Source organism: Lathyrus oleraceus, chromosome 7, assembly GCF_024323335.1.
Source record: "Lathyrus oleraceus cultivar Zhongwan6 chromosome 7, CAAS_Psat_ZW6_1.0, whole genome shotgun sequence".
NCBI classification, from domain to species: domain Eukaryota; kingdom Viridiplantae; phylum Streptophyta; class Magnoliopsida; order Fabales; family Fabaceae; genus Lathyrus; species Lathyrus oleraceus.
Window position 1 is genome coordinate 278,515,262 of NC_066585.1, and position 72,089 is coordinate 278,587,350.

Below are 72,089 nucleotides of genomic sequence, written 5' to 3' on the forward strand. Positions count from 1 at the left end.
AAGAAAAAGAATTAAAATCAGAAAAAATACAGAGTGTTGGATCACGCATCATTAATTCACGTGGTAGATCCAACGCTCGCCAGGTTATGGCGCACAATAGAATATAACACAAACAACACATGGGATCTAATTCAAAACATTTCGTTTGTCCAACGTGTCTGGCCAAGCTCAGACGACCTGGAACACTCTGATCATATTCTTCGGTGATCTCTCACTGGAGTTTTATCGTTTGGTAAATTCATAATACGAGACCACCACCATTATGATCCTCTTGAACCAGAAGCTCTAGGTACCAATTTGTTAGTGCATAAGTATATAGGTGAGAAAGGAATTTGAGAGAGAAAGACAGAGAGTGAAAAGTAATTGTATTGGAAAAGATAAAAACTGAATTATATTATACATGTATATATACAAGTAGATTACTTGCACTACAAGTAACTAACATAACAAAGCTAACCAACTAACTTGGACTATATCACAACATATGCAACATATTTTATTTTGTAATAAAAATATCTATAAAACTTCTTGGCACACTCTACTTAGGTTCGTTTGACCCACTTTGACTCTAGAAAGATAAAGAAAGAGAAGTAGCATTTGGATTTTATGCCCAACTTCCGCATTCTTTTTCTCTATCTATATTTCATGTTTCCATTTCCCCTTATTTTTCATTTCTCACTTTCACACTTTCTCATTCTTTTTTTTGCTTCAGGGTTTTTCTCTTGTCTCACTTTCTCTCTTCTTAACTTTGATTCTTCTCTTTTTTTTAATAATTATTTTTCCTCTCTATTCCTCTTCACATGGATCAACCATCATTGTTACGATCATAACATTGTTGTATTTATAACGATGGAATTCATCAGGAAAACAGTTCACAATGAGTTGAAAGGGCTTGAGATTGTGTCAGAAACTATGAAATATTTCGACTCTTCGTTGAGTTTTCTGAATATCCTTTTCGATGACGGTCAGTATGACAAGATGCGAATTTTTGAAGTTGCTTCGCTCTTAAAAATTCAACTGGAGCTTCCTAAGGTTGAGGCTCGGGTCGGTTGGAAACCTAAAAAAAGACAGATGCTTCAACGAAGCTGCAGAGCGACATCGTATTCATGTAATGTTACTGATAATTTGGTGGCAGGTAATGAACTTAACATGAATGAATGGAATCTTAGAGTTAGTCTAAATGGAACTAGTGGGAGTGTGGGAAAAATAGGAAATGAAAATTGGTTTGGTGTTGATTAGATTTTGAATTTGAATAAGGATGTTTATGATATTAATAATAATAATACTAATAGAATTTTTGTTAAAGATGATATTTATTTGAATTCTAGGCTTAACTTGAATGAGGATATCAATTTGAATGATGTGTATGAATCTCCTTTTAACAATGAGGGTGATTTGAATAAAAAAATTGTATTGATTTGAATTAGGATGTTAATGTGAATGATGAGGAATGCATGAATTTGGGAGAGGAAACTTTGCAGCGGGAATGTAATTTTGATTTGAATGTGTGTGTGTGTGTGTGTGTGTGTGTGTATGTGTGTGTGTGTATGTGTGTGTGTGTGTGTGAAGAAATTAAGAAAGCTCGAGGTTGTGCTGATGGAAATGGATATTTTAAGGTAAATTGTGAGATGGGACAACTTCGAGAACAAGAATCAGGAAGATTTAGGGCAAAAGTGATGTCCAAGGAATCGACAACACATGATTTTCAAATTCTTTCTTCTAGGTCTTAATTATAAAACTACAATGAGTAAGTTTAGCTAACTTCTCTTTTGTTGAGGTTATATATAGTTCTTCTAATGCTCATGTATCAGTTGTAATCATAAAGCTCATGTATCAGTTGTGATCGAAAGGTGCATGTCATTACTAGATCAAAACTTTTAACTTATTAGATACGCTACACTCAAGAGATAAATTTAGGTCAAGTATCCATATGAACTATCAAAGCTTAATGCTATCATATTGGTTACTAGACTGAGAGATAGTCTATTAAGCAATATGATCGATCCCATGTCGTTGACTCAGATATGAGCTACGAGCAGAGCGATGAGCAGTAATATTAATAGATGTTTTGTTGTATATTACTAATTACGACATACATGAGGACATGTTGATGAAATTTAACCCCAACAAGTTTAATCATTTGCTAAAACTAAAGTTAATTTTACTTTATGTCATTTTACTTTCTCTCATTTCAAAATTCACAAACAATCAACATTTGATAAATCATCCTTAAAATCATAGAAACTATTGAATTATTTTTAAAACATAATCAGCCCTCGTAGATACAATTAAAACATACTCAAAATATATATTACAACAATTTTCTTTCATAATAACGCCCTTATTAGTAATTACTTTTTTTTGTTGGATCACTTCAACTTTTTCTTTTTCTGTTGCAACTTTTTTAGTAGCTTCATTGTCTTCCCTTTCCTTCACAAATTCCATCTGTCATTCCTCTATCATTATTTAAATTTTATAATCATTGATTTATTTTTCTTCACATTGTTCCTCTTTTTCCTGTATTCCTTTAACACTTTTTTTCCTTGTCTTATCATGTTGTTATGCTCTTCATAATTAATCTTGTCCTCCTCCTATTATTTATTTTTCGTCTCCAACAAGTTCATCTATATCTAAAAATTTAGGTGGTTAGGTTTACAACTTCTACAGTCTTCTATTTGGACACAAAGGCCTCCCCCTTCCCCCTAGCTTCTTGACTTCTTCTATTTAAGAGAAGGGGACATCCTAGGAGGCACGACAATAATCTCCTCTTGAGTAACCTTTGTGACACCAAATTGAACCTTCTTTTTCTTCTTGGACTTACTCTTGTATGGTATCTTTCCAGGACTCACCTCTTGGTCATTTTTTTGGGGTTCACATTTTTCGCCTCATCCAGATCTCCTCAATACAATTTGTAAAAACAGGTGGGATGTTCACTAATCCACCCTTATGTAGGGAGTAGATTCTTCTATGGCAAGTGTGTTAGTCGCTAACAAATTTCCAGAACTATAATTGGTCCTTATATATATTTAGTAGAATTTCCAAAATGAGTTCATTATAAACCATTGATGAGAAAGCCTCTACAAAACTCAGGTTTGACTTTTGGAGGACTTTTTTCTCTTTTCATATTCATAAACCTTAGAACTACATTCTTGTCAAAACTAGTTGTGGCCTTAATCCTTTCATCATTTTACTTCTATGGCACTTCATGCCTCTTACACAGGGTTGTGATAAGACATGGGAAGTACATAATCATATTCTTTCTCTTGGAAAATGTTAGGATTTCCTGGCATATAACTTTTCCAATATTGATGGGTTGATAAGTTGTGACACATTGAAGCACAATTAGACTAGCCTTGTATACAAATCCGTTGTATGATGTAAGCATGGGTATGTGCTTTAAAAATTGGTAACAAACCTTTGGCACTTAACTTAGACTCAGTCTCAGAATATTATTTTCTCTATTTGTGCTAGATTTCAACCATGTTATCCTTGGTACACATAGAGATTCCATAATTCCAGTGATATCTTAGTCGTCTACTTTAGTAAACATTGATTGATAAGAATTTATGGTTTCCCTTGAGCCAAAATGCATGTTAATAATGGCTCATGAATATTGCATAATTTTCCCTCTTACGGGCATTTATTTCTTCTTCTGAGTTAGTATTGTTAGATTTGAATAAAACTCTTTCACAATTTGAGAGTTGGATGTTTAAGGGTTCCTATACAACTTATTCCATTTATGCCCAATCATGACACACCCTACCTATTTATTGAGGAACAAATCTTCTTTTTCCATATCAAATATGTATGTGAAAGGATCTATTTGAGAAGCAGTTGGTGAAACACCCTTGGATGTTGAAACAAGATAAATATGTATCACTTCGTATTCTCATCTATTTACTTTCTTTTTTATTTTGAGTTATTTAATTTCAAACAAGTTTTCAAGAAAAAGTTTTTAACTGACACACACAACTATAAATAATATATTTTATGACAACATTTTCACCTCACCGAACAAAAAATTGAGGTATAATTCCAGGACACATCATGATTTAAAATATATATATATATATATATATATATATATATATATATATATATATATATATATATATATATATATATATATATATATATATATATATATATATATATATATATATATATATATATATATATATATATATTCCCTCAGATATTGAATATAACTGAGGGAAAAAGTTGTTATATGAGGGCAACGATCTAGGGTGAATAGATCGCGAATAAAATTCTCTTCGATTTAAAAATCTATTTTAATTTTTTTTACTATGGGAAGCGAAAGCAATTCCGGATCGACACCCGTCTATCCCGAACCATTATCAAAAGAATCGGATATGCGTATAAACCGTAACAAAATGTATAACAATGATGAGAAAACAAATCAATATGTTTTCCAAAGTAACGTATGAACTACTAACACTTTGTAATCAATTTCCAATGAAAAAGGAAATAAAAAATTGGCTAAAACAATTTATCAAACACTTGGTGTGCAATAAACACCAACTTGGTTTTCCTTTATGTTGATAATATGAAAAACCAATTGCAATTGTTTAGATTGCAATTATCTTACAAAATAGTTTGAAATACTTCAGCACAAACAAAATTATTTGTATATTAAATTGCATACTAAGTGTATTATCAAATTGTAAAGAGAGTGAGTGAGTGAGAGAGAGAACACAAGGATTTGTTTAAACAGTTCCCCAATTGTCCTTACTATGGGTACGTCGGCCCCCAATTCCAAATAGAATTAAGATATTAAATTAACCTTTGCAAGAGTTGTATACCAGAGAAAAATAGCAATCCAAACCCCCAAACCCTAAATTTGATGTTGATTTTGTCTTCTCATTTTCCTTTGATCTTAAGCAAGATCAAGTGACCCAAGATTTCCAATTTGATTCTCTGGTTACCGCTACTCCTTTGACATAAATTCCTTTCTCCAAAGCTTTCACTCTCCTGAATTCTCGTTGCAAAATCTTATATAAAAACCCCTAAATCACCCTTGATCTTGGAGGTAAAATGCCAATTGATTTTATCAATGAAACCCAAAAGAATTCTCAAACCAATTGGATTACAATAATCCTAAATTGGACCTTATCAATCTTATCTAGATGGCACCCAGTAAAAATAATTATGTGTAATTGTTGTGTGTATGCATAGAAGAAGATTGAAGATGATGAGCAATGCTTTGCATGTTCTTGGTTTCAATGCTTGAAAATGATGTGTGTGTGTGTGTGTAAGAATGAAAGTAACAAAAAAACATATTTTTAGAAAAATTACAAGTTTAAAAAAATTAAAATAATATGTATTGACCTAAAGTAAGTGTGGGTCGACCCATAGAAGTATTTCAGCTTCTATGTGTCGACCTATGATCCCTAGGAGTCAACCCAATAAGGAATAGTCATTTGGCCTACCAAAGTTCCAACTGGTGTCGACCTCAAGAGATGCATGAGTCGACCTACACAATTTATGTGTCAACCTAAGATCCTTATGTGTCTACACATAGAAGGCATCAAGTTTAATTTTTAAAACACCTTCAGTATGTGTCGACCTCAAGAGTGCAAGAGTCGACCTCAAGAGTGCAGGAGTCGACCTAGTGGACTTATCTGTTGCCATATAGAAGGCCTAAACTTTGATTTTAAAAATCCCTCATTATGTGTCAGCCCATAACACGGATGTGTCGACCTCTAGCTTGGTTTTTCACATCAAACTCAATTTTTAACTTGTAAAGATGTTTCAATATAATTTTTAAGTGTCCTAAGATGAAAATACACATCTAGACATAGAGAGAAAGGTCCAATGTACACAAATACTAAGTGTCCTAATTTTGACAACATCAAAAACATTTCTAAAAAGGATAGTGCACTCACATACTTCCCCTTTTTGATGATGGAAAAATGTATGACGTATTTGTCATCTTGATCATAGCTCCCTCTAAATATGTGCATCTTAGACTTTGTTTTTGAATGAACTTCTCCCCCTTGGCAACATCAAAAAGAGACAAAGTCACAAAACGTGAGAAGCTTCAGGTAAAATTCACAATAACATGTAAAACACTCAGAGGTGTTGCAAAGATAAATAGATCAATGCTAATGTGCACTCACATAGAATTACGTTAAAGTGAAGAAGGCATAAACATAAATAAACATTCAATTTAGACAAAAGGATATGAAATTAATTATAAATTTATCATAATAAAGTCAGAATAGAACAACATAATAATGAAACATAAGAACATGAAAATAGAATGCATGCAAAAGTGACTTGGTCCGCAACTAAACTCAACTAATGCCTACGACCTCTAGTACCCCGAGTTTCTGGTCTCCTACCCCGGTACCAAGCCACACCCTCATTTCCATACTCAACATAAAAAAAATCACACATCTCCCTGTAAAAATTTTGATAATGATGGTGGTTATCATTTTGAAAACCAATCATGTTGTTGATACCGGTTTAAATGGCACCATGGTTGAATGTCATGTCTTCATAGGTTTGATTAAATTGTTCAGTAACATAAATGGCAAAATTGTTGAAGTTGGTGTCTTGGGCATTCATATGTTTGTGAACTAATCTGAAGAGCTCCTCTTGGGTAACTTTAAAGCACCACACCTACATGACTCCTCTTGGTGGCCCTCCTATTAATCAACACTCATGTTTTCCCGCAAGATGATAATCAAAGATTCTTCACCACTTGAGCCAACTCCAAAGTTGTTTCCATAAGTCGTGACATGTTGTCTCCAAGATGTTTTTTTCATTGACCCTACCTCTGTTGGTCTTCGTGTTGCTCTTCATCCCGCAACCATGCCTAATCATCCTCATGATGAGTATCATCCATTTCTGCATCCACATGGTGATGTGGGTCTTCAACAGGTTGTTCTTCAACAATAACAGGACCAAATTCAGTAGGATCATCATAATTATAAATGATCTTACTGGATCCCTTCATTCTATAGAAATAAATCTTGAGGTCATCATCCATATGGTACCCTATGTTTGTCATTGTGCTCTTGTTAAACTTTTGAGTCTGATCGGGTGAGATGCATCGAAGATTTGGCACACCAATATAAAAGTGTTTTAGAATCTTTGCAATCATCGAAATGTAACACAAGGATGACCTTTTGTTATAATCTCTAACAGAAAACATCCTTGACATAAAATAGTTTGGCCAATTAATATTAAATTTATTCTGAAGAATATACATGAAATGTACCTCTGCCTGGTCAATCCAAGAATGACCTATTTTCCTTGGATGCAACACATGAGTGATAATCCAATGAAGAATACGAGGATCTCTCTTCGAAGAGTCCGTTGACAATTTATATAAACTTTCATCTAGCCTTGGTGCTCTTAGACGTGAGTTCAAATGACTTTTCCAATCGAAATCCAGATGAAGGGAATGATCAGAGAAAGATGCTTGATGAGAGAGTACAAAAATACCAAACACTTCCCTCCATGAGTCTTCCATGAAGTGGTAGGAATTTTTTCCCATCTTAAAACGAAATCTAGATCCTTCCCTTAATTCTAGCCCAACATAAAACACTCTTATTAAGTACTCATTACAGTTTGTGAAGACTTTCAAAAAGTTGTTAATCTCTTGATGCTCCGTAAGCATAACAATGTCTGAAATGTGTAATTGAGCAGTAACCACAAGATCATAGACATGTTGTTTACAACAATCTTATTTATGAAAAAAATTCTCAAACTCTTCAATACTATTAGGATGTAGGAGAGAAAGAGCACTTACAGGTTTGGATGAGGATGTACCCACAACATTCTTGCCTTTGTTTACTTTGGGAGCCATGAATTTTGTATTCAAGGGTATGCACACAAGGTGTTTGATAAAATGTGTGAAATAGAATGTTAGGACTTTGAGTGATATAGGAGAAACTAACTAACTCAATCTATGAGAATTTGATTCTAATCACACCAGGAAAAAGAAATCAAATGAAAAACAAGTGATATTTGGAAATAGAAAATGAAGAAATTTTATGGAGATTTTGAAATAGGAATGGAGAGGCTTTTCTAGGAAAGGGAAAAGATAATCTATGTTTTCTAGAAAATAAAGAGAAGTAGAAAAAAGTGTAGTAAATGAGTAAGTTAAAAGGAGAAAACACGTGGAAAGAAGAGAAATAGCCACTGGGTGTTGTACGCGTCAACCTCAAAAGTCTGAGGAAATTTTTTTTAAATTTTTTCGAATGAGTCGGCCCATACTGAACATAATTTTTGAAAAATATAGAAATTGATGATATGTGTCAACCTCAATCACTTGTCTGTCGACACTTACTGTCCAGAAAGAATTTTTTTGAAAGATGAAGGCTTTAGGTCGACCTATGATGGATTGAGTCGAGACATACACTGTGGACTTAGAAAAATTCATGCAAAAATGTCATTTTTTTCATGCAAGAGAAAATAAATAACATTCCCAATCACCAATTGCATAAAAAATACTTCAAATGTGAAGAAATAATAGCATGAAATACATATGATGACGAAATAATAACATGAAGTCATTATAAACATATAGATTGAAACACTCATGGGCAATCAATGGAATTTTTGGAAGTGAACAAACATGAAATGTATCATACATCAAATATATCACACATTTTCGGAACATAAACATGAAGTCAAATACAAGAGACATAGATCAGTAACATAATATATAAAAACTTATGAACAAAGAGATAAGTGAAACGATATTACCTCATGGGATGAGAGACAAAGGGTGCACACACATGAAATAGAACTTTCGAAGGAAAGTTGAAACAAATGTAAAGAGTGCGTGCAACAAAATATTTTAGGTAATATTTGAGATATCGAAAATGCCTAATTCTCGTAGAATATTAAAAAACGGCTCAGTCGCAAGAGGTTTTTTGAAAATGTAGGCAAGTTGATTTTTGCTATCAACATGTTAAAAAACGGCATCGTCTTTTTCAACATGATCGCATAGGAAATGGTGACGTATCTCAATATGTTTAGTATAAGAGTGTATCACTGGATTTTTGGTTAGGTTAATCGCACTAGTATTATCACACTTTATCGGAATACATTGAAGTTTGATATCAAAGTTAAGTAGTAGTTATTTGAGCCATAGCACAACAACTATCGGTTGCGACGTATTCCACTTTGGCAGTTGACAAAGCAACGGAGACTTGCTTCTTGCTATACCAACTAACTAAGGAGTTTGTATTAAAATAGGATGAATAAATATCCTATTTAAAACATAACACGTCGTACTTTATTGCATCGGCCCAAAAATATTTGGTAGACCACTCTCATTGATCATAGTTCTTGCAAACTCCTCTAAAATTATCTTTTTGCGCTCCACAACACCATTTTGTTGTGGAGTTCTTGGAGCGGAAAAATTATGTTCAATGCCATATTTATCACAATAATCCTTAAAGACGTGGTTTTCAAATTCATCTCCATGACCTCTTCATATTGCAACTATGTTTAAACTCATTTTATTTTGGGACAACTTTGCAAACTTTGTGAAAGCTGAAAAAGTTTCATCTTTACTATGCAAAAAGATGGTCCAACAAAATCTAGAATAATCGTCTACAATAACAAAAACATAGTAATTACCACCTAATATTTTTATCCTTGAAGGACCAAAAATATCCATATGGAGAATCTCAATAGGTCTAGAAGTTGAAAGAATGTTTTTAGATTTAAAAGAGACTCTTGTTTGCTTTCCTATTTGGCATGCGTCGCATAGGTGGTCTTTTGAAATTTTAATTTTAGGTAGACTAATAACTAGATCATTTAAAATCATTTTTTTTAGTAAATCAAAGTTGACATGGGCTAAGTGTTGATGCCATAACCAAAAGTATTCACTCATGGTTACTAAACACTTAGTACTTGTCAATGATACATCATTCAAGTTAAACATATAAATATTATTTACCCTTAAGCCCTTAAATGAGTAATATTTATTTTCATTATGTTCAATCATGCAACAACTATTTGTAAAAGTTATTTTATAGCCTTTTTCGCATAGTTGACTAATGCTAAGTAGATTATGTTTAAGACCTTCAACAAGTATTACATCAGAGATAGTAGTAGAAGAGGGATTACCTATACTATCTTTACCAAGTATAGAACCATTGTTGTTGTCTTTATAGGTCAAATAACCCTTCTTCTTTGGAGTGAAGTCAATGAATAGTAATATATCACCCGTCATATGCCTTGAACATCCATTATTAGGAAACCGATTTGTTTCTATGGAGCCAAGACATTCAACCTACAAGATCAATCAAGAGTGATAGGTACCCAATTTTCACTAGGTCCTTGAGAGTGAGTGGAAACATTGTTGCACTTGGGCAACCATTGAAATACACCTTTAGGAACCAAGTATATCCTAAATTTTAATTTAGCAATGGTATGGCCTTTCTTGCAACAATAGTGACAAGTCAAGTGATGATGAGAGTGACTTTCGCTATTTGATTCCCTTACAATAAACTTATACTTTTTGTATGGTATTGTCGCAACGCGAAAAACAACCGGCGGAAAAAAAACAGGTTTACAGAGCCGCCACCGACGCTATTCATCCTATGACGGAAAGGAAGTGCAGGACTAACCTAAGAAAGGGAAAAGGAACGGTCTTACGACCAGAGATTGCAAGGTACGGGAGTCGGTTACGCAAGGGGAAGGTATTAGCACCCCTCACGTCCGTCGTACTCGACGGGATCCACGCTCAAAAGAATAGGAAAAGGTTGCTAATAAACTGCTCGAAGAAATTGCACAAACTGGAATAATAAAACAGGTGAAAGAAGATGGAGGAAGTGGACTCGGCAGGATGTCGCATCCGGAGCCTACGTAGTTTACCAGAAACAAACATCAGAGTCAACGTAGTTCGGGGAAAAGGGAGACATGCTCGCTAAGACATCGCGTCCTATGCCTACGTATCTTCTCTATCCAGAGAAGAATCAGAGCATTCGTAGCTCGGCTAACGCACGCCGAAACAAAACACCAAAAAGAGACGCTGAGACGTCAAAGAAACACTCAACAGGAAACAGAATGCCAATACATGGACTTACGCCTGACTCCCAACAACAAACACAAAAGGAAACAGAATGCCAATACATGGACTTACATCCAACTCCTAACAACAACAAACAAACAGGAAACAGAATGCCAATACATGGACTTATATCTGACTCCTAACAACAACGAACAAACAGGAAACAGAATGCCAATACATGGACTTATATCCGACTCCAAACAATCAACACAAACAAGGAAACAGAATGCCAATACATGGACTTATATCCAACTCCTAATAATAACAAACAAAAGGAAACAGAATGCCAATACATGGACTTACATCCGACTCCAAACAAACAACAAACGCTAACCAGCGAACACCAAAGAAAAAAGTTATCATATTGACAAACTAATAGGGAGTCTGGAACTCGAGCCTAATAGTTGTCACACAAACACAAAGAGACGTTGAGACGTCAAAAGAAACAAAAAGGTTGCCCGGAGAGATCTCGCTCAATCTCCTGCCTACGTATCTCATCTGGTATGAGAATCAGGGTGACGTAGTTCCCCTCAACAGGGGAAAGGAGACAACAAACTAATAGGGAGACTAAGACTCGAGCCTAATAGTTGTCATACAATCAAAAAGAGACGCTGAGACGTCAAAAGAAACAAAAAGGTTGAACACACTCAAAAAAAACAAAAGGGTGCCCGGAGAGATATCGCTCGATCTCCTGCCTACGTATCTCATCTGGTATGAGAATCAGGGCGATGTAGTTCCCCTTAACAGGGGAGAAACTCTCTCCTAACCAGAGACCAGGGAAGCAAACAAACTAAAAGGGAGACTAACTCGAGCCTAATAGTTGTCATGCAAACAAATCCCTAGGTTGAAGGTCTCTAACAGAACCTAACTCACACAGGAAGTGTCGTAACCTGAAAAATAGAATGCGCGAAAAAACAACCGGCGAAAGAAAAAGACGGAAGAGTCGCCACCGTGCGTTATTCATCCCAAAGGAGGGAAAGGAAATGCTCGAAGTAAACCTGAAAAAGGAAAGGACAAGACGGGGTCTCGCAACCAAATCTTGGGTTCGGGAGTCGGTTATGCGAAGGGAAGGTATTAGCACCCCTACGCATCCATAGTATTCTACGGGATCCACTTTTGTGGTTTTTGTCTAAAGGGTGTGGGTTTACCTAATGTGTTTATTTACTAAAAAGGTTAAGAGAAATGACTCGCGCGGATGTCGCATCCACTGCATATGTATCTCATCTGAATATGAGAATCAGAGTCTTCGTAGCTCGGCTGACCTATGGGTTGGGGGATGTGTGCTTGCTAAGACATCGCGTCTTATGCCTATGTATCTCATCTGGAATGAGAATCAGAGCAAGCCGTAGTTCGGCTAACTACGGGGTTATGGATTGGGTTTTGGACGAACGACGTCACTACGCAATCTACCGGATGCTCGACCTTTGGAGACTTACTCGCCTGTAGTAGAAGGAGTAAACGTGTTGCTTTGGGTTTTAGGGTTTGGGATGCTCGAGGGCAAACAGGCAGTCCTTGACGAAGGAACCGCGCTACATGTGGGGATATGAATACAAAACACAAAACATGTATCTCAAAGTAAAATGCCACAAAGGGGCTCAAACATTGCCTCCTATCGAGGTCTTCCAGCTAAGAAAGCGATAAAGTACGAGAAAAGGAAAAAATTACCACACGGATAAAGATCCGAAGTTACAGCAATTAAAGGAATGGGAAACCCAGGGATCCTTCCAAGCTAAACACCATCAAAGAAAGTGAGTCAGTACAGGTAATCGGAATGAACCTCTAGGGGGTATCCCACAAATAAAGTGGGAAACCATGCAAGTTATCCCTGCAAACGTCATGTGAGCCCTCACAAAAACTCAACAAAAGGGTTAGTGAAACACGATAAGCATTTTTTTTCATGGATAACAATATGGTTTCAGAAACCTCAAACCCTGTGGCATACACTTCAGAAATTAAACGATTAAGCATTCAAGGCATTATTTATACATTCATACATAATTATGACCCGTGGGTAAAAACCTAATGAAATTCATCCATCATACCTCAAACATTCAGATGATCCAAATTAAGAGCATAAAGGTAATGGGAATAAGGGCAAACCTGATTGGAGAGCTTGATTGAATTTGAGTGGCACCCATGAGGTTTACAAAACAATCTTTAGGGTTTATGTGAGGCAGAGGTGATTCTGTGCAGTTGAGTTCCCTTCAGGGTTTGGAGGCTGCTCTGAGTTCTCTGTCAGGTTTCTCTCCAGGTTTTGTCCAGGATTTTGTTTCAAGGAAACCCCAGAGTATTTTGCTTCTCTTCCTTTTCTCAAGTGAATCTCCCAGTGTAACTCCAAGTGTGTTTTCCTCTACTGAAACTTCAGTATTTATAGACTGATTTTCGTGGGTAGTGGGCTCAAATGAGGGAGACCCAAGTCCAAAAAAATTTGTTATATTTTATTTATTTATTTAATTAATTTTATTTATTTATTTATTTATAACTTTTTTTTTTCGTTTTTTTTTTTTTTTTTTTTTTTTTCGTTTTTTTTTTTTTCGTTTTTTTTTTTTCGTTTTTTTTTTTTTTCAGGAAAAAATGAAGGGTAAATTTTGGGGTATTACAGCTGCCCCTATTCAATCAACTGGAGACCCGGAAAGAAGATGGCAGCTGCTTTCGTACTTTCGAGGTATCAAGGGATTGAATACAATAAAAGCCCAAAAATTTGCACTGAAGTGAAGTGAAGTAACAATGTCTGTCAGAATCGGCAAAGAGGTGGTCTTGAAAGAAGAATCCGTCTGGCACGGTGAGAGTCAGTCTGAATACCAAAAAAGAATGTTAACTTGGATACCAAAATAAATGGTAACACAGAAATAACCATGGCCTGAATGCCACAAGTTGCATCGACCTGAACGTCGGAAACTTCTTCGATCTGAACATCGGAAAATTGGCCTGAATGCCACAAGTTGCATCGACCTGAACGTCGGAAACTTCTTCGATCTGAACATCGGAAAACTGGCCTAAATGCCACAAGTTGCATCGACCTGAACGTCGGAAACTTCTTCGATCTGAACATCGGAAAAACTTGGCCTGAATGCCACTTCGATCTGAATATCGGGAAAACTGGCTTGAATGCCACTTCGATCTGAATATCGGAAACTGGCCTGAACGCCACTTCGATCTGAATATCGGAAATTGGCCTGAACGCCACTTCGATCTGAATATCGGAAATTGGCATGAACGCCACTTCGATCTGAATATCGAAAAACTGGCCTGAACGCCACTTCGGTCTGGATACCGGAAAACTGGCCTGAATGCCACTTCGGTCAGCATCGGCAGAAATATGGAAAGAAAATAGAGGCGACGCATGGGCCAATGACACTTGATGGGGATAACCAAGGTGGGTCATGAACAATCTTCAGTCTGAGTACTGGAAACAACTTCTAGCTTATCACTTGGGATACCGAGAATGCTTTATGCTTATATGCGTATGTTTGAATCTTTCAATGGCGTAATGCTCCATGAAAATGGAAATGCTACGCGATTTGGGAGGATGCAATGCAATATGATTCTACATGCAGGGATGCGAAATGCTGGGTAGAATGCCAAGCTGAGGCAAGGGGATCTACTGGGGAAATGATCACCATCTTCTGGACCTTGGCAAGGCTGTTGGAGATGCACAGCGCAAAGAATTCTGTGGGGAAATGACCCGCCACACGGTGTTCTAGCAATGACGAAATACCGAGATTCTGACTGGGGAGAGAACGACATTGAACACCTGCTGTTGGGGAAAGCGATAGTGGTTCTGGAAACCACGATCTGCGAGAGATGACTCAACAGGGGAAGCAAACACTGATACGGTACCGAGGTTCTGCTTCAACGGAAAGAAACCATGGATCTGGCATTGGGATTATCGATCTGGCCTCGAACTCTAAGGAGCAGCCATTTCTGCTGGGAAGATACAGTCTGGCATTGTCAACTCCGCTGGGGATATACAATCTGGCACTGTCAACTCTACTGGGGAGTGTATATTCTGAAACAACCGCTTGGGGAAGTACGGTGGTGAGAAACTGCTGGGGATTGAAGAATCCAACACTCTGATCCGCTCTGCAGGGATAAGACACCAGATTCGTCTGTTGGCGACTTCACTGGGGAAGATATTCACGATCATCTGCAGGGGATTTTAAGGAAATGCCCCGAGGGTATCTGTTCTGAATAGACGATCCAAAGCACTTAAAATTTACAGCAATTTTAAATGTTTATTAAGCATGTACCTGTAAAGCCCTTATGTGTCATGATGCAATGTTTATCAAAAATTCGGACGTCATTTTTGCAAACAAAACAGTAAAATGAAAATGAAAACAGAGATATACTGAATAACATGATTTTATTGATTGAATGGCCTCTGAATAGGCATTTACATCAGGAAGCAATCCCTGGAAAGAGGTAATCGCACAAAAGATAAAAACAGAAATTAATCTAATGGCAATGTGAAATGGATTTCTATTGGGTTCCAATTCTGCTATGACTTGCTCCTCTTCAAGATCCTCCAGATGATCATCCTTCTGAAAAGGTGATTGGACTGTTTCCTACCTTTCGAAAATTTCCAGTCATCGACATGAGATGAGATTCAGAACTAACTCAGAACGCAGTCATTCGCTTAATCCCTAACTTTTGCCTGGATCGCGCTTTTCGGGTTTTCAATCCACCGGGATACCCATTTTTGCCTAAGTTGCCTTTTCAGGTTTTCAACTTACCGGGTGTACGATCTTTTCATTTTTAATCCCTAATTTTTGCCCGAACCTTTTCATTTTCTTGGTTCGTCGGGATGCCCATTTTTTGCCTGGACTATTCTTTTTACTGTCCAGCGGGTCTATTTTATGCGAAGTATTTTTTAACTGCGTCTGAGTTCACAGGGGAAGTGAAGTTTTCACCATCCATAGTTGCAAGCATTAAAGCCCCACCATCAAAAACCTTGGTGACAATATATGGTCCATCATAGTTAGGAGTCCACTTGCCCCTGTGATCTGTCTGAGGAGGAAGGATCCTTTTCAACACTAAATCTCCGACTTGGAAACAACGAGGACGCACTTTCTGATCAAAGGCTCTCTTCATCCGACTCTGATACAACTGCCCATGACAAATGGCTGCCATTCGCCTCTCTTCGATAAGACTCAACTCATTGAACCTTGTCCGAATCCATTCGGCTTCGTCTAACTTGACATCCAACAGGACTCTTAGAGAAGGAATCTCCACTTCAACAGGTAGGACTGCTTCCATACCATACATCAGGGAGTAAGGGGTTGCCCCGGTCGATGTACGTACTGAAGTGCGGTACCCATGCAAGGCGAAAGGTAGCATCTCATGCCAATCTCTGTACGTGACGACCATCTTCTGCACAATCTTCTTTATGTTCTTATTTGCCGCCTCAACAGCGCCGTTCATCTTAGGGCGGTAAGGGGAAGAATTGTGATGCTGAATATTGAAGTTCTGACACAACTCCTTCATCATTTTGTTGTTGAGATTAGAACCATTATCAGTAATGATTCTTTCGGGAATCCCATAGCGACAAATGATTTCTTTCTTGATGAAACGGGCAACCACATGTCTGGTGACATTCGCGAACGACGCTGCTTCGACCCACTTGGTGAAATAGTCGATGGCAACAAGGATGAAGCGATGCCCATTGGAAGCAGTCGGCTCAATCTTTCCAATCATGTCAATGCCCCACATAGCAAACGGCCACGGCGAAGTCATCACATTCAGAGGATTTGGCGGCACATGCACCTTATCAGCATAAATCTGGCATTTATGACACTTCCGAGCATATTTGAAGCAATCTGACTCCATGGTCATCCAATAATAACCCGCTCTCAACAATTTCTTAGCCATTGCATGTCCGCCGGCATGAGTACCGAAGGAACCTTCATGAACTTCCTGCATTAACATGTCCGCCTCGTGCCTGTCCACGCATCTGAGCAAAACCATGTCGAAGTTCCTCTTATACAGCACATCGTCTTTGTTCAAGAAGAAACTGCCTGCCAATCTTCTCAAAGTCTTTCTGTCATTGTTGGAGGCCCCTGCAGGGTACTCTTGATTCTTCAGAAAGCACTTGATATCGTGATACCAGGGCTTGTCATCGACTACCAGTTCAGCAGCAAACACATACGCGGCCCTGTCAAGGCGCATCACATCGATCCTGGGAGCATGGTTCCAACGAATTACCTTGATCATGGAGGATAGAGTAGCAAGTGCGTCTGCCATCTGGTTCTCATCACGAGGTATATGATACAATTTTACTGTTGTGAAGAAAGTCAACAGTCTTCTCGTGTAATCTCTGTAGGGGACCAGAGTGGGCTGGAGAGTATTCCAATCACCATTCACTTGATTGATCACCAGAGTTGAATCTCCGAAGATGTCCAAAGTCTTGATTCTCAAATCAATGGCTTGCTCAATACCCAAGATACATGCCTCGTACTCAACTTTATTATTTGTGCACTCAAAAGTCAAACGAGCGGTGAAAGGCATGTGGGCACCTTTCGGAGTAGTAATGACAACGCCAATTCCACTTCCTCTAGCATTGACAACCCCATCAAACAACAAAGTCCACTTTTCGTTTGGATCAGGTCCCTCCTCAACAACTGGCTCTTCACAGTCTTTCATCTTGAGGAAATGATGTCTTCATCAGGGAATTCAAACTTCATCGGCTCATAATCATCAATCGGCTGCTCGGCAAGGTAGTCTGACAGAATACTACCTTTGATGGCCTTCTGTGACGTGTACTGAATATCATACTCTGTTAAAATCATTTGCCAACGAGCGACCCTTCCGGTGAGAGCTGGCTTCTCGAATATGTATTTCACTGGATCCATCTTAGAAATCAACAAGGTAGTATGGTTCAACATATACTGTCTCAGTCGGCGAGCAGCCCAGGCCAAAGCACAGCAAGTTTTCTCAAGCTGCGAATATTTGATTTCACAGTTGGTAAACTTTTTGCTAAGGTAGTATATGGCATGCTCTTTTCGACTAGACTCGTCATGCTGTCCCAATACACACCCCATCGAGTTCTCGGTCACTGACAGGTACATTATCAGAGGTCTCCCAGGAACTGGAGGTATAAGGATTTGAGGTTTCTGTAGATACTCTTTTATCTTCTCGAAAGCCCTTTGACAATCTTCATTCCACCTGATAGCCTGATCTTTCCTCAGCAATTTGAAAATTGGCTCACACGTGGTTGTTAGGTGAGAGATGAACCTTGCAATGTAGTTCAACCTCCCTAAGAAACCACGGACTTGTTTCTCTGTTCTTGGCTCAGGCATTTCCTGTATCGCTTTCACTTTGGCCGGATCCACCTCAATCCCTTTTCCGCTAACAACAAAACCCAGTAGTTTTCCAGATCTCACCCCAAAAGTGCACTTGTTCGGATTAAGTCTCAGTTTGAATTTCCTCAAACGCTCAAACAGTTTCTACAAATTCACCAAATGTTCTTCTTCTGTCTGAGATTTGGCAATCATATCATCCACATAAACCTCGATTTCATGATGAATCATATCATGGAACAGAGTTACCATAGCTCGTTGATATGTTGCTCCGGCATTTTTTCAGACCAAACGGCATCACCTTGTAGCAGAAGGTGCCCCATGGGGTTATGAAAGTTGTCTTTTCCATGTCCTCTGGTGCCATCTTGATTTGGTTATAGTCAGAAAAACCATCCATGAAGGAGAATACCGAGAACTGAGCTGTATTATCCACCAAAATATCGATGTGAGGTAATGGGAAATCATCTTTAGGGCTAGCTCTGTTCAGATCCCGGTAGTCGACACACATCCGTACCTTTCCATCCTTCTTAGGTACTGGGATGATGTTTGCAACCCATGGCGGATAATTGGTGACTGCTAGAAACCCTGCATCCAACTGCTTTTGCACTTCTTCCTTTATCTTGACAGCCATCTCTGGTCTTGTTCTTCTGAGCTTCTGCTTGACCGGAGGACAACCTTCTTTGAGAGGCAAACGGTGTACCATGATGTCTGTGTCCAGCCCAGGCATGTCCTGATAAGACCAGGCGAAGATGTCAACGTATTCTTGCAGCAATTCAATCAACCCCTTCTTCACATTATCTTCCAAAGCAACCCCTATCTTGATTTCTCTCTTGGCGTCCTCGGTGCCGAGATTAATCACTTCAACAGACTCTTGATGCGGTTGAATAACCCTTTCCTCTTGTTTTAATAACCTGGTAAGCTCTTCAGGGAGTTCACAGTCTTCATCACCCTCTTCTTCAGCTTGAAAGATTGGATTTTCAAAGTCGAAACGAGCCGTAGCAGAAACGTTATCAATAGGATCCGGTGATGTGAATCTGCATGAGTGATGGTATGTGCTTATGAGTGTGAACAAGAAGTGAAAACTAAACAAAACATTGCCATTTTTATTTTGAAAAACTGCAAAAATAGAAAGACAGGGAACGAAATATTTGAATGCAAAAATACGTCCTTTATTTATGATAAAAATGCAAGTGTCACATAGATGAGCCCTACAATGAGTCATTACGCCCTGGGCGAAACGTAAGACTTGGATATGCATGAATAAACAAAGAAAATTACTCCTTCAGAAAAGTGACTTGGACAATCTCCTCAGAAGACCAATTGTTGATGACTTCACCCGGGATCCTCGGACGCACCCAGTTGTCGATGTCGCAATCACTATCCCCATCTTCTTCGTTAACCGCAGAGACTTGACCATACTGAATGATGCCAGCACTGGAGAAAGTGATCGGCCCCTGAAGAGTCTGAAGTGTTGAAGTTGTAGAAGTCAGAGCTGGCTGATACCCAATCCCGAACTTATCTTCTTTCACTGGTAATTCCAACAGACGCCCCCAACCGGGAGCAACACCTGAATCCACCACGGCCTGTGCCTGCTTAAAGGATGAGATAGAGGCACCTGCTTTAACCTCTTCCACAGACTCTTGGACAGACAAATCTTCAACCTGGAGGATACCTTTGTCGAGCAAGGCCTGGATACCCTGCTGTAGTTTCAAACAACCTCCACTCTGAGTGGCACAATCCAAACAATCCTTCCCACAACCGGGGAAAACATCGGCCTTCAGCAAGCATCCTTTGATATCCAACAATGGAGTCTTCAACTTCAACACATCCTTAATGGACTTGGCTTTTCCCTCTATCATGTTAACATTCGCACCACCATGTTAGGGCATGGGATTGTTAACGACATTCGGAGCCGGTGCAAGGTCGATGGCCTTTGAATCTATGAGGTCTTGAACTACGTGCTTAAAAGCTTTGCAGTTCTCAATATTGTGGCCAGGTGCCCCAGAGTGGAAGCTACACCTAGCGTTGGCGTCGTAACCCACCGGAAGTCTACCAATAGGAGGAGCCAGAGTGCGCAGTTGCACAAGTTGTAGTTGTTAAAGACTAGAAAGCAACTGAGCGTACGACATTGGAAGGGTGTCGAAACGCCGGTCCATCATCCTTTGCCTCTGTTGATAAGCGGGTCTGTTACCCGGTTGTTGCTGCTGTTGATACTGAGCTGGTTGACGTTGTAATTGTTGTTGTTGTAGTGGCGCTGCAGCTGGAATGGTCACAGCCGCAACATACGGTTGCTGATGATAATTCTAAAAATTATTCCTCCGGTTATCCCTGTTCTGATAAGAAGATATGACATTTGCATCCCCTTCTCTCCTCTTCTGTCCCTGAATGAACGACTTCTTCACCCCTGATGAGGATCCACCTCCACTCTGGCTCTTATAGGTCTTTAGGTAACTCTCCACCCTTTCTCCAGTAGAGACCACATCAGCAAAGTTGGAAGCATTGCACCCCACCAGACGCTCCAGATAAGGTCCAGGCATCGTATTCATGAACATGTTGGCCATTTCCTTTTCCAACATAGGAGGCTGAACACGGGAAGCTGTATCCCTCCAGCGTTGAGCGTATTCCCTGAAGTACTCATTGCTTTTAAGAGACAGATTCTGAAGTTGAGTTCTGTCCGGAGCCATGTCTGCATTATACTGATACTGCTTCACGAAAGCCTCTGCCAAATCCCTCCAGCAACGGATGTGGGCTCTATCCAGCCTCATATACCATTCCAAGGATGCCCCAGCTAGGCTATCCTGGAAGAAGTACGTAAGTAGCTTCTCGTCATCAGAGTATGCAACCATTTTACGGAAATAGGCTTGCACGTGAGTTTTGGGGCAAGAGCTGCCATTGTATTTGTCAAATATCGGGACCTTGAATTTTGGTGGCACTCTCACACCTGGGACCAGCCCCAAGTCAGCAACATCTACTCCCAGAAGATTCTGTCCTTCCACTGCTTTCAACCTCTCTTCCAATCTTCTAAACATGGGGTCCATGCCAAAGTCTTCCTGAAGCAAGGGGAACTGATCATCCTGACCATCCTGAATGGGTTGTTGATCTAGGTTAACATGCAGGATCGGGATAGGCCCCGGTCCATTGGGACCATTAGCCTCTCTAGCTGGAGGATCAGCCAACGTCTCCGGTTGAGTAATAAGGGGATCCCTCTGCACCAACAATCTAAGCTCCTGCTGTCCTTGAGCCACCCCTTGAACCAAATCCATGAATTGATTCATGCGAATCTTCATCTCGGCGAGCTCTTCTTGTAGGCTCTCCATCGCTCTCTGTTGGTTTCTGCGGGTACCGTACCGGTGAATGCCTGGGTCAGCTATCCTGCTGATGGAACACCAAACAAACTGAGAACACTGTGGCGGTACCTGTTATGCAAGACATGTTTATCAATTCCAAAAGGCATTCTATCCCCTTGATTCCAGTCTCACATTTGATAAACAGTGTAAGAAGAAAACCCCGACTAGGATCAAGAAGAAGATATAAACCCCTGAGAATAGATAAACATGTGTTAAATGATATGAATGCAAATGATGTGATGATGTGAATGCAGTGCAGTGGTATATCAATCAGGATTGCTGTATCTGCTTGAACATCTGTCGGGTTACACTGTCTGAAGAGAAAACCACTGAGGAATATAATACAAGATCAAAGCTCTGCTCCAGAAAACCGGGTTGGTTGGAGGTTAAGGTTTCCTGAATTTAGCCCGCCCCTCACTGGTAGGTTCTAAGAACAGAAGTTCGTCAACTTCAGCCCTTCAGTCGCGAATAATACGTTTACCACTGAAGGTTTGGCATTATTACGGGATAAAAGACCTCCACTGACTCCCCTCAACAGGACATCCTAAAGTAAGTTCCCAGTCTCGGGGTCCTCGGATTGATCAGCGAGAATGCGCCCACCAGAGCTAACATAATCACGTCTCAGAGGAGAAGCCTCGACTGAGTTCTCGGGAAATGGTCACCAGAGTCGACGACTTATAAAGGAACATCATGTCGTTACGGAACATCCGTAGGACATAATATATCCAAAAGAAACCTCGTCTGGGTGTGGTTCTTCACGAACGAATTAACGTAGCAACATGCCACGCAAGCCTCATGATCATCCACTCTAAAACCTGTGTGTACACTCAAGCCTGGGTAATGGGCTTATCTCTCGTAGAACATCCCATCCCAACAAACAAACAACAACTCCAACAGATACAGCAGATGAATGCAAGCAAGTAAGTAAATAAATGTACAAAAGCATGAACACCCAATGAACAAGAAAATCACACAAGCTAGGAGGGACTCGCTTAGGGAAGATGGACCAGCAAGAGGTCAACTTCTTAAGTCCCCAGCAGAGTCGCCAGCTGTCGCAACCTGAAAAATACAGTGCGTGAAAAAACAACCGGCGAAAGAAAAAGACAGAAGAGTCGCCACCGTGCGTTATTCATCCCAAAGGAGGGAAAGGAAACGCTCGAAGTAAACCTGAAAAAAAGGAAAGGACAAGACGGGGTCTCGCAACCAAATCTTGGGTTCGGGAGTCGGTTATGCGAAGGGAAGGTATTAGCACCCCTACGCATCCATAGTACTCTACGGGATCCACTTTTGTGGTTTTTGTCTAAAGGGTGTGGGTTTACCTAATGTGTTTATTTACTAAAAAGGTTAAGAGAAATGACTCGCGCGGATGTCGCATCCACTGCATACGTATCTCATCTGAATATGAGAATCAGAGTCTTCGTAGCTCGGCTGACCTATGGGTTGGGGGATGTGTGCTTGCTAAGACATCGCGTCTTATGCCTATGTATCTCATCTGGAATGAGAATCAGAGCAAGCCGTAGTTCGGCTAACTACGGGGTTATGGATTGGGTTTTGGACGAACGACGTCACTACGCAATCTACCGGATGCTCGACCTTTGGAGACTTACTCGCCTGTAGTAGAAGGAGTAAACGTGTTGCTTTCGGTTTTAGGGTTTGGGATGCTCGAGGGCAAACAGGAAGTCATTGACGAAGGAACCGCGCTACATGTGGGGATATGAATACAAAACACAAAACATGTATCTCAAAGTAAAATGCCACCAAGGGGCTCAAACATTGCCTCCTATCGAGGTCTTCCAGCTAAGAAAGCGATAAAGTATGAGAAAAGGAAAAAATTACCACACGGATAAAGATCCGAAGTTACAGCAATTAAAGGAATGGGAAACCCAGGGATCCTTCCAAGCTAAACACCATCAAAGAAAGTGAGTCAGTACAGGTAATCGGAATGAACCTCCAGGGGGTATCCCACAAATAAAGTGGGAAACCACGCAAGTTATCCCTGCAAACGTCATGTGAGCCCTCACAAAAACTCAACAAAAGGGTTAGTGAAACACGATAAGCATTTTTTTCATGGATAACAATATGGTTTCAGAAACCTCAAACCCTGTGGCATACACTTCAGAAATTAAACGATTAAGCATTCAAGGCATTATTTATACATTCATACATAATTATGACCCGTGGGCAAAAACCTAATGAAATTCATCCATCATACCTCAAACATTCAGATGATCCAAATTAAGAGCATAAAGGTAATGGGAATAAGGGCAAACCTGATTGGAGAGCTTGATTGAAATTGAGTGGCACCCGTGAGGTTTACAAAACAATCTTTAGGGTTTATGTGAGGCATAGGTGATTATGTGCAGTTGAGTTCCCTTCAGGGTTTGGAGGCTGCTCTGAGTTCTCTGTCAGGTTTCTCTCCAGGTTTTGTCCAGGGTTTTGTTTCAAGGAAACCCCGGAGTATTTTGCTTCTCTTCCTTTTCTCAAGTGAATCTCCCAGTGTAACTCCAAGTGTGTTTTCCTCTACTGAAACTTCAGTATTTATAGACTGATTTTCGTGGGTAGTGGGCTCAAATGAGGGAGACCCAAGTCCAAAAAAATTTGTTATATTTTATTTATTTATTTAATTAATTTTATTTATTTATTTATTTTTAACTTCTTTTTTTTTTGTTTTTTTGTTTTTCGTTTTTTTTTTTCAGGAAAAAATGAAGGGTAAATTTTGGGGTATTATAGGAAGTAAGTCAGTTCAAACAGCAAATAAACATCAACACAATTGAACAAGCATCACACTCTATATACAAACAAGAGGCTCAAACAAATGGTTGGGCTTTAGTCAAGAGGGGTCATATCAACCTCGACAAACAAGCCAAAACTGTAGGGGTATACTGAAGCTCTTAACCACTAACATTGAGAGTTAGGGTGAAGTTGATGAAATGTGGTAATGAGGATGAGACCGCATGCTCTTAACCCTGGCCTGGGTGAGCTCAAATCAAAGAAAGCGTGGGGATCCAGAAAGAGGGACCTTATTCCACTTGACTGACTTTATACACAGATCTTAGGTACTTGTTCAATAGCATCAGCACATAGTGCGAGCATAATGAACGACTCACTGAATAACAGGGGATTGATTGCTAATCCCTTCTATCTGTCAATTGCCTCTTCGCTTAGGAGGACTTATCAAGTAACATGCCTCACTTGGAGGTCTTTGGCACAAATGTAAACAAACACAAACAGTGCCTCTTAAGGAGGACTTCAGCCAAATGCCTGCCAAAAAAGTGACAGGACTTCCAGACTACATGGAGAAAGAGGTAATTACCTAAGTGGTGTATCAACCACACTCCAAAGCTTAAGCAAAAGCTAGCTAGCAACTAATGTACCTGTACAAAAGTCAAACAGTTAATATTGCATTCAGAAAACCAACAGTCAACAGTGGAATTATTCAACAGTTTTACACAATGCAAATCACAAGTGCAAGCACTCAAGTGAATTCATCACATCCATTGACCTATAACACAACAAGAGTTAGTAATCAAAGGTATTGACATCTCACAAAGTGTGACCAAACCAACCATTAGTGCTAAATGCTCAAACTTGAACTGCAGTGTTATGAATCCGTGTCCTCCAACTCTCAAACTTTCCAGATCCTTTTCTCTATGCTTGATTAGAAGCTTTGTGCACAAAGAATTCACTGAAACCTCTTAGATCCACTTCGATTTCAAGCTTCCATCAACATGTTCATGTGCTCAATCTGCCTGAAAACTAGCTCAATTCCAATAAACAATAGATGAATCCTGCTCAGAATTCCACAAGGATCATGAATATGGCAAGAGATTGAAGGTTTGTGTGAAGAAAAGTGAAATTCGAAGAGAGAGGATTTTGGAGGGAGAGTGAAAATTTGAGATCTGAAAAGTTAGTTATGAGCAAAAACAGTTAGGATTTGGCTTTTATATGGTTCACTAATGATGTTGTTAATCCAAATTAGGCTTGATTAATCTTGATTAAGGAAATGTGAGGTGTAATGCAAAAATGGCAAGTGTGCTTAGCATGTACATGCCACACGTGAACAGTGTCATGCTGAGCCTCAATTTCACCTAAAATCATCCAATAATCAAGATGGAAGTGGTAATTGACTTGTATGATCAACCAATTTTGAATTATCAATTTTCCCTCCAAAATGCACATGTATGGACAAGCGATCATATGAGCTTCTTCCATGCATGGCAAATGTTGATTTGGAATCTCTTGGTCATGACAAGCATTTTGCAAAAAGGATGGACCAAATTGGAGTCTTGAATCAAAAGTTATGCCACTTTGAACTTCCATGTATACTTTGTGATCATTTAGCCATAACTTCCCAACCAATCATCAGATGATCATTAAATAGGACTTTTTGAAAAGGGGAGAGAAAGATCTACAACTTTCATGTTCACCAAAAATCCATTTGAAGATTCTTTGATGTTGAAAAGTTAATTTGAATGTGGACCAAAAACTTGCCATTTTTGGAAACTTTCAATTATAGGTCACTTTCCATTTTTGGAAACTTTTGCCATGACTTCAAAATCTTCAAGATAGATGTTTAGAATGACAAATGAACCTCTTTTGAACATGAATGAGGTGTCTCAACTCATTTCCCCACCTCATAGCCCCTAGTTGACTTTTGTGGTCCTCAGATGACCTTGACATGCCCTGATCAGCTTGAACCTCCACCACTTGGGGAAAAGTCTCAAAAAATGAAACCCTAGCCCATGTAAGCTTCTCAATATAACCATGTGATCTTCATCCCAAGAAAATACCTCATCTCCTTGAGAAACCCTAGCCGGAAGAATGACATTGATTAGGGTTGACCAGAGGTCAGAACCCTAATCCAAAGGAACTTGAGAATGAATCATGAGACCCTTGATGATGATGGTAATATACCCTTGCAAACAAGATAATTCTCAAGACCTTTGAAGGATCAGGAAACCCTAATTGAAGTGCAAACCCTCAGATGGTTGATCATCAATACATAGAGACCCTTAGGCTTGAATCATGCAACTTGCCAACTTCTGAAAAGACTTTGGAGGATGATCTGCTTATTTCAAATGAAATGCAAAATGCAATGCCTAATGTCCTAAAGTATGAAATGCAATATGTCAAACTAGTCCCAAGAAGAGGAGGTCAAATTTTGAGGTGTTACAGGTATATTTAAAGATCTTTTAAATTTTGTTGGATTAATAGTAAAGGTAACTTTTGGTTATAAAGCCTTGTCCAATTTGGCTTTTAGAGTAATAACCTTTTTTTTTCAAATATGTCAAGTTTCACAACCAAACTAAAAAGGCTTCTTGTAACACCCTTAAACCCCGCATACAATTTTAATGCATAATTTAATAAAATCACAACCACATATGGTGTCATAAACATCAAATATATCCTGCTCCGCAACACGGGGTACAAAATATCACATAAGATATGTCATCACATGCTCACCTTCACTTAGGGTAACATCACAGTGTAATCATTTTTCAATCAATTTAAACATAACGAAATCAACTCATGACATTAAGTCTCATAACTCCAACATTCATAACGCAATAACCAGGGTTGTAATGTTCAACTCATCACAATGTTGAAAACTCATCAAACATAAATAATAATTCAAAAAACAAAATAAATTACAGCAAATGTTCCCATCCCGGTGTTACATTGACCAGAGTAAGACCCTACTAAAAGAAACGAAAATTATAGAAAGCCACTCCAAGAGATACCTTCCACTTACTGCAATAAAGCTACTCCTGAGTATCTGCATGATTCCCATGTAAATGAAATATTCAAACAGAAGGGATGAGAATTCATTTCAATAATAAATGGTATAGAACGAAGAATAGAGTACAATATCGACACAATCATGCACAACAATATATCACATTCTCACACCCAAATTATCATCAATATCATACACGACAACATCTAAATTATCATCGATATCATACACAACCACATCTCAATTATCATTAACATCATATGCAACCGCATCTCAATTATCATTAACATCATATTCAACAACATCTCAATTATCATCAACATCATATGCAACAATATTATCATCACACATAATCATATTTCACACTTACATTTCATTCATGCTATGTGACTCATGACATGATAACGACTCACATTACGCAATCAATACCAACATACTAAGTATTCTTATCCAATAACACATCAATAACAATCAACACAAATGCAACACTTATGCAATATACTCAACACCGACTTGATATGCATGAGGTACCAAATATGAACACTCAGGTTCATCTCGCTCCCTGATCCCCATCATAAGATTAGATTCCCTCTTGGAATTGGAGCACACTGTCATACCCCGATTTTGGTCCTGAATTTTTTTATTTTTATTTGGCATTTGGCCTAAAATTCATTTGCATACATTCATTCCCAAATCCATTTTTTTTATTAACAGACATTGGTCATTATCTAGCTTTTTGATCATGGTGTTTTTTTTATTATAAAATGGATTTTAATTATTTGACTTTTTTAATTTTCAATTTGATTTTAATTTCGAATTAAGTTTAATTCCAAATTTCAATTTAATCTTAATTGTTTATTTTACTAATGATTCAAACTCTAATTGATTTTAATTTCCAAATGAATGTTAGAGTTGATATCAAAGTAATTTTTAACGAATTATAGATTAATTTGATTTTTATTTGGTTTTTGCTGATTTGTTATTATTATTTAAATTGATATTTAAATTAGTCTTGGATTATTCCTAAAAATCCATATTCATTTTTATAATCAAATATCCAATAACCCAACTCTATTTTTAAATCCATATCCAAAATCCATATCCATTTTCATTATCCATTTGGAACCAATTTAAACCATAACCATCCAAATAGTTATACATTCCATACAGTCAACTACATTTTCATTCATAACATTCCATACAATCAACTACATTTTCATTCATAACTTTCCATGCAAATCAATACAGAACCATTTCCATACAATATCCAATAAACCTTCCATTTAAATTCAAAACGCCATACAAAGTCAATTCATCACGTTCCATACAAAATAAAATGCCATAAATGTTCCATTACATTTCTATCCCCTCAACTACAACATATACAACCTAATTCCAAGCTCCCAACCTAACTCTAAACAAGCAAGCCTTTCATTTCTTCAATAAAACTCGTTGCCCTACTACAAGCTGAAGCATTACTCTGCGTTTCCTCAGCAGAACACCACCACCTGCACCTGCTGCCGGTACTCCTTCATCAACATGCTCAGAACCTCGTCCCTAACCTGCAACAATCCTCATCAGCAGACAACATTAAACACAACAAGTTCTGCTATAACAACCTGCCAAATGCAATCCCAAGAGTACCAATTGTCGCAGAAAAAAAATCAATAGCAGGGTTGCAATTTAAATCAACAGAAGTAGTAAAACCAGCATGATAATGAAGATATGGCAAACCTGCAAAATTTAGTCAAAGGATTTGCAACAATAGACAACTTGGCACTTGTAAATGTTGAGGGAACTGGAATGGCCGGTGTTCCAGGTACAGCAAGTGCTATTTTTAGTGCAGTCAAAGATGTTGGAGCTAATGTTATCATGATATCTCAGGCTAGTAGTGAGCATTATGTATGCTTTGCTGTCCCCGAGACGGAAGTAAAAGTTGTTGCCGAGGCATTGCAATCAAGATTTCGTCAAGCTTTGGATAATGGACGTCTTTCTCAGGTTGCAATTATCCCGAATTGTAGCATTTTGGCAGCTGTTGGCCAGAAAACGGCAAGCACTCCTGGAGTTAGGGCTCACCCCGAGACATTGATTATCCCCGCTCTAGAAAAATTGCAGGTAGCATGGGTGCCTTCCTTATGATGGATATGGCTCACATAAGCGGACTCGTTGCTGCATCTGTGCTTGCCGACATCTTTGAGTTTTGTGACATTGTGACCACCACAACCTGCAGTCACCGCATCAGTTGTTGATAAGCAGAAAGAACTTTTGGTCAATAAAGTTGTTAGAGAGCAAACAAATTCAATTGATGAAATGAGAAGGATATTGAAGAGTCTGAATCATTATGAAGCCCTTGGATTTAACCTCCACAAAAAGATCGACGCAGCAGTTTTGAAAAAGGAATACCGGAAACAAGGCCTCCTCCCAGCTACCACAACAATAAAACGGACGCACACCAGCTGCGAGTTGAAACATGTAACCAAGTACAACATCAACCAAATCATGATCAAAAAAGGCTTTGTAATAATTAATGTTTTAATGGAAACGTTTACCAAATTTCACTGCTGGCACTAGATGGGCAGTTGTTATGTCTTGTGGAGTTGGATTCTCAAACCAGTATTCAAAGCAAAAATATCCAGAAATTTGAAGAATCCCATGGGAGTGATGCTTTGATGTGGGTACCTGTTAAACCACCAAACAAGGGATCGGATACTGTCACAAACTGAAGACAAATTGACTCAACCAAACAATACAACAATTTCTCAGAAGCCTACAACTGTTATAAAGGAATTGCAAATTATTATGAAGCTTACAACCAATTTCTTTGTTCCCGGTCCATAATCGATCACACCAGCCATAACCTGCATAATACACACAGAAATGGTCATTTTATTACAACCCTGTTTTGTTTTCCAGCAAATCACAGCAGTCCTTGTTCCGGTTACAAAAGCCATAGCAGAAAGTGAGAAGAACATAACAGGATCCAGAAAAAAAACTCACCTTAACCTCTTGAACTAGTTTGGTTTTTCCAAATCCATAACAAAAAACAACAAACTCAGCATATGCCTCTCACTCCTACTTCACTCTCACTGTTCTACTGCCAGACCATGTGAACCTACAATGGACTCGCGCGCACAGAATAATCCTCGCACCGTTGAAGAAGTTTTTAGGGATTTCAAGGGTCGTCGAGCTGGTCTCAGCAAAGCTCTCACCACTGATGTTGAAGATTTCTATAACCAATGTGATCCTGATAAGGAGAATTTGTGCTTATACGGCTTTCCTAGTGAGCAGTGGGAAGTTAATTTACCTGCTGAAGAAGTTCCACCAGAGCTTCCCGAGCCTGTGCTTGGAATTAACTTTGCCAGGGATGGCATGCAAGAAAAAGATTGGATGTCTTTAGTTGCTGTTCATAGCGATTCATGGTTACTTGCTATTGCCTACTATTTTGGAGCCAGATTCGGGTTTGACAATTTGACAGGAAACGCCTTTTCAATATGATCATTGAACTGCCATCGATATTTGAAGTTGTTACTGGTACAGCAAAGAAACAAGTTAAGGAGAAGTCTTCAGTTTCAAACCACAGTGGAAGCAAATCCAGGTCCAGCTCAAAAGTGTGAGCTTCAGAACCCCAGGTTAAGCAGACAAAGGCGTTAGAACCTAAAGACGAGGAAGAAGAACTGGTTTCATCATCGTCGATTTGCTTGGCTGAACCAAAGTTGCTTACTGGGTGTCAGAACTCAGTTACAAAGTGTCAACAATGCCCACTGTCGAACATAACTTATTGTCTCGCAACGGAGGTTGAACTGGTTCGAGGAAAGAATTTGGTTATCATGATTTATAACTCCCTTGGTTGGAAAAGGAACGAGTTGATTCGAACTCCTGTTGTTGTTGGTGATGTGAAAACCAAAGCCCCCCATATTTTCACCGGATTCACTGTAGTAACAAAACCCAAAGCAATTGGCAAGCGTTAGAATTCCAGAAAATATCCCAATTTGGAGTTAAGACAAAATTCAAGAAGAAAGCTTGCGTTAAGAGTACCTTTTCGAATCTAGCATCAACAGGGTAATCCGAGTCTGAACATCAAAAAAGGTATTTTGCAGGATGCTCCTTTGAACACCAAATGCACCTTTGAAACCCTAAATCAGGAGATATAAATAGAGAGAGTGAATCAGTAAAAGAAGAGGAGAAAAAATCGGAGGCGGAAAGGAAAAACTTCAAAGCAAATCAAAACCCTAATCCTAAAGTAAAAGAAATCCAGCACTTGAAGAGGCGAAGAAAAAGGTTCGATTGTTACCTGAGCTATCGTCGTCATCGAAGGTCCGAAGGTGAGCTCCCTCTTTTGTCTCAACCATGGGTTTGCTCTCTCTGGTTAAAGAGGGTAAGCGATGAGGGCGAGAGAGAGAGACATTGAGAGCGATGGAGAGACGAGAGAGAGACGTTGAGAGACGTGGAGAGCGAGTCTGAAGCGAGGAAGAGCGATTTTTTTTGTGAAGTAGAGTGAGAGACAACGAAGATGATGAATGTCTGTTACTTTTCTTTTTTCTTTTTTTCTCTAATTTATTTTAGATAGAATAAGTCATTTTTTAAAAACTATTAAAATTCATTTAATTTTCCTAGGTATTAGTTAATAAATGTTTTTTTATATTTTCAATTTATACCCCATTGAAAAATCCAACAGCCAGACGGCTGGGTTTAATTAGGTTAGTCCAACAGTTTTCTCTTTTATTAGTTTTTTATTTTAATTCTGATTTTTAATCCATTTTAGTTTATTTATCCAATCTAGCATCAAAATAACAACTAGTCATAAATGGCCTAGTGGAGAGAGGGTAGTTTCATGATCTTAAGTGGAGAGGGTTCAATACTCATATGTAGCATTTTTTTTCCTTTGGCATTTTATTTCTTTTAGCATTTTTTATGTTTATGTTTTATTATACTCATGGTTGATCTGCTTTCTTTTAATTTCATCATTCATTCAAAACCATTTTAAAACTATAAAAATCATATTTTTCTCGATTCAATGTCGAGCCCATTTTCATACCCTTGTAAGTCGATTGCTTTTAAGCATCGCCATCAACCTCACATAGCTTACTCTTGGGCTTTCTTACAATGAGCCGGTTCTCTTGCACTGACACTCATGCTTTATTTGTTGTTTGCGCCCGATTTAATTATTTCATGATTTTTTGAATCCCCATTCGACAAAATGTACCCCACTCCCCCAATGTGTATATAATTTTGTATTGTTTTATTTCTCTATTTGTTTTAGATACTAACACAAGAATAAAATCAACAATTTCAAAAAAATACAAAAATATGACTCGATCCAACGTCGAGTATTTTCTCAATAAACAAATCAACTCATTTCTCCCTCCTATTCCATTCCATTTCTTCCAAACTTTCATCAAACGCTTGATTCAACGTCAAGCCATTTTTTCTGATAAAAACTCAAAAAATATTAATCTATAGTTAAGACCCTTTCAATAAAGGTGGAAATGGAACATGGTGTATACCATGCACTCCTGAGACTAGGATTCGAGATGTATATCTCGCCAATCCTAGCTCTCGCCATCATCTAAATTTATCCACTTTGTTTTCTCAAACACTCAATTAAATCTTTCTCAAACGTCCATCAATACTTGATCTAGGTCAAGTTATTTTCACAACAAAACTCAAAAATACCTAATTCTTATTTAACATCTTCTCAATAAAGGTGGAAATGGAACATGGTGTATACCATGCACTCCTGAGGTTAAGATTCGAGACGTATGCCTCGCCAATCTTAACTCTCGCCATCGTCTAAAATTGTCAATGATGTTTCTTCAAACCCTTTCTCAATCAAATTCCAAAATACTTAATTCATATCTTACACTTTTTCAATAAAGGTGGAAATGGAACATGGTGTATACCATGCACTCCTGAGGTTAATATTCGAGACGTATGCCTCGCCAATCTTAACTCTCGCCATCGCCTAAAATTGTCAATGCGGTTTCTTCAAACCCTTTCTCAATCAAATTCCAAAATACTTAATTCATATCTTAAACTCTTTCAATAAAGATGGAAATGGAACATGGTGTATACCGTGCACTCCTGAGGCTAGGATTCGAGATGTATATCTCGCTCATCCAAGTTCTCGCCATCACTCAAAATACATCCAACCAATCAAACTCTTTCTCGCCGCCGTGCGATTAATCAAAAACCTTTTTCATAAACGAAAGGTATCTTGTCTTAAGTGATACAAAACAATGTTTCGGCCACGATTGTTGAGTAGAGATAAATGACGCTTTTTCGAATGTAGATTTATAAATCCGTTCCATGTGTGGTATGCGTCCACTCCTCAGCTGTTTTGGGTAAAACGATGTTTTCGTCGATTAATACAATATAGCTTTCGCTAAAAATCGACCAACAAACAAACATTTTCTATCCAGAACTACGTAAGCCTTGATTTCTCTTTTGAGATACGTAGGAGCAGGATTTGTAAATCTTGTCAGACCCACTAATAAAAAACTTAGGTTTAGTCCTTCGTTAAAAAATCCAAAAACATTTCTTCTCTCTTATATTCATTCTTTCCCACCTAATAACTTGAAAAGCCTATCATTTCAAACTAACATTAACGCACACAACTGACCTAATGGTTCCCGTTGAGTACAACGGACGTGAGGGGTGCTAATACCTTCCCCTTGCGTAATCGACTCCCGAACCCTGATATTGGTTGCGATGACCATATCTTATCCTTTCTTTTGTCTTGGGTTTTATCGATATTTCCCCTTTCCTTTTTAGGAATAAATAAAGTTCGGTGGCGACTCTGTTCAGTCCATCATTGCGAGCGTGTGATCGCGCTTCGCTTTGAAGTCGTATCCCCATTTTTTTCGAGGTGCGATAGATGGCGACTCTGCTGGGGACTTTTGCAAACCCTAAGCGAGTCAAGCCTAGTTAGGACGTTTGTGTGCCTTTGTTTGTTTACTTATGTGGCTTTTCCATTATTTATTGCTTTTTAATATCTTTATTGTTATATTGATATTTGTTGTATATTGGTTCCACCATGTTGGGTACTTGGATCTTGATTGCAAACCATGTGGGAAAGACTCTACACCCGAGTCTAGAGTGAAAAAAAAACATAAGATAGGACGATGGTTGAGTAGTACGGACTCCCGAGGTGGATACTTCGTAAGAGTCGGTACGAGAACCTCACTTAGAGTAGATTCTTTTGCAAATATTGTCGCCCGAGGTGTATACCTCGTAAGCTTCGATGTTTCAAAGGGGTCAATGACTCTAAGAACCTTTTAGAACATTGAAACTCTGGCCAACTAGAAATGATGGTTGCGTAGTATGGATTCCCGAGGTGAATACTTCGTAAGGATCGATACGAGAACCTCGCTCAGAATAGATTCCCTAGATGGAGTTGATGACCGGAAAGTATTTTCCGTAAGCGTCAAACAGTCTTTTGAATCCATGACTCTGAGTACCCTGTCTAGAACCCAGTCGATGGTTGCGTAGTACGGACTCCCGAGGTGAATACTTCGTAAGGGTCGGTACGAGAACCTCACCCAGAATAGATTCCCTTGATGGAGTTGACGACCGGAAAGTATTTCCCGTAAGCGTCAAACATTCTTGTGAATCAATGACTCTGGGGATCCTTTGTAACAAAGCCCTAGACCATACCCGGTGAGAACCCCGTTTTGGAAAAGCAATCAAATTTATCAGTACCTCAGACTTTTGAACCCGTGTATGAAAAAAACAAATGTGCATGGCTTGCATTGCATTCATACGCATTCCATTGCATTTGCATCGCATCATAATGCATGTCATTCTCCAGACAAAATACCAAAAAAACTCATCCATCTTTTGTCCGTGAAGCAAAGTGATTCTCAACACGCGAAGAGCAAAGAACCATGTCTCAGGGGATGACGGACGAGCTAAGGAAAAGCCAAGAAGCGCTGAAGGAGGAACTTAATCTTTTGAAGAGCCAAATGAGATGGGTCTTGGAAACCCTGCAAGTCTTGTTGAGAAAAGAGGGTCACCCAATATACACTGCTGCAACAAAGAGAGCTATTACCCCGCATCCATCTGGTGTTACCTCAAGTCAAGGGAAGTTCTATGTGGCAACTCCTCATTTACCAGTATATGGACCTCCCTCAAGACGTCATCATCAACATCCTCTGGCTATTGCTCCTCAAAGTCACCAAAGCCAGGTTCAGAACAAAAATCAGAATCAGAACAAGGGGAACAAGGATCACAATGACTCGATTCCGGTGCCATATAGCAAGCTCTACCCGCAACTGATCCAAAATGCTTTGGTGACCCCTCGAGCTCTCGCACCTGTGTCACCATACCTGCCATGGTACAATCCAAATGCAACATGTGAATTCCATAAAGGAGCATTGGGACATGACCTGGATTCTTGCTTAGCGTTGAAAGCCTTGGTGCGAGGGTTGATTAACAAAAAGAACTTAATCTTTGAAGAAGATCATCCGAAGGTCAAGTGCGAATACCATACTGGGACAATGGGGCACCCCATCGAGGAATGCAAGAGTTTTAAGCTCAAACTGCGAGGATTGATTGACATAGGGTCACTAACACTCAAGGAGGAAGGCTCAGGTACATATACCTTGATTTCTGAGCCAGGTAATGAGAAAGGGAAAGGACCCTTGAGACCCCTCAAGGTTTTGTTCCACAAGGAAGATGTCAGGGATGTGGCTAATGAGCTATCATTGTTTCCTGGTAAGAGCATTGAGATACCACCTTGGATTTCCAATGTCACGACCCATACCAATGAAAGAAAAGGAGAAGTGAGTAGTGAATCCAAGAGGGTTGCGTTCAACGATGAGATTGAAGGAAAGGAATTTGAAGGTCATCATGCCAATGTCAAAAAGCTTGTTGATCCCAACCTTCAAGTTTGAAGAAGTCAATTCCCTAAAGTTGGCAATCATTTGGCTGTTTCAACACTTCTTTTGTAGTTTCTTTGCATGTTGGTTGTTATTTGCTTTTAAACATTGTTGTTTTATTTGAATTGGTAAGATTAATGAAATGGTTATGCATCTTTTGAATTAATCCATTCGTATTCACTCGTTTTTCATTTATGTTAAAAGACAAAAACAAAATACTCCTCTCATTCACTTTTGTTTATCAAACTGTTGTGTTAACAAAGATTGGAAGGAGGATGATGAAAACGAAACACCTGAAATTGTTGCGGTATGCTTTTGAGTAAAACCTTGTCGATGATGTAAGGCATTGTTTCAAATCCCCAAACACTGGAGTGATAAGGAGTTAATCCCTAGACAACCACTTTGAGCCTAGAAGTTGGTGTTTATTTCGGATCTAAAACCCTTAATCGTAACCTGGGGCAGGGTAGTTGTGTTCAGATAGTTTGATCATGCATTCGATCTTTCAAAAAAATCGTCCATATATACACCCTCCAATTAGGTTCAACCACATGTTATCCTTCGCGCACATGTTGAAGTGTCGAAGAAGTTAAGAAAAGCTAAAATTAGTGTTGGTTGATCCTTATCCACCAATAATGTGGCAGTCAATACCTTTAAAGAATAAAAAAGCCCACTAGGTCAAATACCACAAGATGACTTAGGCAAAAGTTAGGGCATCCCGATGGACCAAAAGCTTCAAAGAAGCGGTCCAGGCAAAATTAGGGATAAAATAAATCAATCAAAAGAGGTCATTAAATCCTCAACAAAAAAAATAAGGTAACTGCCATTTCAAGAAAATTCGTCTTGAATCCTCATCACACCTTCGAACCTTCGAAGTCGAATGCGTGTATTGAATTAACTGAACATAGGAACTGGAGATCATCAAGAAGAAGGGGTGGGTAAAAATAAATTTTGAGCCTTATATCCTTTTGTTTCAAAAAAAAATCGTGAACCAGACCATGTTACAACTCTTAAAAGACCTAATTGAGGCAGGGTTTATTTTGAAAGCATACTATAACAAGGTTGTGTTAACTTGACTCCAAACGATTTTTGTTAATCATGTGATGGCACCAACTTGCATACTGTGAATGACTTGATCACCATTGTGTTCTTATCAACGACTCGTTCACTGTGTTTCACCCATTCATATCAATAAACTTTGAGATCAAATTTTTGCATAAACATTGCATTAAAATTACCATTTTTTGAATGCACAATCTTATTTGCGAGTCAACACTTAGCATCAAAGAAATTCCAACAATACACAGTTGAGGAACTTGGTGGAGTGAAAGAAGTATAGTCAGGAGCAAATCACTTTGAGCATCAGTTAATTCGAGCTAATCACCCTAAGGGTCATCTAGCCAAGAGTAATCTGCTTCAAGAATCAGACCGGGGCAAGCCACCTCAGAGCTCAGTAAGTCCAATCACTCCAAGGTTCAGTTAGCCAAGAGTAATTTGTTTCAAGACTCAGACCGGGGCAAGCCACCTCAGAGCTCAATGAGTCCAACTATCCAAAGGACAGTCAATCAAGAGTCTACCATTCCAACATTTGGTTAGTCAAGTTCAAACCATTGCAAGTTTCAAACACTTGGGGCAAGCCATCTCGAGGTAGTCTCATGGCAGGTTGTTTCCAAACCCACTCTCAAGGTTAACATTGCCAAAGTCCCAACAAACTGGGGCAAGATGAGCCACAGAGGGGCAGAACCTTTTTCTTCGTGCTTTCAAACTGCTCAAACAAATTCTACGTCAACAACTATTGAGTTTAAGACGAGTGCCCGAAAATTATGCTAGCACGATTCATTAATCCTACAAAAGCATCCGTTGGCTAAGCTGTGGCCATCAAACTGGATAGGATCCTCCTTTGACAACATCTATCATAAAATATTTGGTTGAGTTCTCGGTGTTGAGGAATCATGAGCTTCCATAAAAAGCCTTTACAAACTCCCAGTGTCAGCATTCTCATAATCATGATCATTCATATATCATGCATAAAAGGAAATTCAAATCATGCATAGCCGAAATGTACTTCGTGCTCATTTTGCATTGACCCAGGTCTTGTTGTCGATCCTAGATCTTTTGACCTTTGATTCCAGTTTGTATTTGGTGCCCTTAAACCAACGTCCGGTTTTCGCAGTCATTTTCAAGTCCAACTGTTGTTGGCAAAATCCGTTAAAGGGTGGTTGTAGTCCATTGCTTACGGTCAGAGTCCAATTGTTGTTATTCCAGTATCAGGTCATACATGAACCTGCTCTGAAGATTTGTTTTCCCTGTTGTTCAATACTATTCAGGTCATATATGAACCTGTTGTTGAGCTTTTATTCCGGGGTCAGGTCATACTTGAACCTGCTCTGAAGAGTTTTTCCAACTTTTGTTCAATACTATTCAGGTCATATATGAACCTGTTGTTGAGCTTTTATTCCGGGGTCAGGTCATACTTGAACCTGCTCTGAAGAGTTTTTTTCCAACTTTTGTTCAATACTATTTAGGTCATATATGAACCTGTTGTTGAGCTTTTATTCCGGGGTCAGGTCATACTTGAACCTGCTCTGAAGAGTTTTTCCAATTTTTGTTCAATACTATTCAGGTCATGTATGAACCTGTTGTTGAGCTTTTATTCCGGGGTCAGGTCATACTTGAACTTGCTCTGAAGAGTTTTTTTCCTTTTGTTCAATACTATTCAGGTCATGTATGAACCTGTTGTTGAGCTTCATTCCGGTGTCAGGTCATACTTGAACCTGCTCTGAGATTCTTTCTCTGTTTGTTCAATACTATTCAGGTCATGTATGAACCTGTTGTTGAGCTTTTATTCCGGTGTCAGGTCATACTTGAACCTGTTCTGAAGAGTTTTTCTCCATGATTATTCCCAGGCATTTTCAGGTCATACATGAACCTGTTGTGGAAATTTCCGTATTCGGGCTTAGTAAGTCAAATTGTGAACTTACTCTCTTGTACTCTAAGTACTGCTTATTAAATTCCACTCAGATTACTCCCCAGAGTGTGTTTGACTCTCCAGTAGGACTGTTTTCCCCAGCAAGTTTGTTTTTTACCATTTGTCTGTCTCCCTATGGACCACCAGCATTCCCCACAGATTGGTCTGTCTAGTAGCATCTCCTGTCAAGGGTCCACCATATCCCTAGCAGATAAAAAAAAATCACAAAAAAGAAAATCATGCATCCATGCATATCATATCATGTCATATCATGTCATATCATATCATATCACATCATGTCATAGGGATTCAGGATCAAAATCCGGGTCTTCTTAGTATTTAACCATCTCCCACTAGGATCATATGAAGAATGTCCTGCTTCATATTTCTCTAGTTAAAGACGATTAAATAGGGGCAACTGTCATACCCCGATTTTGGTCCTGAATTTTTTATTTTTATTTGGCATTTGGCCTAAAATTCATTTGCATACATTCATTCCCAAATCCATTTTTTTATTAACAGACATTGGTCATTATCTAGCTTTTTGATCATGGTGTTTTTTTTTATTATAAAATGGATTTTAATTATTTGACTTTTTTTAATTTTCAATTTGATTTTAATTTCGAATTAAGTTTAATTCCAAATTTCAATTTAATCTTAATTGTTTATTTTACTAATGATTCAAACTCTAATTGATTTTAATTTCCAAATGAATGTTAGAGTTGATATCAAAGTAACTTTTAACGAATTATAGATTAATTTGATTTTTATTTGGTTTTTGCTGATTTGTTATTATTATTTAAATTGATATTTAAATTAGTCTTGGATTATTCCTAAAAATCCATATCCATTTTTATAATCAAATATCCAATAACCCAACTCTATTTTTAAATCCATATCCAAAATCCATATCCATTTTCATTATCCATTTGGGACCAATTTAAACCATAACCATCCAAATAGTTATACATTCCATACAGTCAACTACATTTTCATTCATAACATTCCATACAATCAACTACATTTTTCATTCATAACTTTCCATGCAAATCAATACAGAACCATTTCCATACAATATCCAATAAACCTTCCATTTAAATTCAAAACGCCATACAAAGTCAATTCATCACGTTCCATACAAAATAAAATGCCATAAATGTTCCATTACATTTCTATCCCCTCAACTACAACATATACAACCTAATTCCAAGCTCCCAACCTAACTCTAAACAAGCAAGCCTTTCATTTCTTCAATAAAACTCGTTGCCCTACTACAAGCTGAAGCATTGCTCTGCGTTTCCTCAGCAGAACACCACCACCTGCACCTGCTGCCGGTACTCCTTCATCAACATGCTCAGAACCTCGTCCCTAACCTGCAACAATCCTCATCAGCAGACAACATCAGTTCTGCTATAACAACCTGCCAAATGCAATCCCAGGAGTACCAATTGTCGCAGAAAAAAAATCAATAGCAGGGTTGCAATTCAAATCAACAGAAGTAGTAAAACCAGCATGATAATGAAGATATGGCAAACCTGCAAAATTTAGTCAAAGGATTTGCAACAATAGACAACTTGGCACTTGTAAATGTTGAGGGAACTGGAATGGCCGGTGTTCCAGGTACAGCAAGTGCTATTTTTAGTGCAGTCAAAGATGTTGGAGCTAATGTTATCATGATATCTCAGGCTAGTAGTGAGCATTATGTATGCTTTGCTGTCCCCGAGACGGAAGTAAAAGTTGTTGCCGAGGCATTGCAATCAAGATTTCGTCAAGCTTTGGATAATGGGCGTCTTTCTCAGGTTGCAATTATCCCGAATTGTAGCATTTTGGCAGCTGTTGGCCAGAAAACGGCAAGCACTCCTGGAGTTAGGGCTCACCCCGAGACATTGATTATCCCCGCTCTAGAAAAATTGCAGGTAGCATGGGTGCCTTCCTTATGATGGATATGGCTCACATAAGCGGACTCGTTGCTGCATCTGTGCTTGCCGACATCTTTGAGTTTTGTGACATTGTGACCACCACAACCTGCAGTCACCGCATCAGTTGTTGATAAGCAGAAAGAACTTTTGGTCAATAAAGTTGTTAGAGAGCAAACAAATTCAATTGATGAAATGAGAAGGATATTGAAGAGTCTGAATCATTATGAAGCCCTTGGATTTAACCTCCACAAAAAGATCGACGCAGCAGTTTTGAAAAAGGAATACCGGAAACAAGGCCTCCTCCCAGCTACCACAACAATAAAACGGACGCACACCAGCTGCGAGTTGAAACATGTAACCAAGTACAACATCAACCAAATCATGATCAAAAAAGGCTTTGTAATAATTAATGTTTTAATGGAAACGTTTACCAAATTTCACTGCTGGCACTAGATGGGCAGTTGTTATGTCTTATGGAGTTGGATTCTCAAACCAGTATTCAAAGCAAAAATATCCAGAAATTTGAAGAATCCCATGGGAGTGATGCTTTGATGTGGGTACCTGTTAAACCACCAAACAAGGGATCGGATACTGTCACAAACTGAAGACAAATTGACTCAACCAAACAATACAACAATTTCTCAGAAGCCTACAACTGTTATAAAGGAATTGCAAATTATTATGAAGCTTACAACCAATTTCTTTGTTCCCGGTCCATAACCGATCACACCAGCCATAACCTGCATAATACACACAGAAATGGTCATTTTATTACAACCCTGTTTTGTTTTCCAGCAAATCACAGCAGTCCTTGTTCCGGTTACAAAAGCCATAGCAGAAAGTGAGAAGAACATAACAGGATCCAGAAAAAAAACTCACATTAACCTCTTGAACTAGTTTGGTTTTTCCAAATCCATAACAAAAAACAACAAACTCAGCATATGCCTCTCACTCCTACTTCACTCTCACTCTTCTACTGCCAGACCATGTGAACCTACAATGGACTCGCGCGCACAGAATAATCCTTGCACCGTTGAAGAAGTTTTTAGGGATTTCAAGGGTCGTCGAGCTGGTCTCAGCAAAGCTCTCACCACTGATGTTGAAGATTTCTATAACCAATGTGATCCTGATAAGGAGAATTTGTGCTTATACGGCTTTCCTAGTGAGCAGTGGGAAGTTAATTTACCTGCTGAAGAAGTTCCACCAGAGCTTCCCGAGCCTGTGCTTGGAATTAACTTTGCCAGGGATGGCATGCAAGAAAAAGATTGGATGTCTTTAGTTGCTGTTCATAGCGATTCATGGTTACTTGCTATTGCCTACTATTTTGGAGCCAGATTCGAGTTTGACAATTTGACAGGAAACGCCTTTTCAATATGATCATTGAACTGCCATCGATATTTGAAGTTGTTACTGGTACAGCAAAGAAACAAGTTAAGGAGAAGTCTTCAGTTTCAAACCACAGTGGAAGCAAATCCAGGTCCAGCTCAAAAGTGCGAGCTTCAGAACCCCAGGTTAAGCAGACAAAGGCGTTAGAACCTAAAGACGAGGAAGAAGAACTGGTTTCATCATCGTCGATTTGCTTGGCTGAACCAAAGTTGCTTACTGGGTGTCAGAACTCAGTTACAAAGTGTCAACAATGCCCACTGTCGAACATAACTTATTGTCTCGCAACGGAGGTTGAACTGGTTCGAGGAAAGAATTTGGTTATCATGATTTATAACTCCCTTGGTTGGAAGAGGAACGAGTTGATTCGAACTCCTGTTGTTGTTGGTGATGTGAAAACCAAAGCCCCCCATATTTTCACCGGATTCACTGCAGTAACAAAACCCAAAGCAATTGGCAAGCGTTAGAATTCCAGAAAATATCCCAATTTGGAGTTAAGACAAAATTCAAGAAGAAAGCTTGCGTTAAGAGTACCTTTTTGAATCTAGCATCAACAGGGTAATCCGAGTCTGAACATCAAAAAAGGTATTTTGCAGGATGCTCCTTTGAACACCAAATGCACCTTTGAAACCCTAAATTAGGAGATATAAATAGAGAGAGTGAATCAGTAAAAGAAGAGGAGAAAAAATCGGAGGCGGAAAGGAAAAACTTCAAAGCAAATCAAAACCCTAATCCTAAAGTAAAAGAAATCCAGCACTTGAAGAGGCGAAGAAAAAGGTTCGATTGTTACCTGAGCTATCGTCGTCATCGAAGGTCCGAAGGTGAGCTCCCTCTTTTGTCTCAACCATGGGTTTGCTCTCTCTGGTTAAAGAGGGTAAGCGATGAGGGCGAGAGAGAGAGACATTGAGAGCGATGGAGAGACGAGAGAGAGACGTTGAGAGACGTGGAGAGCGAGTCTGAAGCGAGGAAGAGCGATTTTTTTTGTGAAGTAGAGTGAGAGACAACGAAGATGATGAATGTCTGTTACTTTTCTTTTTTCTTTTTTTCTCTAATTTATTTTAGATAGAATAAGTCATTTTTTAAAAACTATTAAAATTCATTTAATTTTCCTAGGTATTAGTTAATAAATGTTTTTTTATATTTTCAATTTATACCCCATTGAAAAATCCAACAGCCAGACGGCTGGGTTTAATTAGGTTAGTCCAACAGTTTTCTCTTTTATTAGTTTTTTTATTTTAATTCTGATTTTTAATCCATTTTAGTTTATTTATCCAATCTAGCATCAAAATAACAACTAGTCATAAATGGCCTAGTGGAGAGAGGGTAGTTTCATGATCTTAAGTGGAGAGGGTTCAATACTCATATGTAGCATTTTTTTTCCTTTGGCATTTTATTTCTTTTAGCATTTTTTATGTTTATGTTTTATTATACTCATGGTTGATCTGCTTTCTTTTAATTTCATCATTCATTCAAAACCATTTTAAAACTATAAAAATCATATTTTTCTCGATTCAATGTCGAGCCCATTTTCATACCCTTGTAAGTCGATTGCTTTTAAGCATCGCCATCAACCTCACATAGCTTACTCTTGGGCTTTCTTACAATGAGCCGGTTCTCTTGCACTGACACTCATGCTTTATTTGTTGTTTGCGCCCGATTTAATTATTTCATGATTTTTTGAATCCCCATTCGACAAAATGTACCCCACTCCCCCAATGTGTATATAATTTTGTATTGTTTTATTTCTCTATTTGTTTTAGATACTAACACAAGAATAAAATCAACAATTTCAAAAAAATACAAAAATATGACTCGATCCAACGTCGAGTATTTTCTCAATAAACAAATCAACTCATTTCTCCCTCCTATTCCATTCCATTTCTTCCAAACTTTCATCAAACGCTTGATTCAACGTCAAGCCATTTTTTCTGATAAAAACTCAAAAAATATTAATCTACAGTTAAGACCCTTTCAATAAAGGTGGAAATGGAACATGGTGTATACCATGCACTCCTGAGACTAGGATTCGAGATGTATATCTCGCCAATCCTAGCTCTCGTCATCATCTAAATTTATCCACTTTGTTTTCTCAAACACTCAGTTAAATCTTTCTCAAACGTCCATCAATACTTGATCTAGGTCAAGTCATTTTCACAACAAAACTCAAAAATACCTAATTCTTATTTAACATCTTCTCAATAAAGGTGGAAATGGAACATGGTGTATACCATGCACTCCTGAGGTTAAGATTCGAGACGTATGCCTCGCCAATCTTAACTCTCGCCATCGTCTAAAATTGTCAATGCTGTTTCTTCAAACCCTTTCTCAATCAAATTCCAAAATACTTAATTCATATCTTACACTTTTTCAATAAAGGTGGAAATGGAACATGGTGTATACCATGCACTCCTGAGGTTAAGATTCGAGACGTATGCCTCGCCAATCTTAACTCTCGCCATCGCCTAAAATTGCAATGCGGTTTCTTCAAACCCTTTCTCAATCAAATTCCAAAATACTTAATTCATATCTTAAGCTCTTTCAATAAAGATGGAAATGGAACATGGTGTATACCGTGCACTCTTGAGGCTAGGATTCGAGATGTATATCTCGCTCATCCAAGTTCTCGCCATCATTCAAAATACATCTAACCAATCAAACTCTTTCTCGCCGCCGTGCGATTAATCAAAAACCTTTTTCATAAACGAAAGGTATCTTGTCTTAAGTGATACAAAACAATGTTTCGGCCACGATTGTTGAGTAGAGATAAATGACGTTTTTCCGAATGTAGATTTATAAATCCGTTCGATGTGTGGTATGCGTCCACTCCTCAGCTGTTTTGGGTAAAATGATGTTTTCGTCGATTAATACAATATAGCTTTCGCTAAAAATCGACCAACAAACAAACATTTTCTACCCAGAACTACGTAAGCCTTGATTTCTCTTTTGAGATACGTAGGAGCAGGATTTGTAAATCTTGTCAGGCCCACTAATAAAAAACTTAGGTTTAGTCCTTCGTTAAAAAATCCAAAAACATTTATTCTCTCTTATATTCATTCTTTCCCACCTAATAACTTGAAAAGCCTATCATTTCAAACTAACATTAACGCACACAACTGACCTAATGGTTCCTGTTGAGTACAACGGACGTGAGGGGTGCTAATACCTTCCCCTTGCGTAATCGACTCCCGAACCCTGATATTGGTTGCGATGACCATATCTTATCCTTTCTTTTGTCTTGGGTTTTATCGATATCTCCCCTTTCCTTTTTAGGAATAAATAAAGTTCGGTGGCGACTTTGTTCAGTCCATCATTGCGAGCGTGTGATCGCGCTTCGCTTTGAAGTCGTATCCCCATTTTTTTCGAGGTGCGACACACACCAAATCGCTACCTTCACCATAAATAACGCTTCACTAATCCCCCATAATAGGAATTAGCTATTCACACTCGATCCATCAATATGGGATAGGGGCTCACTAGAACTTGTTACAATCACCTTAGGTAACATTTCACTAATCCCCCATAATAGGAATTAGCTACTCGCACTCGATCCATCACCATAGGATCGAGGCTCACCAAAACTGGACCGAAGCCCGTATACCATGATGCATGACTTTCAAATAACATGCATTAACACCACAAGGTTGACCAAAATGATCCCTACACACATCTCATTATTTATGCATCACATCATTCATCATGCAATAGTCAATTCATGTTACCACGTCAATAATATCAACAAACAACAACAACTCATCAACACTTTAACATCATTATCATAACATCATTGACATAACAACAATATGCTTATACCTAAAAATAAGTAACCTCATTCGTACAACACCACAACCATAATCATGCTTAATTAATCATTTAAGAGCATCATGTAAACATTTCATCATAATACAATAACCCATGTAATCAAATACTCAAATTATCACAACCCATGCAACCCCTAAAAACAATTTAATTAGATAGTGATTCGTGTTAGCTTTCCAACGCTTCAAACGAAACTCGATTTAGACTTGCGGTCAAAAGTTATGGTCAAAAGATTTCGATCAAAAAACACGAACAATGGCCCTCGTGCTAAGCGCGCCCCCTGGACTGAGTGCGGTCGTGACTGACAGAATGCATAATTTTCTGCATTTTTCATCGTTGAAGGCCTTCCAAACCTTCGATTTTGGTTCCGTAAAAACCCAAACACTCTAAAGATTACAACTCATGCAATACTCCAATTATCTCAATGTAATTTACAATTTTAACACAATTAAATCATCAAATCATTATTTTAAGATTATGCCTAAAACCTTCAAAATTACAACAATGGTGGATATAAGTTCAATCATCAAAACAGAAAAATACACACATACAAGGCACACAAAGTTCATCATATAATCATCATATAACAACCATAATAGCATCACAATTCATCATTATGAATCAAAACACCCAACCCTAAGGAGGTTAAGGGTTCCTCCATCTATCCTTCCATCACACCCCTTATTATTGAAATAATTTCCCACCCTTACCTCAATCGTTAGCATAAATTATGGTTTTGATATGTTCTTCCTTCCTAAATATCTTCAATGGAGTCCTTCCTATGCCCTAGCTTTTGCCTCCTTCTCTTCTCACCAAATTCTATTTTTTTCTACGTAAAAACTCTTCAACTCAATTATAAATTTCCATAATTGCCCTTACTTAACCTCTTATTTACTGCCATCCCCTTCTTGGTTCTAATTTTATTTTAATAAAATAAGTACTAATAATATTCTACTTTTATTCTATTATTCCATTCAAATAATGACACTAAAATATTACTTTAATACATTAAATAGTTCTAAATGAATATACCAACCTCTAATTACCCTCCACACTCTCTACCTAAGGGTCACCCACCCTTGTCGCCCTAAAACATCTCAATTATCACAAAAATAATAAATAAATACACACATAAAATTATAATTAATTAATATAAATAGTTTCTAAAAAATTTGGGTGTTACACTTCTCATTCTCAACATTTACTTTTGGAACATCTAACATAATTTGCTTAAGAGCTTCCATTTGTTTTTCAGTTTCTAAAACTTTGGCTTCTAAATATAAAAATATTATTTATTTGAAGTCAACCTTTTAAAAGCTTTTAGGACTTCACCATGTAGATTTTCAAAAGTAATTTGCAACTCAGAATAAGACATTTTATCAATAGGTTCATCTTTAGAATGACTTACATTCTTCTTCTTATGATGATGGGCCATGAGGAAAAAAATTATTGTTTCATCACTTTCACTTAAGCTATCTTCACTTAAGGATTCACTATCATTTTCTCAAGCGATGTATGCTCTTCTAAGCTTGCTAGACTTCTTGTGTTGACCCTTTCATTTATCCTCCTTAAGCAATGGACAATCTGACTTATAATAACCGATTTTTCCATAATTATATCATGAACTTTTAGATTTTTTTTCTTATTCTCATCTTGCCTTGAGATATTTGATTGTCTGATATAGTTAATTAGATTCTTGTCAGAAGGCTTCACTCCATTTCTCTTAATGTACTTATGGTACCTTTTAACAAACAACCATATTTCTTCATCATCCGAACATTCATCATCACTAGTTCTACTATCACCTTTCTCTTTAGTAGAGGACTTAGAACTAGAAGCCACTAGAGCAAGTGTCTTCTTGTTTACCTCATTTTCCTTGTTCTTTTACTTCTTAATATTATTCTCATACTTCTCAAAGCAAATGAGCTCTTGCTCATATTCTTCAAGCTTATCAAACAAAGTAGTAATGTCTAATGTCAAGAGGTTGTTGGCTTTCTTGATTGTGGCGACCTTAGGTTGTCATTCCCTATTAAGACATCTTAAAATTTTGTTAGTAGCAATTTCATTGGAAACCGGCTTACCAAGTGCATTCAAACAGTTTACAAGATGAGTGAACCTCTTTTGCATATCGAAAATGGTTTCACCATGCTTCATATGAAAGAGTTCAAACTCTTGGTTTAAAGTATTGATTCTAGCTTGTTTGACTTTATTTGTGCCCTCATGGGTAACTTGCAATGAGTCTCACACAACTTTAGCGGTTGTACAATGAGAAACATGGTAATATTCATCAATCCCTAAAGTGTATATTAGAATATTCCTTACTTTCCAATCACATGACCACTTTTTCTCATCACCCGTGTTCCATTGTGCTTCCGGTTTAGGTACAACAACACCATCCAAATTGGTCATAGTAATTTCAAATGGGCCATTTTTGATGGCGTTCCATACATTTATATCAATAGAACTGATATGGACGCGTATACAATCCTTCCAATAACCTTTTTTTTGCCATTGAAAATAAACCTTCTATTAGACGCATATTTAGGTTTAGAAGCCATAATCTAATAAACAATTTTGAAGCACAAGATAAACAGGTGCTCGTGATACCACTTGTTAGACGAGGGGCAATGATCTAGAGAGGGGGTGAATAGATTGCAAATAAAATTTTCTTCGATTTAAAAATCTGTTTTAAAAAATTATTTATTATGGCAAGCGAAAGCAATTCTAGATCGACACCTGTCTATCCTGAACCGTTATCAGAAGAATCAGATATGTGCATAAACCATAACCAAAACATATAACAATGATGAGAAAATAAATCAATATGTTTTCTAAAATAACATTTGAACAATTAACACTTTGTAATCAACTTCCAATAAAATAGGAAATAAAAAATTGACTAAAATAATTTATCAAACACTTGGTGTGCAATAAACACCAAGCTGATTTTCCATTGTGTTAATAATATGAAGAACCAATTGTAATTATTTAGATTGCAATTATCTTACAAACAGTTTGAAATACTTCAACACAAACAAAATTATCAGTATATTAAATGGAACACTAAATATATTATTAAATTGTAAAGAGAGTGAGAGAGAGAGAGCATAAGGATTTGTATAAACAATTCCCCAATTGTCCTTACTATGGGTACGTCTATCCTAAATTCAAAATAGAATTGAGATATTGAATTAACTTTTGCAAGAGTTGTATATAAGAGAAAAAATACGCATATAAGGCATAAACTTTGATTTTAAAAAGCCTTCAGTGTGTGTCGGCCCATAACACAGATGTGTTGACCTCTAACTTGGTTTTTCACATAAAACTTAACTTATAACTTGTAAAGATGTTTCTAACCAGTTTTTAAGTGTCCTAAGATGAAAATGCATATCTAGACATAGAGAGGAAGGTCCAATGTACACAAATACTAAGCGTCCTAGTTTTGAGATCATTCAAAATAATTCTAAAAAGGATAGTGTACTCACAAAAGTAATCCATGACATGCTTTGAATCCCAAAAAAAGCAGTTTAAGTGTTATTTCTTTTTATTTAATTTTTATTTGTTAATTAATTGATCTATTCCTTCGGTTTCTTTAATAACCGTGAGGTTAGATTTTACTATAAAAACACTCATTAATTAAGTTATACCCTAAACCCAACCGCTCCAATCTCGTATACATCATTCTTTGGGATGGATTGCAAACCTGAAAAAATATTCAAGGTTCCGTGTTATATGTTTTTCTTCTAACACCAACCTTGAACAAAAGATTTTTTCAACTTTTCCAATCCATCTCACATAATGATCTTTTTTATGTTGTTGTTGTTGCAATCTATCTCCATGATTTATTGTTTTTCTCGGTTGACAATATTAAGAAATTTATTCCTAAACATATTGTATATTGCATACAAAGAAAGTGGTGAATGGTAAAAAATATAAAAAAGAAACATTACATGTTACTTTCAATTTTCACCATTCACCATTTTTTCTGCAAGTAATATATTACCTTAGTTTTAATATAAAATCGAGGAAAAAGTCCCTACTTTATTTTATTTTGTAATTATAAATAACATTTCCCATCGGTTTTAAAAGAGTCGAGGGGGTATAGTTACTCAGTTAACCAACAACGAATCTACGCCTTACGTTCATAAAGTAACAACGCCTAAGATATTGCCAATACATCAATCAACCAGAAGCCCTCTATATCCAATAAGAACGCGAACACCACCACTATATATCTTAGACAATATCTTATGAAACTCAAACATTTATGATGAAAGCATTTTCTATGAAAATATTAATAATGAAAGCTTGGAACAGATCTCTAAGATGGATTGCAAGTGCAGAAAAAATTTGTTGCAACGTTGGTGTTCTTACATAATATCTTATTTTTTACTTGAATTTTATGATGTATCAAACCTTTTTTTTATGTTATATCAGAAATTGGAAGCGCTCAAAATATTCAGCTTGAAAAGCATTGGATAAATTTGAATTTATTCAAAGTGATGATGATGAATCAAATTTATCAAAAATGTATATTTGCAGATTGAAACCAAAATAATGTAACATTAGAAATTTTGAATTTAATATTCGGTGTAATTTTATTATTTTGAGTAAATAATATAATTTAATATTTACTACAAACGATGCAATTTAATATTTAGTGTAAATAATTTAATTTGTATTTAAAATAAATATTTTCCCCTTGATTTTTGACAAAAATCGAGAGGTATGTGACGATAGTTTTTGAATATATATAAATATGTTAATGTTGGGGGGCCAAACTTATAACCATTTCAACTATCCCCTCGGTTTTATGACGCCTTTCATTACTTCGCTTGTGTAACCTAGGTTATATCATTTTCGCGTCTAAGGTGAGATGAATTATTTGTAGTAGTGACAATTTAAACCCCATTATTTTCTCACCTTTAAAACCCCCAACATGAACAGATTGGTCAGATAGGATGACATGACACAAGGCATGTTCTCTACGTTAGTCATAAAGATAAGCATATATAGGAATTAATTTGAATAAGAGGCACACATCCGCTTATCTCGACCATCAAATACATAAGTGTGCAACCTTTATAGTGATATGACCTCATCAATTATATAACGAGAAGTATGAAGAACAAAAATTCCTCTAATTTAAACACTTTATAAATAGAAGACTCATTTCCCAACCTTGATCACTTAATCCATCTCAATTTACTTTCTACCTACTCACACACTGCTTTATTTTGGCATCAAAGTTTCTATACAAGTGCACTTTCTATTTGGAGAAGGAGCATATATGAGAAAAATGTTCACTAGTTATCAACACCAAAACTTGGAGAACACAAATACGTTCCATGATGATCCATATATTGGATTAGTACAAGAACAAATACCATGATGGATTTTTGGTTTCAATTTGAAAAAATACCATGATAGTTTTTTTTGGTTTATTATAGTGGAAACATATATGTAACATGATTTTTGATAATGCTTTATTGATTATAGATGCAAGAACAAACACATTTTTTTATTGTTTACTCCTTCCTTGTGAAACATCTATGCAAAAACAGTTAATATTTATAATATTATTAATTTATAATTTTTAAGGAGATAGAAATGTAGTGACCTAGATTCAAACCTGAAATTTTATCTAAGATATCCTCGTAGCCAAACAATTGGTATATAATAACAAGAACATCTTAGCTAGTTATTGAAATTATATAATATGATTTATGAATAATGATTTGAATCCATCATTTTTCATTTTTTAGATACATGTTAAAGTATCTAAAATACTCATGTTTTAAAAGTATATAATAAAAATTAATGAACAACATATTATTGATTAAAATATTCATGCGTATGTGTTTTTCCAATATTCTAGATTTGTTTGGCATGTTCCAAAGGCCTTGTTGAACATGCTATTTTACATTGCTTTTTTTTACATACATATTTTTAATAAATCTATTATCTACTATTATATATAAATCCTAAGTAATCTTAAAGCACTTAGATCTAACCTTGATTTTCCAAAAAAAAACATCTTAATCCTATCAAATTTTCACTAAATTCGTCATTTAATGTATGCATGTATCATATAATAAATATATAAATTGGTTGTTATGTTAAGGTTCAAAGGATAAAACGTATGTATCTAAGTTCATAAATTAATTATTTTCTATTTCCATCCCTCTCTATCTTTTACTTTGCTTTGAGACCACCAATTCTTCGATATTTTACTTAAAACAATGTCTTTTATTTTGGTTTTTTCATGGTTTTTGAATCTCTTTATTCGGCCTAAACAAAGCCGAAGCATGGAATATATCTTGGCAAGAGATTTTTAATACACTCTGAAGTACTAGCTTAAATCTTTTTGAAGATATCAATACAAGTTGCAACGTATCACCACTCCTCTTTCTAAATAGATCAAAATTCCTTCTCTTTTTTCTTCGAAGTTTAAAACTATAAATATTGATCATTATGTTTGGCTGATCTTCAATTTTTTTGAATTTGAAATTTCATGTGGGATATAAATATTGTTGCATTTCATTTCAATGTTGAATTATTGCAAACACTCAATGCCTCCCACTATTTAGTTCATTATTTGTGCATGTATTACAAAATAAAGCATGCTCATCTTTCTTATCTTTGTGACTCACAATATTATTGGAACCATTGCTTCCATGTCAACATGAACCCTATCAATATTTCTCATTTATACAAAGATATATTTTCTTCTTCCTCCTCCCATCACACCATTAGGTTCATTTTTCTTCTTCCTCCATATAAACTATTAAAAACTATAAGTATTTTTCTTCTTCTCATTTTGCATTTTCTTTTGAATTTTGAAAGTAAGGGGGAAGGTCAACACAACCTGTGTTCCTTTTATTAAAAAAAATACATTTTTTTTTATTTAGTAACAACCAAAAAAATATAGGTTTAAATGACATTTACCTTGATCTTTTGTGTGTCAATACAAATTTCTTATGATATATGTCATTTTAAGGGAGGTTAGCGTATATTTTAAAACTAAAGGAATGTCATTGTCATTTTAACAAATCTTAGAGAATATTAGTGTAATTTTTCTTGCATTTGTTTAGCTCTGCCACATTGCTTAAGGGTTCTTTAAATGAAATTGTGTTAATGGTAGTTTAGTTCTATGTATAGTGGGATTCATTATTTATTAGTGTTGGAATAACTTCTCAAATGCATTTTCTATTTAAAGTGTTAACGTTCTTGCTTTGTTTGTTTCGATGCAAGATTTGAAGTTATGGTAGCATAAGAGCCTTATACTAAGTAGAACTTTCTTATTTTTTATTTTACTTTTCATATATTAGTTGTCATGAAGTTCTTCACGATGATGAAGAAATGACCAAAAATTAGAAAGGAAAATATAAAGATGAAGCTTTGATTAAACTTAAATTGTATATTTCTTGAAGAGTTAGTTACAAGTTTCTACATATATAACTTACAACTCTAACTAACTCTATTAACTCCTAGTCATAACTTAAAGCTCGTGATACTACTATAACCTGATCAACATGTTTCAAGTTGCATGAACGAATAAGTAGAGCTTTGTGATAACTTGAGCTACAAATAATAAGTTTAACGCTCTCCCTCAAGCTAAACATGATAGATATCTAACATGTTAAGCTTGGATATTAAGCAATTATAGATTTTATATGGTAGAGGTTTAGTAAAGAAATAAACTATTTGTGCTTTAGTTCGGATTGGAATCAATTTGAATAAACCCTTTTGAATTATTTCACGAACAAAATGACAATCAATATCCAAATGTGTGATTCTTTCACGAAACACATGATTTGAAACAATAGGGATAACACTTTGATTGTCACATTATAAAACTAATGGGTTGTGCATTGGATCTCCAATTCATCAAGTATGGAAGTGAGCCATTGTAGTTCACATGATAAAAAAGAGAGGGCTTTATATTTTTCTTCACGTAATATTTTTGATATAGTATATTGTTTCTTAGATCTTCATGAAATGAGAGAAGAACCAAGAAAGAAATAATAACCAGAAGTGGATCTTCTAGTATCAACACAACCCGCCGGATCTACATGAATAAATCCTAGAAGTTGTAATTGAACATACCTCTTAAATAAAATACCTATTTCAGGTGATCCTTTGATATATTTGATGACACTACAAGTAGTTTCAGAATGTATAGTGATGGGTGATATGAGGCGCTAGCTAAGTTGTTGAGTTACAAAATCAATTTCAAGTCTTGTAGTAGTCAAATATAGAAGCTTTTCTCCAAGTCTTATATAGCCTGAAATGTCTTCAAAAAGGTTGATGTGTCTTGGTGTAATTTCACTGAAGGATCAAAGGGTGTCTAGCTTGACTTGGAGTTCATAATTCATTGCTTGAACGTAACATTTTGAGTTTTATCTTGTCTATAACTGACTGGATCATCATTAACTCTAATAGACATTGGAAGTTTGGTATAGGCATTGGGAATGTTATCAAATTAATGTTAATGAGATATAGTTTAGATTATGCATAAATAATCAGATGTGACTAAACTCAATGAGAAATTGCATATGCAGTTAGATAGATGGTTAGGTTTGTGCCTTGTTCTGGTTGACTTTTTGATGATCTGGTTTATTGTTAGTGTATCTCTGTGTGTCTAATATGATCACACATGGTGTATATTTATATGTAAATAGGGAATATACAATAGGAAATAATATCAATTACAGTTATGACTAATTGAATATCAATCAATACTAATTGATTGATAACATATTCTTAACACTCCCCCTCAAGCCGGATCGTATATATTGTATGATCCGAGCTTGTTACAAATATAATTCACTCGAGAACCCTTGAGAGACTTGGTAAACATATCAGCCAATTGATCTTCAGATTTTACGAATTCCGTGGTTATTTCTCCCGACAGTACCTTGTCTCTTACATAGTGACAATCTATTTCTATGTGCTTGGTCCGTTCATGGAAAATCGGATTGGACGCAATGTGGAGTGCCGCTTGATTGTCGCATATGAGTTTTGTGTTCTGAAGGTCACCGAACCTAAGTTCTGAGAGCAAATTCTTAAGCCAAGCAAGTTATTTTGAGGCTGCTGCCATAGCCCGATATTCAGCTTCAACACTAGATAATGCAACTGTGTTTTGTTTCTTGCTTCTCCATGAGATCATATTTCCTCCAATAAGAACACAATATCCAGAAGTGGATCTCCTATCCGACGGTGATCCTGCCCAATCTGCATCTGAGTAACAAGTGATTTTAGCATCACCCTTATCTTCATATAATAGGCCTTTTCCTGGTGCATTCTTTATATATCTGAGAATCCGAATAACGGCATTCCAATGAGTATCACAAGGAGCATTAAGGAATTGACTCACAATACTCACTGCAAAAGTAATATCCGGTCTGGTGACGGTAAGATAATTGAGTCTACCCACTAGACGTCGATATCTTCCCGGGTCTTTCAACAACTCCCCCTGACCCGGAAGAAGCTTGACATTGGGATCCATAGGAGTATCAATCGGACGACAGTCAAGCATACCAGTTTCAGTTAGGATGTCTAATGCATACTTACGTTGGTTAATTGCAATGCCTGATGAGGACTATGCAACCTCAATACCTAAGAAGTATCTGAGTGGACCCAAATCTTTTGTCTGAAAGTTTTTGAAAAGATGAGTTTTGAGTCGCTGAATACCGTCTGTATCGTCTCCAGTGATAACAATGTCATCAACATAAACCACAAGAAAGATGTGTTGTCCGTTGGAAGAGTGAAGGAAGAAAACAGAATGATCTGCTTCACATCTAGTCATACCAAACTGTATCAAGGTAGAGCTGAAGCGACCAAACCAAGCACGTGGAGATTGTTTTAGGCCATAAAGAGATCGATTGAGCCGACAAACAAATCTTGAATTACCAGGAATAGTAAAACCTGGAGGTTGATCCATATACACTTCCTCCTCCAATTCTCCGTGTAAGAATGCATTTTTAATATCCAACTGATGAAGCGACCAATGATTAATAACAACCAATGCAAGGAAGAGACGGACTGAACTAATCTTGGCCACTGGAGAAAAGGTGTCACCATAATCAAGGCCAAATATTTGTGTGTATCCCTTGGCTAGCAAACGAGCTTTAAAACGATCAATCTGACCATCTGGTCCAATTTTCACTGTATAAACCCATCGACAGCCCACTGTAGTTTTGTCTGGAGGTAAAGGAACAATGTCCCAAGTGTTATTTGAATGCAATGCAGTCATTTCTTCTACCATCGCCTGACGCCAATTAGGGTCAGTCATAGCTTCACCTGTAGACTTAGGAATAGACACAGAATCCAAAGCAGACACAAAAGAAACATAGGAAGTAGATAGACGATCATAATGTAAAGCGCAGACATATTTAGGATTTGGATTATGAGATCGAATACCTTTTCGTAATGCTATTGGAAGGTCAAGTTCAGGTGACGTAGCTGGAGGAACAATTGGAGTAGGAGATGGTGCTGGTGGATCAATATCATCTCTAACTGCCGATGGACGCGTTGTGCGTCGCTGATATACCTGCAAAGGAGGTTTAATGGGTGTGGGGATGACAGAAGGGATATCTTGATCATCTAAATTACAAATCTCCTGGGAGGACGAAGAGGCAGAGAAAAAAGGAGAACCTTCAAAAAATGTTACATCGGAAGAGACAATGTACCGTTGAAGTTGGGGACAAAAACAACGATATCCCTTTTGTATACGTGAGTAGCCTAGAAAAATGCATTTGAGAGATTTAGCGGAAAGTTTGTCTTTACCTGGATTAAGATCATGAACAAAGCATGTGCAACCAAACACACGAAGGGGAATGGGGTAGAGATCGTGTTCCGGATTCAAGATAGAGTATGGAATCTGATCTTGAAGGACCGAGGAAGGCATTCGGTTGATAAGGTGACATGCGTTGAGGAGAGCATCACCCCAAAAACGAGAGGGTACATTGTGGTGAAGAAGAAGAGTCCGTGCAGTTTCAACTAAATGACGATTCTTCCGTTCAGCAACACCGTTCTGTTGTGGTGTATGAGCACATGATGATTGGTGAATAATTCCCTGTAATGTTAAAAAAGATTGAAACTGGGATGACATATATTCACGAGCATTATCTGTGCGTAAAATTTTAATGGTAGTATTAAACTGGTTTTTAATTTCAGCATAAAACTCTTGGAATATACGAAAAACATCTGAACGATTTTTCATTAGAAATAACCAAGTGCATCGTGAGTAATCGTCGATGAACGTGACAAAGTAATAGTATCCTAAAGTAGACTTCACACGACTAGGACCCCAAATATCAGAGTGAACTAAAGTAAAAGGTGATGCAACACTTTTATTTACTCGTTGACAATAAGTACTACGAGTATGTTTGCCTAATTGACAAGACTGACACTCAAAAGAAGAAAGCTTAGAAAGACTAGGAACTAAAAGACGCATTTTATTTTGACTAGGGTGACCCAAACGTTGATGTGTGAGTTCTTGAGAAGCAATAGAAGCATAGGCCACCGGTGGAGAAAGATGATATAATCCTCCAACTTCACTCCCTGCTCCAATCGTCCGTCCTGTACGTCGATCCTGGATATGAACAGAATTAGCATTAAAAAAAACTGAACAATCAAGAGTACGAATAAGCTTGTGAACAGATATTAGATTAAAGGGACAACCAGGAATGTAAAGGACAGACTCTAAAGACAAGTTTGGAAGTGGATGTGCCTGACCAAGGCCTTGAACTTTGGCTTTAGAACCATCCGCCACAGTGACAGAAGGCAAAGAATCAGAATAAGACAAATGAGATAAAAGAGATTTATTACCAGTCATATGATCGGATGCACCAGAGTCAAGGACCCAAGGACCAAGTGAAGGTGTAGAGACAAAAGCTACAGGATTACCCGACTGAGCAGCAACGGCAGATGATGATTGTTGATGGGCTGCTTTGTATTAGAGGAAATCATTGTAATCAGCGGCGGGAATAGTGACATCTTTAGTGAACATGATGGAATCGGTATCTCCCATGATATTTGATGGCTCGGAATGAAAAACCGAGAGCAGATCTGGAAAAACGGCGACGGCTGGGGGCAGCGGATGCGCGGCTGATTGTCCGGCGCGTGAGATTCACGTGCGATGAAGGAGAGACGTGTGCGGCAGCGGAAGGCAGTGAATCTGGCCGATCTGTAGGAGACGATTCCGACGTATATGAATCTCGCCGAAAAGTCGACAGGAGCGGCGGAGACGGCGGCGGCGCTGTGGGTGGCCGGAGAAAAAGAAAAAAAAATATTTTTATTTTGTGGAAGACAGTAGATCAACCAGCTCTAGATACCATATTGTAATTGTATCTCTGTGTGTCTAATATGATCACACATGGTGTATATTTATATGTAAATAGGGAATATACAATAGGAAATAATATCAATTACAGTTATGACTAATTGAATATCAATCAATACTAATTGATCGATAACATATTCTTAACATGGTTAATTTCAGGATTAATGGTATTGGTATTCTAATAATTGAGATTAGAGTTGTAAATAAGTTGTTCATTATATGTATGATTTATAGGTGGTGTATGAGTGATAATGTCTATATATGCATTGGGCGAGGTTTCGTCATCCATCGTTGGTTCAATGTTGGTCATGGTTTCAGGATTGATAGGATTAGAATGAGTAAAGTGATAATTCAAATGAAAAGGTGTATTAGGGTTATGATATGGTAAAACATGTTCATGGTAGGTCACATGCCTATAAATGAATATGGATATAGTATTAAGGTCAAGGCATAACTGCTCCTTTGATACCTTGCTTGTGTTCCAAGTAAATATATTTTACAGCTCTAGCCTCAAGCTTTGTTCTATAGTTTTGAATTGTGGGGGCATAACATAAGAAACCAAATATTTGTAATTCATGTAAATTAGAATTATTACCAAATATGTGAAAATACGGGGATTTGTTTTGTAAAATACGGGAAATAAATTATGTTAGTTATATATGTGACAAGTAAGACGACATAAAACCAATATTTTTCAGATAATTTGAACTAGAAAAATAAGGTTCTACCAACATTTAGGATGTGTTGGTGCTTTCTCTCCAGACGACCATTTTGTTGGAGAGTCTCAACACAACTGATTTGGTGTTCTATGCCTTTTGAGACATAGAATTGGGGCATTATAAATTCATGACCATTGTCACTTCTTACTTTTTTACATGACAATGACATTGTATCTTAATCATGGTTAATAATTTTTTAATAAAGCTAGGTATCTTAGATTTAGACTTACATAAGATGATCCAAGTAAATATATTACTAAGTAGCTAAGAAATATCTATGGTCATGCATTGAATAAATTTAAATGGTTCCCTAAATATCAAAATGGAAAATTTGATAGCATTTATTAGCCCAATTTGTGCTAAGAGAAAACTTTTTCTTTCTATGTATTGCCATAATTTGGTGAAAACAATGTTTCCTATAACAGTTGTCAATTGTGTGACCACTTCTTCCATAATAAGAGAATTCTTTATTCTTGTACAAAAGCTAATTGATTTATTTCCTGAAGTGAATGATGGAGCAACAAAACCACGTCATTTGCCTTGAAATCTCCATACTTCACTTGCATTAATAAGTAAGTACCTTAACCTCATCACAATGGACTATATTATATTATCTTCCATGATCTAAAACCATATAGAATATTTGGTTAATTGTTGGTAACATATTCATCAAAAATATTTGAACACGAACCATATCAAAATGTTCATTTAAGCCAGTAAAGAAACGAATGGATCTTGTAATTTCTCATGATAATGCTTAGCATGTAACACCAGTTGTGCACACACAAGGATGAGGACAAAAGCAAACTGGTATAGGCAAGTTAGCTTCAAGTTCCTAACACAAGATCTTAAGAGTAGTGAAAACTTTAGAAACAAATATGGATTCTTATTTCAATACAAATATCTTATATTAAAGTTCAGAATTGTGAATATATATAATCATTTTGAGATGAATGTTTTTTAAGTTCATTCTAAACATCAACAAATTTCTCAAAGAAAAATGATGCTTTGAGCGTTTGATTCATCAACCAAATTCTCAAGAAAAATGATACTTTAAGCGATTGATTCATCAAGTGAATTCATTATCCATAAATGAATTAACATATTACAATAATTCTATGTTGGAACTTGGAACCACAAGATTAATGAATAATGGATAATATTAGAGTGTCGAGAGGGAAAGAGGAAATTGAGAGAGATATTTTAAGAGTGAGAATATTTTTATTAACAAAGATGAGGATGCCTCCAAGAAATTTATACAAACAATACAAAAGTGATTGGGACGCAATTTATACAATTACATAACTGAAAAAATTGAAAACCCGGGCTTGTAACCAGCTACACTAAACCTGTAACCAGTTACAACTGACACAAAATTAATTCTCCTTTCAGTGGTAACCAGTTACATGCAAACGTTAACCGATTACAACTACGATATTTTCCTTATTTCTTCAGCTCATAAGTGACTTTGGCCTTGCTGTAACCGGTTACACCCATGTGTTAACCGGTTACATCACTTGAGTTACCAAAAATACTTTTAACATACCACCTTAACTCATATGCTCTAAGTCTTCAATACCCATGTTCATCTTCAACCTCTTGAACACGTCATTTGTGAATCCCTTAGTCAACAAATCAGCCACTTGATCTTCACTTCTACAATATCCCAATCCCAACTTTCCTTCACTAACAAGTTATCTCAAGTAGTGAAACATCATCTCAATGTGCTTGCTCCTATCATGTGCAATTGGATTCTTAACAAGATTAATCGCGGAAACATTGTCAACCAGGAGTGTAACAACGTCACCCTCATTGCTTCCCATCTCCTTCAATAGATTCATTAGCCATAAGGCTTGACACACACATAATGAATCGAAAATATACTCAGCCTCACAAGACGAGAGTGCAACTATCGGTTCCTTCTCCGAACACCACGAGATTGGTGTCCCACCAAACATAAATATGTATCCAGTTGTAGACTTTCAATCATATTCATCTCCGCACCAATTAGAATCGATAAAATTGAGCAAATTTCATTTTTTGCCCGTATCTGCTGCGAGAAAGAGAATTTTGCAACCAAGAGAACTTTTGACATATCTTAGGATCCTCTTTACTGTTGCTAAGTGAGACACCTTAGGTCTCCCCATGAATCTACTCATAATACTGACACTAAACGCCAAGTCTGGTTGGGTATTGCACAAATAACGCAAGGATCCAATGATCCTCCTATAGTGAGTTGGATCAACATCTTTCTCATCCTCATTCTTCGATAACTGTAATCTCGGTTCAACCGGAGTAATGGCATCATTACAATGCTCTATTTCAAACTTTTTCAATATCTCAAACACATACCTTTTCTGGTGCATGAGTAGTCCTCTTTTGGACTTGTGGAACTCAATTCCAAGGAAGTATGTCATGAGACCAAGGTCGGTCATCTCAAATTCTTTCATAAGTTCACTCTTGAGCTTAGAAATGCATTTCACATTGTTGTCCATTATCAACAAGTTGTCCACTTGGTAGATGGGCTAATTATTGTTATTCACAATACCAACAACTAGCCTAATGGTTTCAATCCTAGAAACCGGTGCAAATACCTCTTCAAAGTCTATGCCTTATGTAATACCTCAAAAGCCCTGTCCAGGGTTAAGAGCTATGAGGTCTTATCCTCATTACCCTTTTGATTTGCTCACCCTGACGTTCAATGTCAGTGTTAAGAGCCCATTTGATTACCTATTCCATGGCTTGTTTGTCGAGGTTGATATGACCCCTCTTGACTAAAGCCCTACCCATGTAGGTTTGAGCCCCCTTGGTGGCATTTTACTTTATGCATGTTTGTTTTGTATGGTGTGATCGTCTCCCCATAGGATTGCTAGGCTTCGTATAGTCTCTCGTTTGCATGTCAATTAAGGTAGCATTGTTCCTTCGTCTAGGACTTCCTTTTTTGCACGAGCATTCCTAAAACCCAAACAAACTCATTGATTTTTCTTCTCCTAGGAACACGTTAACTCCTTCTACTACAGGCGAGTAAGTCTCCAAAGGTCGAGCATCCGGTAGATTGCGTAGTAACGTCGTTCATCTAAAAAACACAACCCTTAACCCGTAGGTAGTCGAACTATGGTTTGCTCTGATTCTCATTCTAGATGAGATACGTAGGCATAAGACGCGATGTCTTAGCGAGCACACTCCTCTTTAGCCCATAGGTAGCCGAGCTACGAAGACTCTAATTCTCATATTCAGATGAGATACGTATGCAATGGATGCGACATCCGTGCGAGTCATTTTCTTTTGACCCTTCTTTTAGTAGATAGTACATTAGATAAACCCACGCCCTTTAGACAAGAACAACAAGAGTGGATCCCGTAGAGTACTACGGATGCGTAGGGGTGTTAATACCTTCCCTTCGCATAATCGACTCCCGAACCCAAGATTTGGTTGTGAGACCTTGTCTTTTCCTTTCCCTTTTCCAGGTTTACTTTGAGCGTTTCCTATCCTTCCTTTGGGATAAATAACGCACGGTGGCGACTCTTCTGTCTTTTCTTTCTCGCTGGTTGTTTTTCGCATCTCCTTTTTCAGGTTGCGACAGCTGGCGACTCTGCTGGGGATCCTGGTTTCCCTGAGCGAGTCCCTCCTAGCTTTTATAGGTTGTTTGTTTATTGGGTGTTCATTCTTTTGTACAATTATTTATTTTTCAGCATTTACCTGCTTTATTGCATTGTGTACATATGACTGTTGTATCTGTTGGCTCTGTTGGTTTGTTTGTTTGTTGGGACGGGATGTTCTATGAGAGATAAGCCCATTACCTAGGCTTGAGTATACACACAGGTTTTAGAGTGGATAGTCATGAGGCTTGCGTGGCGACATGATGTTCCTCTAGAAATCGTCGACTCTGGTGACCATTTCCCGAGAACTCAGTCGAGGCATCTCCTCCGAGACGCGTTTATGTTAGCTCTGGTGGACGCATTCTCGCTGATCAATCCGAGGACCCCGAGATTGGGAACTTGCTATTAGGATGTCCTGTTGAGGGGAGTCAATGGAGGTCTTTTATCCTGTAATAATGCCAAACCTTCAGTGGTAAACGTATTATTCGCGACTGAAGGGCTGAAGTTGACGAACTTCTGTTCTTAGAACCTACCAGTGAGGGGCGGGCTAAATTCAGGAAACCTTAACCTCCAACTAACCCGGTTTTCTGGAGCAGAGTTCTGATCTTGTATTACATTCTTCAGTGGGTTTCTCTTCAGACAGTGCAACCCAACAGATATTCAAGCGGATCCAGCAATCCTGATTCCCATGTCACTGCATTACATCACATTGTTTTGCATTCACATCATTGCATCACATCATTTTGCATTCATAACATTTAACACATGGTTATCTATTCCTAGGGGTTTATATCATCTTCTTGATTCTAGTCGGGGTTTTCTTCTTACACCGTTTATCAAATGTGAGACTGGAATCAAGGGGTTAGAATACCCTTTGGAACTGATAAACATGTCATTGCATTGGCATATCCATAAGCATCTCTTGCATAACAGGTACCGCCACAGTGTTCTCAGTTGTTTAGTGTTCCACTAGCAGGATAGCTGACTTAGGCATTCACCGGTACGGTACCCGCAGAAACCACCAGAGAGCAATGGAAAGCCTACAAGCAAAACTCGTCGAGATGAAGATTCGCATGAATCAGTTCATGGATATGGTTCAAGGGGTGGCTCAGGGACAGCAAGAGCTCAGGCAGATGATGTAGAGGAATCCCGCCACTACTCAACCAGAGACGTTGACTGATCCTCCAACTGGAGAGGTTAACGGACCCAGTGGACCGGGGCCTACCCCGATCCTACTTGTCAACTCCGGTCAACAACCCGTCCATGATGACCAGGAGGATCAGTTCCCCTTGCTTCAGGAAGACTTTGGTATGGGTCATGGTATGGACCCTATGTTTCGAAGACTGGAAGAGAGACTGAAGGCTGTGGAAGGACAGAATCCTCTGGGAGTAGACGTTGCTGACTTGGGATTGGTCCCAGGCGTGAGGGTGCCACCGAAATTCAAGGTCCCGATATTTGACAAATACAGTGGCAACTCTTGCCCGAAGACCCATGTGCAAGCCTACTTCCGTAAAATGGTTGCATACTCTGACGATGAAAAGTTGCTTATGTACTTTTTCCAGGATAGCCTAGCTGGGGCATCCCTGGAATGGTATATGAGGCTGGACAGAGCCCACATCCGCTGCTAGAGGGATTTGGCTGAGGCTTTTGTGAAGCAGTGTCAGTATAATGCAGACATGGCTCCGGATAGAACTCAACTTCAGAATCTGTCTCTTAAAGGCAATGAGTGCTTCAGAGAATACGCTCAACGCTGGAGGGAGACAGCTTCCCGTGTTCAACCTCCTATGTTGGAGAAGGAAATGGCTAACATGTTCATGAACACTCTGCCCGGACCTTATTTGGAGCGCCTGGTGGGTTGCAATGCCTCCAACTTTGCTGATGTAGTCTCTACCGGAGAGATGGTGGAGAATTACCTGTAGACATACAAGACCCAGAGTGGAGGTGGATCTTCATCAGGGGTGAAGAAGCCGTTCATTCAGGGACAGAAGAGGAGAGAAGGGGATGCAAGTGCCATATCTTCTTATCAGAACATGGGTAACCGGAGGAATGACTTTCAGAACTATCATCAGCAACCGTATGTTGCGGTTGTGACCATTCCAGTTGCAGCACCACTACAACAACAACAACCCCAGCGTCAACCAGCTTAGTACCAACCACAACAACCGGGTAACAGACCCGCTTATCAACAGAGGCAAAGGATTATGGACCGGCGTTTCGACACTCTTCCAATGTCGTACGCTCAACTACTTTCTAGTCTTCAACAACCACAACTTGTGCAGTTACGCACTCTGGCTCCTCCCGTTGGTAGACTTCCGATGGGTTACGACGCCAACGATAGGTGTAGCTTCCACTCTGGGGCACCTGGCCAAAATATTGAGAATTGCAAAGCTTTTAAGCACGTAGTTCAGGACCTCATAGATTCAAAGACCATCGACCTTGCACCGGCTCCGAATGTCGTCAACAATCCCATGCCCCAGCATGGTGGTGCAAATGTTAATATGATGGAAGGGGAAGCCAGATCCGTCAAAGATACATTGAAGCTGAAGACTCCATTGTCGGATATCAAGAGATACTTGTTGAAGGCCGATGTTTTCCCCGATTGTGGGAAGGGTTGTTTGGATTGTGCCACTCAGAGTGGAGGTTGCTTGAGGCTACAACAGGGTATCCAGGTCTTGCTCGACAAAGGTATCCTCCAGGTTGAAGATTTGTCTGTCCAAGAGTCTGCGGAAGGGGTTGAGGAAGAAGTGTTTGAAGATGCTACTGATGAATTCGCAGATGTTGTTCCTACTGATTCTGTGATCCATGATGATGTTGTCGCAGATATTCCAAACATGGCGTTTGATTCTGATGTACTTGCTGAACTTGATTCCGATGTTTTGGATGTGTGTACTTCAGCGCCTCAAACTCGTCAGGGGCCGATTACTTTCTCCAGTGCTGGTATCATTCAGTATGGCCAGGTCTCTACGGTCAACGATGAAGATGGGGATAGCGATTGCGACATCGATAGCTGGGTGCGTCTGAGGATCCCAGGTGAAGTCATCAACAATTGGTCCTCTGAGGAGATTATCCAAGTCACTTTTCTGGAGGAGTAATTTTTCTTGTTTATTCATGCATATCCAAGTCTTACGTTCCGCCCAGGGCGTAATGACTCATTGTAGGGCTCATCTATGTGGATACCTGCATTTTTTATCATAAATTAAGGACGTCTTTTTGCATTCAAATATTTTGTTCACTGTCTTTCTATTTTTGCAGTTTTCAAAAATCAAAAAATATTTGGCAATGTTTTGTTTAGTTTTTACTCTTTTTTCACACTCATAAACACATACCATCACTCGTGCAGATGCACATCACCGAATCCTATTGATAACGGTTCTGCTATGGCTCACTTCGACTTTGAAAATCCAATCTTTCAAGTTGAAGAAGAGGGTGATGAAGACTGTGAACTCCCTGAAGAACTTGCCAGGTTGTTAAAGTAAGAGGAAAGGGTCATTCAACCGCATCAAGAGACTACTGAAGTGATTAATCTCGGCACCGAGGACGTCAAGAGAGAAATCAAGATAGGGGCTGCTTTGGAAGATAATGTGAAGAAAGGGCTGATTAAATTGTTGCAAGAATATGTTGACATCTTCGCTTGGTCTTATCAGGACATGCCAGGGCTTGACACAGATATTGTGGTACACCGTTTGCCTCTCAAAGAAGGTTGTCCTCCGGTAAAGCAGAAGCTCAGAAGAACAAGACCAGAGATGGCTGTCAAGATAAAGGAAGAAGTGCAAAAACAGTTGGATGCAGGGTTTCTAGCAGTCACCAATTATCCGCCATGGGTTGCAAATATCGTTCCAGTACCTAAGAAGGATGGAAAGATACGGATGTGTGTTGACTACCGGGATCTGAACAGAGCTAGTCCTAAAGATGATTTCCAATTACCTCACATCGACGTTTTGGTGGATAACACGGCTCAGTTCTCGGTATTCTCCTTCATGGATGGCTTTTCTGGCTATAATCAAATTAAGATGGCACCAGAAGACATGGAGAAGACAACATTCATAACCCCATGGCGCACCTTCTGCTACAAGGTGATGTCGTTTGGTCTGAAAAATGCCGGAGCAACATATCAACGAGCGATGGTGACTCTTTTCCATGATATGATTCATCATGAAATCGAGGTTTATGTTGATGATATGATTGCCAAATCTCAGACGGAAGAAGAACATTTGGTGAATTTGCAGAAATTGTTTGAGCGTTCGAGAAAATTCAAGCTGAGGCTTAATCCGAACAAGTGTCCTTTTGGGGTGAGATCTGGAAAATTACTGGGTTTTATTGTTAGTGAAAAAGGGATCGAGGTGGATCCGGCCAAAGTGAAAGCGATACAGGAAATGCCTGAGCCAAGAACAGAGAAACAAGTCTGTGGTTTCTTAGGGAGGTTGAACTACATTGCAAGGTTCATCTCTCACCTAACAGCCACGTGCGAGCCAATATCCAAATTGCTGAGAAAAGATCAGGCTATCAGGTGGAATGATGATTGCCAAAGGGCTTTCGAGAAGATAAAAGAGTATTTGCAGAATCCTCCTATCCTTATGCCTCCGGTCCCAGGGAGACCGCTGATTATGTATTTGACAGTACTAGACAATTCATGGGTTGTGTTCTCGGTCAACACGACGAGACAGGTAGGAAAGAGCATGCCATCTACTACCTGAGTAAGAAATTCACAGATTGCGAGTCGAGATACTCGATGCTTGAAAAGACGTGTTGTGCACTTGCATGGGCTGCTAAGTGATTGAGACAATACATGTTGTCTCACACAACCTTATTGATCTCCAAGATGGATCCAGTCAAATACATATTCGAGAAGCCAGCCCTCACCGGAAGGGTTGCTCGTTGGCAAATGGTACTGACAGAGTACGATATCCAGTATACATCCCAGAAAGCCATCAAAGGGAGTATTCTGTCAGACTATCTTGCTCAGCAACCGATTGATGATTATGAGCCGATGAAGTCTGATTTTCCAGATGAAGACATCATGTTCATCAAGATGAAAGACTGTGAAGAGCCAGTTGTTGAGGAGGGACCTGATCCAGACGAAAAGTGGAGTTTGTTGTTTGATGGGGCTGTCAATGCTAGAGGAAGTGGAATTGGCGCTGTCATTACTACTCCGAAAGGTGCCCACGTGCCTTTCACCGCTCGTCTGACTTTTGAGTGCACAACTAATGAAGTTGAGTATGAAGCCTATATCTTGGGTATTGAGCAAGCCATTGATTTGAGAATCAAGACTCTGGACATCTTCGGAGATTCAGCTCTAGTGATCAATCAAGTGAATGGTGATTGGAACACCCTTCAGCCCAATCTGGTCCCTTACAGAGATTACACGAGAAGACTATTGACTTTCTTCACAACAGTAAAGTTGTATCACATACCTCGTGATGAGAACCAGATGGCAGATGCTCTTGCCACTCTATCCTCCATGATCAATGTGATTCGGTGGAACCACGCTCCCAGGATCGATGTGATACGCCTCGACAGGGCCGTGTATGTATTTGCTGCTGAACTGGTAGTTGACGACAAGCCCTGGTATCACGACATCAAGCGCTTTCTGAAGAATGAAGAGTACCCTGCAGGGGCATCCAACAATGATAGAAAGACTTTGAGAAGATTGGCAGGCAGTTTCTTCTTGAACAAAGACGATGTTCTGTATAAGAGGAACTTCGACATGGTTTTGCTCAGATGCGTGGATAGACACGAAGCAGACATGTTAATGCAAGAAGTTCATGAAGGCTCCTTCGGTACTCATGCCGGCGGACATGCAATGGCTAAGAAATTGTTGAGAGCGGGATATTATTGGATGACCATGGAATCTGATTGTTTCAAATATGCTCGGAAGTGTCATAAATGCCAGATTTATGTTGATAAGGTACATGTGCCGCCAAATCCTTTGAATGTGATGTCTTCGTCGTGGCCTTTTGCTATGTGGGGAATTGATATGATTGGAAAGATTGAGCCGACCTCCTCCAATGGGCATCGTTTCATCCTTGTTGCCATCGACTATTTCACCAAGTGGGTCGAAGCAGCATTGTAACACCCCGATTAAAATAAGAGAATTATTTAATTGAGTTAATATTATTTTATTAATTTAATTAAATAAAGTTGAGTTATTGGATTATTTTTATTATTACTATAGATGTTATTTATTTTAATAATAATTAAATAAATAAAATAAATGGAATATGAAGAGTGGAAGGGTAAAAGTGGAAATTGGATAAAAGAGGCCAAAGTGAGGACTCAGGTTGTTTTCACGTGTTTTGCCTCAGAGTCAGAGAAAGGGGGGAGAAACGCTGAAGAGAAAGAGAAGGAAGAGGAAAAGGCCAAAGATTGCTCAGAGCTTCCTTCAATCCAAAGAGGTAAGGGGTCTGAACCTTATTAAACAATAATATGCTGAAAATGGTGAAATATTGGATGAACGAAATTGGGATTTTAATCGAAGGAATTCGTAGAAATTATATGCAATGATGTTAGGATTTGTGAAATCGAATAGGGGTCTATTTGTATTAGATGATATGAGTGATTTTGTGTGAAATTTGGACTGTGGAAGGATGAATTTGGATAGATCTCGTAGCAGAAAAAGCCATTGCAGATCTGGAAATCTGGTTTCTGGTCATACGCGTATGGCACTAGGCAATACGCGTATGAGATTGCTGGTACGCGTATGGCACTAGGCAATACGCGTATGGATGAGGAAGATAATGTTTTGAACGTGTTTTGGTCTCTGTTGGTACGCGTATGGGAATGTGATACGCGTAGCATACGCGTATGGACATGGGCAATACGCGTATGGATTTGGTTAGGCGTGGGTAATACGCGTATGGGCATAGGCAATACGCGTATGGGCAGACTTGTGGTCTTTCCTGGGCTGTTGTTGTGCAGTTTTGGTTGTTTAGGCTGAGCGAGGTAACTTAGCTGATGCATGGTATACGAGGGATCATTTCCCGTTGCTTTGAGTGGTACAGATATTAGTAGAGTGTGATAATACTGTGTTTGATTATGTGGCATGATGTGATATGCTTTTGTGATAGAATGTGTTAATGATGATGATAACATGACTATATGATGCTGTTGTTGCTATGTTGATTATGATGCATGCTTGGTGTGCATGCATTCATGAAAGGCCGATGCCTAGTGATGAACGGACTGAGTTCCAATGATGTTGTTGACTCCGGGCTTGTTGAGAGGCTTGGTTCCTTGCGGGGAACTCGGATTCTATGGTGATGAATCTGGGAGTGGTGATCCTGTAGTTGGTCACAAAATGGGTATACCGAGTCGTGTTGAGTCATGCATGGGTGTGTGCATTGCATTTGATATGTTGTTTTGTTGATGTTCATGACTATGTTGATTATGATGAGCTGTGTTGGCATATGTGAAATATATTTATGTTTATATTTCTGTCGTTATATTATTATTTAATAATGTAATTCTCACCCCTTCTGCATGTGTTTATGTTCATCTATGATGAGCAATGTGCAGATAAAGAGAAGTAGCTATTGTTGAGGTTTGAAGAATAAGTGTAGAGTTATTCTACAGAGTCGAGTCAAATGCTCTGGTCATGTGACACCGGGGTTATGGGATTCGATAGATAATTGATTATTATTTACGTTGTTTATGATGACTAACATGTTGAGATGTTTTGTTGAGATAATGTTGAACCATTATTATGAATTGTTATATGATGAATGATAATATTAATGTTGTTGTCCGCTGCAAAGTTTTAATAAAATAAATAATATGTTTTATGTTGTGATGCGATAATTGTTATGTTGTAAGAAATGTAAACTCTTCTACATGTTGTACTCTGATAATCTATTTAAATATGTCGTTTGGGTAGAAGGGTGTTACATTAGTGGTATCAGAGCATGGTCAGTCCAGTCGAGTCATAATGTGATGTTTTCCCTGTTGGTCGATTAGTGTAAATGACACTGTCGATATTTAACGGTTGTAGTTGTGTCGTGCAGAGTATGGCTGGAGAAAATGACCGTGCGATTGCTGAGGCTTTGGCTGCTATGGCGCAGGCTATGCAGGCGCAGCAGAATCCGCCGGTCGACGAGTTTAGGAATTTGGGAAGGTTTCTGAAGAATAACCCTCCTACATTCAAGGGGCGCTATGATCCAGATGGTGCTCAGATTTGGCTGAAAGAAATTGAAAAGATTTTCCGGGTGATGACGTGTACTGAAGCACAGAAGGTGCAGTTTGGTACGCATATGTTATCTGAAGAGGCTGAAAACTGGTGGGATAACACTCGACAGAGGATTGAAGTACCAGGTGCTGAGATGACTTGGGAAAGGTTCAAGACGGCCTTTCTGGAGAAATATTTTCCTGCTGATGTGCGATGTAAGAAGGAAATGGAATTTCTGGGACTGAAGCAGGGTAACATGTCTGTTGCTGATTACGCTTCGAAGTTTGAGGAGCTGGTGCAGTATTGTCCTCATTATAATAATGCTGATGCTGAGGAATCCAAGTGTGTCAAGTTTGAGAACGGGTTGCGTCCCGAGATCAAACAAGGCATTGGTTACCAGGAGATTCGTAGGTTTCCTACACTGGTTAACAAGTGCAGGATATTTGATGAAGATAGCAAGGCTAGGACTGCTCACTACAAGAGTCTTAGTGAGAAGAAGAATAAGGATCGTGGTAGTCCTTATGCATCTCCGAATGGTAAAGGTAAGCAGAAAGTGGTAGATGAGAAGAAGCCAAGTGGAGGAGGATCTCCCATAGCTGGTAAATGTTTCAAGTGTGGCGAGCCAGGCCACCGTGCTGATAGCTGTACCAAGAAAGTGCTGAGATGTTTCCGATGCGGTCAGGCTGGTCATAGAGTTACGGAATGTAAGGATGCTGGTCCGACATGTTTTAATTGTGGCGAGAAAGGCCATATCAGTTCGCAGTGCTCGAAACCGAAGAAGGCGGCTACTGCAGCTCATACTACTGGTAGGGTGTTTGCTCTGAGTGGGGCTGAAGCTCCTAAAGAAGATAATCTGATTAAAGGTAC

The 72,089-nt window shown here is 38.3% G+C and overlaps 1 protein-coding gene and 2 pseudogenes across 1 annotated transcript; 2 read left to right on the top strand and 1 right to left on the bottom strand.

Moving 5' to 3' along the window:
• The first annotated feature begins 30,505 nt into the window (after nt 1-30,505).
• On the top strand, nt 30,506-31,116 carry LOC127106327 (PHD finger protein ALFIN-LIKE 4-like; annotated as a pseudogene).
• Nucleotides 31,117-42,147: 11,031 nt separating this feature from the next.
• On the top strand, nt 42,148-43,048 carry LOC127103428 (PHD finger protein ALFIN-LIKE 4-like; annotated as a pseudogene).
• Nucleotides 43,049-55,479: 12,431 nt separating this feature from the next.
• Nucleotides 55,480-55,908, bottom strand: LOC127103429 (secreted RxLR effector protein 161-like). Its single transcript, XM_051040690.1, has one exon. The coding sequence runs from the start codon at nt 55,906-55,908 to the stop codon at nt 55,480-55,482; it is 429 nt and encodes a 142-aa protein (XP_050896647.1).
• Between the last annotated feature and the right edge of the window lie 16,181 nt (nt 55,909-72,089).

Excerpts from the sequence above, each read along its gene's own strand:
- LOC127103429 (XM_051040690.1), bottom strand. The coding sequence starts at position 55,908 with ATGGATCCCAATGTCAAGCTTCTTCCGGGTCAGGGGGAGTTGTTGAAA.